Raw genomic sequence first — 60948 nt, 5'->3', positions numbered from 1 at the left:
TTGTTTAATTTGTTTTGTTTTATTGTTTTAATTTTTTCATTAATATTTCCAGTACTGTATGTTGCATGTTTTTTTATTTCTTCTTGGCTTAGTTGGCCAACTCATTTACATAAATGTTGATTAATGTGCACTGTCCCTGTTAAATAAATAAATCAAATAAACATCATTAATACAAAACTGTAAAGTAACTAAAGGTATTAGATATATGTATTGGAGTAAAAATACACCATTTGTCTCTGAATTGTAGTGGAGTAGAAGAATGAAAAGTAATTTAATTTAATATTTATTTCCATCACGGATTTTGGAGAACATAATTCCAGTCATTTCTGACTCGTCCAGAAACGGAGACATCCAGTCACGTTAGTCTTTGTGCGGCTTTTATTTTGAAAAGCCCAGTGTATTGTAAAGGGGAGGTCCATCAGTCTGCCTCACAGAGCTGCCCCTCTGCGGCTGCAGAGCGGCGGGATCTGCTGGGCTCCTGTCCTCACAAAGGTCGTCTTGATTCAGTCCTGAGGGGTGTGAGGAGATGATGTGTCGGCGGGGATGCCACCATCAGGGTGCCGCACAGCCTGGAGACTGTTCACCCCACAGGATCGGGATGTTCTGAGCTCCAACTATGAACCAGCTGCAACAGGATCCGAGGAATACAGGCAAGTTTTCAAAAGCTGCAGAGAACTCCTGAGGTCTGTTAGAGTCTGAGAGAAACGTTACTGTGAGTTCTGTCACTGAGGCAGACAGTGTGGAGGAATGCAGCAGACTGTCTGTAGCCCCCATACAGCAGCAGTCCATCCTTAAGGTACATATATAATTATAACGCATTCTTTCTGTCGATTGAACAAGCTCTGGGTTTTTCTCGCATTTATTTGATTGGAGATGATGTCAAACGGGGAGCTGCCTTATCAATAACAGCTTGTTTTGCATCGCAACTGTAAGGCATTGTCTCCATACATTGTGTCTTTCTATTCACATCATGAAGCACAACATGTGGCTCCCCAGGAGTGAACTGGCTCCAGATCAGCTTCCTCTGCTGGCTGCAAGCAGGATCTGAACAGAATGAGAATGAGCCAATGCAGTGGGTGCAAAAACACGGAGGGGAAACAAATACTCCACATAAGCAAAACCACTGCGATAAAATATATATATGTTATGGACTGGAGACACTCTTTTTCTCCAGTGTGTGTTCTCTCTGCTCCATCCATCCTGTGTGTGTCAGTCTGCGAGCAGCACACTGTGTTGTCCTGCTGCTTTCATCTGTGTTACTGCAGTCAGAATCCAGGAGGATAGGAGCATACAGATGGAATACTACTGTTGTATTAATATTTCAGTGTTTCATCATCTTCTGCACTTATGCTACTGGTGTCCAAAAAGATAGCATGATAGTGTGATATGAGGTTAAGCTCACATTAAAGTAATTAAGACATACAAACGTCTCAACTGCATGACTAATGTCTTATTCAAAACAGCTGTACTACCTGTGCTGTGTTTCAGATATAGACAACCAATATATAGCTGACCTATGTGATGACACACAGTCTGTGCGAAGGTTAACATATTCACATTTGTTTTTAAATTGTTAACACTCAGAGTATAGTTGTTCGGTTTGGCTGTATAAAATTATAACATTTTAATTTGATTTAATAATAAATATATTATGGTATTCTGTGTGGGTGCACAGGAAGAGAGAGAGAGATGTGTAAAAGTCATTGAGAGAGACATATGCTGCTGTGTTGAAAAAAATCCATATATACTAGAAAAAAACGTTATGTTTTTTAAATTGAAATATTTAAGGGAAAAATATCTTGACATTTCAGAAGCTGGAACTGTGAAATGTTTCTTATGCAAAAACATACTTTTACTTACTATACTTTGTTGTCTTCTGATTTATTTTAATCTACATCACAGTTATGTGGTTATGTGTTGTGTATGTACAAATCTGAATCTATGAGGAACAAGTTAATAAAGCTTCAAAGTAAATGAAGTGTAAGAAAACGTACAATATATTTTATTAGTGGAGTAGAAATATAAAGTTGCACAGAAAGAAGAACTAGTTACATTCCACCACTGTTTATGTAAATATAACAACAAGGTAAATAATATTCAAATTGACCAAATCAAGCATTTAAAATTGCTCTGGGTTTGGGATGGACAGACTGTTAGGATGGATAGGAACAATCAGTCGAGAGACACAGTTTGACAGTTTTGTAAACTAAATAATTCAGAAGCTGAATAAGATGATGACACTTCCTGAGTCTGAGATATGTTTTGAACCTTTAAAGCTGGGGAGTAATTCTCTCTTACTCACTGTTTATATGGAAGGTGTAGATACACTGAATGTTGTGTGGACCTGAAGTAGCATGAGTATTATTAATGTGTTGACATACATAAACAAAAGTGCACTAACAAGGCCATTTTGCTAACTTAAATCTTTTGTATATTTCCCAAATAAATCATTTTGGCTTGCTTAGTTAGTAGTCTCTCGTATTGTAGGTGACAAAAGCGAATTCCGTTTTTGCCTGGGTCTTAATATTTGCAGGGGGAGACGGAGCAGTGACTCAGCGTTGATATGTGATATTCAGCAGGGTGAGAACGTTTGACTCTGATTGCAACACTCAGGACCTCACAATGTTAGAAGCTGATTTTCCATTTCACCCTGCTTTGTTTATGACAATGTGGGAAGTGGAGAAGAATAGCACATGTGCAAGCGTTTCTTTAATTTAGTGTATACCTTGTTGAATTTACAAGCTCCACACGGACCAGGAAGGTTTGGAACAGTCTGAGGAATTTCACTCTAATTATTTTCACTGGTGATTAGCATTGGAGAAGGACTGTGCGTGATATACAACCGCTGACTAATGGGGCTGAATACTGCTGGTTTCCAGGCATCCCTGTGTGATGATGACAGTCACAAAGCGTAACAGAAGGAAAGTATTTGGTTGTATCTACAGCGGACTCTGAATCCAGATGTGTGCTTCATGTGAGAGGCTCTGGACTCTGGACTCCCCAGGTCTGACGTATGCTTCCTGAATAATTCAGCTGTACAGAGCTGGGGTCGCTGGTGAGATACAACACGTAGACCAGTGGCCTGTACTACGAAGCAGGATTTTCGGTTAGCGAGGTAACTTCAGGGTTAACTCTGGGTTTCCGGTCCTACGACGCTGGTTCACTTCTTACCGGGGTAGATCTCCATGGTAACTTATGCTGAACACCTAACCTGCTCCGGAGCAGGTTATGTTCCAGATAAGAGATCAACTCAGTGAAAGCATCGCCTGCTGACCAATCAGAGCTCAGTGTGCAGAGTTTAAAGCTATCAAGTAATATTACAGGATAAAGGAAATACAGTTTAAACTGCCGCATGCAGGGAAGACGCCGACGTGTCGCACTTATCATTCATATCATATCATCAATAGCATCATCGATCATATCATATCATAATATATCATATATTTCCTTATCTGAGTCAGCTTCTCGAGCCGTATCTGGCCGTGCAACACTTACATTGTCACATACTGTATGCAGAAGTATTATTTTAACCTGATTAATTACTGTTAGTTTTGGAATACCTCAATATCAAATGCATTGAAATCATAACAATAAGATGTTTTTTGCTTTAGTGTATTATGTAAGACATCAGAACAAGGTGACCTTAGAAAAGAAGAAAACCAAGATATTTAATATTAGGATATGTCATATTAAAAGGGCCACGTTAGTCTAATTTTCAGGTTCATATTTGTATTTAGTGTCTCTGCTGGTACATGTCTCCATTCTTATATGTCCGGCCGCTCAGTCAGTAGGGGCTTGGACTGGGAGCTAAGGTCGCCGGTTCAAGTCCCCAAACAGAACATATGGAGTGACGACTGGTACTTGGAGGGGTCCCAGTTCACCTCTTGGGCCCTGCCGTGGTGCCCTTGAGCAAGGCACCGGACAACTATTATTTATTATTTCAATTATTATATTATTATTTCAAAACGTATTGCAACATTTTAATCCTGCTAGTAATCCAGTTACCTAGAATCCAGTTACCTTATTTGTATCTGTTAAAAGTAATCTGTTACTCCCTAAGCCTGAATATAAAGCAGCTCCTACACTGGGAGTATGATTCCAGATCTACTGGAACATCTTGGCAGAGAAACATAAATCATTCTTTTTTAGAATAATCGTGAAATCACAAGAGCCGTTTGAAGACCTCAGGATCAGTGACTCATGTTAGGTTCAAAGAGATCTTCCCAGGACCGCAGCCGTCACAGGGTGTTAGCTTTAGTCAAAGAGTTTTTGGACTACTGCCTTGGCTTCAAATTAGCCAAACCTTTCTATTTTATTAATTTCTAAATGATCATGGTTGGATTTATATATAGGGCCTTTCTACTCTTGCAGCCTCTCAAAGTGCTTCTGGACTACATGCCAACTTTTACATATTCACACTAGGCTTGGGTGGTATGACGGTATTACGGTATACCAGGGTATTTCGAAATCCCGTCAGTAGGATTTTCAATACCGTGACGTCACAGACTGTGCGCCAAATCAAAGATGCGTTTCATTCTATTACACTGACACGGAGTTTTGACAGGGATGACATTGGTTGTAATGCACAGCACGCGCCAGCAGAGGGCAGGGGAGGGCAGTCCGTCTTTCCCGCTCTCAGAGCTCAGCACAGAGCTGAGCTGAGCAAGATGGCGGCAGCATTTGCCAGCCCCAAACTCGGACAACTACTAAAAAAGAAAAATGACTCTGGGGCTGTTTGGGACTATTTTGGGTTTACTCATCGCCAGTGAATTCATCCAGCACAACGAGAGACAGAGGCACTTCTTTGGGAATGTTTAAGACGGGATGAGTGAGTGTTGACATTTTTTAATCCTATGCAACTGGTTGATGGTTTTGTAGTCGAGGTCGGACGGTTTTAAAAAAGAAAGCATTTACGTACTAAACATTCACGCGAGTAATCCAATGAATCAAATGGAAATAAGGTTTTTAACACATGCACGGAATAATATTGCCAAACTAGTTGGTGAATAGAGCAAACTTTATTCAATAAGTCAAGTATTTACTCCCGGAAAATGTTTATGTATGATGATATATTTTTAATTTAGCTCACAATGGAAACAACGTCGGACATCGACAAACGCGTCCTGTATCCGATCTCAAAATGTGCCATTTGCACAATGTGTCATGTATGCAGCCCTTGTTTTGTACTTGCGCGCACGTCGCGGCACTTTGCGAGCGTCTATCGGCTCGGGCTGCATTTTACACCGAACATATAATATACCGTTCGAAACAAATATTTGCCGCCCAACGCCACCTCGCTCAAGTGGACCCAAGTCATACCGTCATATACCGTATACCACGGTATGATGTCAGCAAGGTATGACGGTATGAAAAAAATGATACCGCCCAAGCCTAATTCACACACACATGTATACACTGATGGCATTACTAGAATACAAACTGCTCATAGTTCATCTGTGTATCTGTGCTGCTGCAAATACAGGTTTCACACCAATATGAAGAGCAGCGGTTCGATCCCCGTTTAGTTCGATCCAAAGCTCAATAAGTCTTACACACTGATACCTGTTCAGGAGTTATTTGGGGTCCACTAACTTGCCCAAGGACACTTCTTCATGCACACAAACGGAGATAGGGATCGAACCGTCAATCTTCCCATAATAACTTTACTTTACAGTACTCTTACATATTTATATTTTGTGTAAATATTGTCTTCATTTGTTCTTTTTAGTCTTTAAAATTGTTTTCAAAATAACTTTTATATTCGTGCAATGTTTGGCTCCTTTCTTTAAACAAACATATTCTTCTTGCTGTGTCTTTGTTTGCCCAATTTACCAGAGGTGAAAAATAACTAAGAACATGTACACCGTACTTGATTACATATTTGAGGTACTTGTACTTTAGTATTTTCTTTTTATGCTACTTTATACTTCTACTCGACATTTTTTTGACAACATTGGTTTCTAGTGACTTTTGCTGGTTCATATTATTTAAACAAAAATGAAATCAACTAATTCATTATGATGTAATATTTTGAATGGAGAAACCTGGCAGTATAACTATTCATTCTCATAACTTACTGCTGCAAAATTAAAACTTTAGACACATGAATGCATCACTAAATATAAAACAGTATAATAATGTATATTATTTGGAAAATAGCCACTTTGTATAATGAGTACTTTTATATTTTGTTCTGTAACATTTTGAATACAGGACTTGGACTTACTTGCAATCGAGTATTCCTACAACGTATTATTATTTGTACTTAAGTATAACATCTGAGTACTTCTCCCCCTTCTGCCATTTACATCAAAGCAAATTCCTCGTATGTGTAAACATACTTGGAAATAAAACTGATTCTGATTCTGGTGTAGTCAGGTAATAATTCTACATATCACATTTATTTTATCCATTAGCCATTTAACAACTGATTGTGTATCCTTAGATGTCAGACCTGCATTAACCAATGACATGTCTTCTCTCCCTAGGCATCTGACCGGGGTACAGCAGAATCTCTGGACTGACCCGATCATGAAGTCCCAGAAGGCCCAAGGTGTCCTACCAACTTCTCCCTGCCCACGCAAGCGCCGCTTCACCCTACGCAGCAAAAAGAAGAAGGACGGGGTGATCCGAGGCAAGCTTCGCATCCGCTCCATTCCCGGAGCCTTCCTGGTGCTGGGGGTCAGTGTGGTGGTTGTTGGCACGGCCCTGGCTGTGGCGGGGTACTGGCCCTACCGGATATCCAGGGCGCCGCTCCTGGGAGCTGCTGAGGGGGAAAGTATCTCTGAGTCGCAGAGTTCCGGCTGGAGTATGGGAGCAAAGAGCTTCCTCTCCACAGCCAGCTTCATCCACAGTGAACGGATGAAGCTGCTGGGGCCCGTCATCATGGGAGTGGGCCTCTTCATCCTCATATGTGCCAACACTGTCCTGTACGAGAACCGGGACAGGGAGACGCAGATGTTGCTGGCTCAGATGCACAGCGTGATCTGCTCCGTGTCCGCGGTTGTCCCCTCGGCGGACCTCAAAGACATTGCTGTAGCCAACATGTCCAGACACTACGAGTGGCTGAGCAGTTTACCCGCCGCCCACCTCAACATCCTCTGTGTGCAGCAGATCACCAGCGCCGAGCCCCTGCTGCGCACAAGACCCCCCGCAGAGCAGGAGGACCAGGCAGAGGGCATCTACCAGCAGCAGGCCATGCTCCAGACAGAAGCCCTCCACCACCAGGAGTCAGAGTCTCCGTCTTCCCTCGACTCCTCCCCCTCTAACTCCTGTAACTCCAGTCAGACTGATTTGAACACGCAGTTCGGAGCTGATGACGGTGCCAGCTTCACTCGCCCGCTCGTCAACAACTTCTTGCAGTCGGCCAGCTCCATGTCCACCCTGGACGAGATGGAACACCACGCCGCACAGCCGAGGCGCTGCCACAGTATGAGCTACAGGACTAACCTGTACACAGCTCCACCTGTGCGTCTGGAGAGTGGAGAGGAGGGGGAGATAAATCAGCAGGTGGTCTCAGGTAGAGAGGCTTCCTCAGATGTTTGCGTGAACATCCCTTGGGCAGTTGTGGATGCCGCAGAGGAGCAAACTCGCCGGAGCTGGCCTCGGCTGGACCTGAGTGGCGGGAGGCGGTACCTGAAGCTGGAGAACAAGGAAGACTCGGTGTTCCGGCTGCTGGGGCAGCTGGAGCAGCAGTGTGTGCAGTGGGATAAGAGTTTTGGATCTGGGCCTTTCCAATGATCGGCAGCTTTTTATGGTGAACTCTGGATACAAACACCCTTGCAACCATCATGACATCTTCCTGTGGATTCTATATTTTGGTTGGGGCAGAGACACTGAGCCCTGGATCATATAGAGTACAGTATTTCTCACAGGATCTTCCAAAACTAGAGCACTTTCGCAATCTTTAGTGGAATAATGATATGCAGAGGTTACAGTCTGTGCTTGGCTTCCAATCTGATTCGTCAGATGTTTTATATAATTAAAGGAACAATGCAGGCTCTGCACTGTCACAGATGAGCAAAAAGGTTTGACACACCGTTTACTTCTGCAATATGGGGTTGGCAGCAATGCCAGAAACTTGTTTCTCAAAACAGAGCTGTGTTTGACAGTTTCTAGGACACAGTGTGCAGCAGAGATAGAAGGGTGATGGGTTTCACTGTGCTAACAACTCTGAACCAAACTACCTGGACCTGAGTCCATAAAGTGCTGACAGCTATTCACAAATGCAACTGGTATATTACAATGGAAATTGTTTTCCTCAGACGAGGTCCCATACTCCAAATGAAATGCATGACAGTGATGTACAGTATGTTACATCTTAATACTTATGCAGATGAATGTCATTGTGGGGTTTATGTGTATAAGAAGTGATAATAAAAGGATCATTCAGTTTATTATAGCTTGGGCCTTGTTTTCTTAGGCTTGGCCGCTGTTTCTGTGGTAACCTTGGGAACAACCTTCACGTGTATTGCAGTTATGTTTATTAATTTGCTATATTGCTTAATTAACTACGTTTTAGTTCTGTGGTACTCTTTGTATACAAAGAGTTTCCCCATGATCGATTCATCTTAAATGGTCAAAACTAAAACATATGTGAATAAAGAGAGATTAAATAAAATGTTTGTCTACTGCAAACTGTGAAAGAATTCTGAAGATGAGAGTAATGCCGTGCAGAGCCACAGCTTCAACCAAACAACACATCCAGCACTAGGCAAAACTATTTAAACATTTAATGGAGGGTTTATAACAAACTATATTGTTTACGTTTGCAGATTTATTTTTTTATTATGCATTTACTGCCCCTGTGGGCCCCCAAAAGGTGAAGCCGCTGAACAAACCTAATGAATGGCAATATAGCTGTGCACGGTTGTAAAAAGTTTCATACTTGACATTACTGACATTTGTTTATATTGTGTTATAATTCCCATTTAATGCGATGAGGATCTTTTTATTATGCATTCCCTGTTGCATTATAATGTGCCTGAAAACCCTGATTTTAATGTATTACAAATATGGGAATTATTATACACTATGACCCTTCAACAAAAAATGTCAATGAATGAAAAAAACAAGCTTTATAAACATGGACGTCATAAAAAGTGATACCAAAATCAAAACTAGTGAACAATACTGTACATCAGTCACCACTTATTGCTGTGTGCAAATGCATTACAGTTATAAACCATTACTATTCTACATAGAGGGACTGTGAGTGTGTTCAGCTATAGAGTAGTGCAGGCATGACGTATATTTAAAATAAGCTCTTTCACAAGCACACGTTTATGATACATGGACATTTTGTGTTGCAGGATTATCTCCACATATTAACATTATAATAGTTGAAACAAAAATGCTATCGCTAGAAGTCAAATACGTAGCTATAAATTAACTACATCATGAACAAATGACTTCACGCCAACGGCGCTAAGCTAAAGGCGGCTAATGTTCGGCGTAATGGCGTTTAGTAGCTTCATTTAAATGCTAATTAGCAATCGCAGAATTTATGACATGTAAAAGCTTTAGACATTCACCAGTGGGGTATTTACTGATGCATTTTATGTTGAGTAACAATATCTCTTCAGCTTTTATTAGACACAGAGTCACAGACCTTATGTGGGGAATCTAATCAAAAAAACATTGACTTCAAGATGAGCGAACCAGAAGTGCTTAAATGCTGACTCATTAAGGGGTTAGGACTCATTACTGTTTTTGGGATTTTGTTGTTATTATTACTAATAGGAAGGATGGCCATAACTATAAAAATATGACCCAAGTTGTACAAAGGTTTGTCCTTAATAATGAAGGGAAGCTCTTTGCTGTCTTTATTGTGGTTGCTGCAGTATTTTATTGTCATGAAAGCAGGGACCCCTCCTCTCTTCTGCTGATTTCCTGTTGACCGTCTCTTCTTAGAATGCAACAATGCAAACCCCCCCCCCAATACCAACAAATGGATACAACTGATTGTGGAGAAGAGGCATGCCCACAGCTCTAGTGAGACGAAGTGATCCAACCACTGTTACAGATGAGTGTATGTCATTGAGGGAAGGAGAATATCAATCCTGGTCTCATAGGCCCCCCTGCTTCCGTGTCCTCCCCCTTAGCAACACGTGCAGAGATGTGCAGAGGCGACCCCCCCATGTTTGAAACATCTTTATCTGGTTATCTGTTAGGGGTGTAACGGTTCACAGAATTCAGGGTTCGGTATGTACCTCGGTTTGGGAGTCACGGTTCGGTACAACAAGAAAAAGCAAAAAAAAGTACCAAATGCATAATTCCAGGTTTGTAGTTATTTATTTTTGAAAAGTAGTGCAAGTTTCAGTATACAAATAAGGAACTCTAACATTTTGAATAATTAACTGTATTACACAGTTAAAAAAAAAACACAAACAGCACACACACTCAGATGGCCATATTATTCATAGCCTAATGGCTGATGTCAAACTTATTGGCTTCTTAAAAACAGCGGGGATCAGCTAATGAACTGCTGTTGTCTTTTGCCGGGCTCCGGTGATTGGCAAATCTGGGTGATGCCTTCTGATATGATTTAGCATGTTAGGCGTGTGTTGCCATTTGCTAATGGTGCGGTAAGCATACCGCACCGCTATCTAACAACGCCAACACACCGTCCTCGTCCGATAGACCACTCGCACTCCATTGTTGTTGTTGTCCACAGGGAACCCGACATTTTCCCACACAGCTGAAGCAGGTGGTTATTCTAGCTCCTGTGTGTTATCTGCAATCACCATACTAACTTTTCTTCTTCTTGTATTTTGTTCATTTTGTTGTGTTTTCTTCTTGTTCTTCATTGGTTGTTTAAGGCGGCTGGCAAACAGCTTGTAGGCGCAATACCACCCCCTGGATTATATAGTGTCGTGGATACTGCCCTAAGTGACAGACTTTTTTCCCACTCATAAAAAAAGGCGTATTCGTTGTGTGACTGCATGAACCGAGGCGTGACGGTTCGGGACGAATACGGAGACCGTTACACCCCTATTATCTGTGTGTGCTGCCTGTTCTGTATGCCATGTGTGTTCTAAATGTATACCAAGCAAAATGAGCGGTTCAGCAGAACAATCAGTGGCTGTGTCTTGCCCTGTGTCCACCACAGAATAAACAACATTGCCATGCCTGCAAAAGCAGCTGCTGTCTGTCAATGTCTCATTTATTCAAACTGTCGAAGTACTGGCTCCTGGTTGTATGCAGCATGTAATCATGTCTCCAAACTAGCTGCTGATGAGCCCATTCCTCAGCCCAAAGCAGAAAACATGTGAGACCCAGAGTCACTTTATCACCAAATGAATTAAATCTATTTCCTCTCCTTGTCCTCTGTACCAGCTTGGTATGAGCAGGGGATGATTGATGGAGTGGTATGTGGAATTCCCCAGCTGCAATTATCCTCATCAGAGCCTCCTGAAAATGTTCCCTTCTTATTACATTTTATGGTTCCTTCCAGGCAGGTATGCAGTCCCTTCCGATCTCTTTTCATTTAACTGGTTATTTACAAGATGGCTTCTGGGTTTCTAACAGCTCATAAAGCTAGCTAGCAGGACCTCCTGCCCTCTGCAGCAGACGCACAGGAAGGTACACTATTCCAAACCGGCCCCTATACCCCCCCTCCACCCCACTTCAACTCCCTTTGCACGTATACATGGAGCCTCTGTCACATTAAGGCTGTTCCAAATCAACTAGTGGGGAGTGGGACTTATTGAATCCTCCATCAGGAAGTTCTCAAACCCCCCAACAGTAAGTTATGAAACCCCCCCAGAGGAAGTTATTAAACCCTCCAACAGTAAATCATCAAACACTCCAACGGGAAGTTATTAAACCCTCCAACATGAAGTTATCAAACACTCCAACAGGAAGTTATTAAACCCTCAAACAGGAAGTAATTAAACCCTATAACAGGAAATTATCAAACCCTCCAACAGAAAGTTAATAAATACTCAAGCACGAAGTTTCAAAACAGGAAGTTATAAAATATAACTTCCTGTTATGTTTTATAACTTGCGGCGGACCAACTCGCGCTTGCGCAGTGCAAATCGGGTAGCCGTGCAAATCGGGTAATAACAAACCCTCCAACAGGAAGTCATTAAACCCTCAAGCAGGAAGTTATTAAACTGTTCAACAGGAAGTCTGCATCGTTTCTGATTAACCAGCTATTCTACCTGAACATGTGCAACACGCTGTTTATAAATGGTTCCGTTCAAACATTTACTAGTGTGTTTAGTCTATAAAATAGTAGATGTGTGCATTTGATTGTAACGTTTTTTATATTTACAGGGACTGTTGCAAAAACCAAGCAGCTCGTAAACATTACATTTAAGAAGTTTAGAAAAAAAATGACACTTACTTCATTATAATTATTATCAATTATTTGTCATCCAAGAGATTACGATTATATTCTAGGTTCCTTCAGCTGAGAGTGGACTAAAGAAAGAGTTCACTCTGTCACGGAGTGGGGGGTGTAGGGGTCGGTTTGGAATGTGGCCTATTAAATGAAAGTGGAAATGTGAAGGCTATATTTTTTGTTTCAGTTATTTAATAAGTTAATTTCAGGACAACTTTGGGAATTTTTGTTTGTTTTTTTTAGATAGATTTTGAAAGTGGAGATGGAGAGAGAGAGAAAAACAGCGCTGTCTGCTTAGTTGCAATACTGTAGCTCAAGCCTTTATGCAACTTAGGCCTATACATTGTTTATGTTACTTATATGCAGTGTTGGGTGTAACGCGTTACAGTAATATATTACTTTTTGCTGTAAAAAAGTAATGTAACGCATTACTAATGAAATGTGGGTAATATATTACCCGTTACAATGCTCAGTAACGCAGTTACAACAAATGTTATCCCAACAATTAAATGGTGTTTTGTTTTTTAAGAATGTAGGCCTACTAAGATAGCGAGACATTCCGACACCAGAGACAAATTGTGCGGATAGATTAGTAAACCTGGTGTGTTTACTCTTCAGGCTTCGCGTCGGGATCTTCGGGGCAGTTGAATGTTATGCACCCTCTATTCAAAAAACAGAACGGAGCGAGAAATACAAACAATAAATTGTGTCAGGTGCGCGTGACCTGCTCCGCTGCGCGTGCATCATTTCCAAAGTGCTTCCACAGCAGTGACACACATCTGTGGATAATCATTGATACAAAAATGGTTAAAGCAACCATCACTAAACGCCAGCAACACTGCATCTACTGCAGACAGTAGCAACAAGTCAGATGGGGACATCACGTTACCCTCCGTTGTGGACACTAGCTTACCCCCTGACTTGCCGCCCTCGCCCCCGGAGCAGCAGTCTTCGCCGCCCCTCTGCGGCCCGCAGGTGCCAGGATACCACGGCAAAATCGAGCCTGCCCAGGTATATCTAAACAAGTACCCGTCTGTACAGTGGGGTTAGGTGGTCATTTTGCAGCTTGTGGTATAAAAATAGACAATGGCTAGAATATTCATGTGAAAATAGAGCCATATTCTGCCATGCCTGTAGAAATGTTGGGTCAAAAATAATGCATACAATAGCACAGATGCCTTCACCACGAATGGCTACAAAAAGATCTCATATCCCAAGCTTATCAACAAGCTAATGTTGCAGCTGAAATGTTCTCCAGGTCACAAAGTCAACCTCACATGATACCAGTTTTCAAGCACAGTAAATATTCTCTTCCAAGAGTATATGATGGGACCAAAGTGATGATTTAGTACATGGTTTTAATAATACTTTTGCTTTTCAATGTTTGCCATTTCAAACCATGAGCTGGTTCAAATAATATTTGCCTTGATTTACAATATGTCCTCATTTGTTTTATCAGTACAGTTTTGAAGCTTTTGTGCTTTTCTTTGCCATAGTCCACTTTGGACTATATGAAATATTTCAGGATTGCACTTTTAACTCACTTGAAATGTTCTCACTTGCTTGGTTTCAAACATAACAAATGCCATAATCTGTTCATTGGGGACCATAAAATCAATGCTATTTTTCATTGCTGTTGCCAGCCACGATTGCTCATGTAAACCTACTACTGCTGCACCCCCTGTAATCTCAGATGCACCCTGAGTCATTTTGTTCTGGAACCGGGCCTGTACATGGACATATACTAAACAAACTACAGAGCCCATTCCGTGTCCTGTTATTGTTTACTTCCTGTCTGCCTTCTTCTGGTGATTTATCTGACGTCCAGCGCTCCGTCTTTTAACCTATTTTTCTTTCTCTTTCTTGATCCTCCTTAGCAACCTTCATTATAGTCCTTGACAGTGGTCTGTACTCTATTAACAAAGTGTCACATGTTAAGAATTTACAATCAGAATTGAGTATTCAACTAAGCCGTGTAATACAAGTTGTTAGTAGCCTTAAGGGCCTACACCAGGGGTGCCCATTACGTCGATCGGCATTCTGGGTAGATCGCAAGGCATTGAAAAAAAAAAGAGAAAAAAAAAAGTGTTCTTACTATGGCATTTAAGTGTGTGTGTGTGTGTGTGTGTGTGTGTGTGTGTGTGTGTGTGTGTGTGTGTGTGTGTGTGTGTGTGTGTGTGTGTGTGTGTGTGTGTGTGTGTGTGTGTGTGTGTGTGTGTGTATGTGTGTGTGTGTGTGTGTGTGTGTGTGTTAGTTTCCCGGGGAAAACCCTCACGAGAAACACCGGCTGTTGTTATGCCTGCTGTGACGTTAAGTTACTCCGTTCTCCGTTTGTAATTATGCCGTTACAAGATTCAAAGTTGTATTTATCATCTGAATTTGCCAAAACAAGTTTAATATTCTGAAAGCCAAGACTTTGTTTATTTGAATCAAATGAAAACAAACTGTAACGGACCCTGCCGTTTTATCTATGATTACTATACGCCTTGCATTCATAATTTCAGCCGGAGGGAGGGGGAGCTGCGCTGAGGAACAGCAGAGTGGTGAGTGAGAGCTGTCATCTTCCCTTTGTAAGCTTCAAAAATGTATTTATCGTGTGATTTTGGAAATAAAAGTTTCATATTCTGAAAGCCAAGACTTTGTTTATTTAAAATCAAACAAAACACCCGAACCCCGAAAGACTAGTTTTTTTTTAACTCAAATCGAGCGGGTAATTGTATTATAATAATACAATTCTACTAAAGAAAGGATATACAAATGAGTGGGGAAGCTGGACCAAGTAAGAAACAAAAAAGGTACAACTTCCATCTAGAATGGGAGGAGGACTATTTTTTCACAATGTCATATTCAAAGTGCACTTGTTTGATCTGCAAATCTACAATCGCTATTTTGAAGAAGGGAAATTTGGAGCGGCATTTTTGGATAGTTCACAGAACGTACGACACTGACTTCCCTCCAAAAAGCGAGCTGAGAAATAGAAAGGTGAAGGAACTGAAATCACAGTTGTCCGGACAGCAGGCATTTTTCACAAAGGTGACTTCAAAATCAAAGGAAGCCACCGAAGCATCGTTCAGGGTGAGTCACGCCATCATTAGGCACAAGAAGTCCGTCCAAGATGGAGAGATGATAAAAGAAGCATTTTTTTTTAAGCAACTGACAACTTGTTTCGGGACTTTAAAAACAAACCGGAAATATTATCTTCAATCAAAGCTCTCCTGCTATCAAGAAGTACAGTTACGCGGCGCTGTGAAGTTATGGCCGAGGATTTGACACAGCAGCTTCAGAAGGACATCGCGGACTGCGATTGTTTCTCACTGCAATTTGACGAGTCTACAGACGTAAGTGATACAGCTCAGTTGTGCATTTTTATTCGGATGGTGTTTACAGATATGACTGCAAAAGAGGAGATGTTAACAATACTGCCCATTAAAGAACACACACAGGGAGAGGACATTTTTCAGTATTTCAAAAACTTCATCGAGAAGACCCAGCTCCCTCTGTGCAAATTGGTGTCAATCAACACAGACGGTTCGCCTGCAATGGGTGGCCGCTCGAATGGATTTATTGCCAAGTGCAGGGAGGACGATGCTTTCCCCGACTTCCTCAATTATCACTGCATAATACACCAACAAGCATTATGCGCAAAAATGCTTAATTTGAAAGAGATAATGGATGTGGCAATGAAAATCACCTGTTCTATTCAAGCCAGATCTCTTCAAAGACGACTGTTCCGTTCCTATCTGGAGAAGGCTGACTGCGACCATTCTGAGTTGTTGCTACACACTGATGTGAGATCACTGCAAATTATTTGGTTCTTACCAAGAAAAAAAACCTTACATTTAGAAGTGTTAGATATTTTTTCTTGTTTTAAGAATTAATTTCTTATTTTAAGTCTTCAACTTAACGGTATAATCTTATATCAAGCAAAACTTTACTTTTTTGTCTCAAACAGGCAGGGAATCCTAAAATGAGACAATTAACACTTAAAATAAGATGTATTACGTTTCTCCTCCAAAGTCTCATCAAAATAAATCTTGATTTAAGATTCAATAACAAACTAAACATGCTTGATTCAAGAGTCACACAAAAAATATCTGAAAACACACTTTATTCCGTGGACTTTAAGCATATGACAAATGTTTGTTCACAAAACTGCACAGGGAGCACGAAACAGACAAGTTGGGAACCTTATAGGCCAACATATATTACATTACATTACATTATTTGGCAGACGCTTCTTTACAAAGAGACTAATAACCGAGGACATAATCATGGCATACAACACTTGCAGATACAAAATGCACAGGGAACAGAACAAATATGCCAAGTAGGGAATTTTTTTCCCTTTTCTTTCTTTCTTTATTCATGTATTTATTTATTATAATGTTTTTTTCCCCCTCCATATTACCGTCTGTGGGCAATATCATTTTTTTTAATTATTATTTTATTTTTATTTTTTTTGCTTGTTTTTTGTATAAAATTCACAAAAACAAAAGAAACATACAATATTATTGTTCCTCCATATTACTGTCTGTGGGCAGTAACATCACAAAGACTATATTTTATTGGTACAAAGGTACTGTCTTTGAAACTAACTGAAAAATAGGAGAGGCAGTCTAGTAGTTCTTTAACTAATTCTGTGGCCTGGGCAGCATTGGGAACTGCCACTTCATATGCCAGCAACTCTGGACTCAGATTCAGTGTTTCATAACATTGGAACTCAAAAGCAATAAAAGAAGAATCTATCAAAAAGATGTCTTTTATCAGTCCAAACACTGGGAAATCATCATCTACATCAGGGATGGGCAACTTTGAGGATTGTGAGGGCCAAAAAAAAAATTCCTCACTACCAGAGGGCCACTTCGTGACCATTCACTTCCATCGGCAGGATACTATATCCACAACATTTAAATAGCCAACTTTAGCTACTAATTTAATGAAAATAACTAAATATATATAGGCAATAAATGTTTATTGTACCAAACACTAACACTGAGTTTAACAACGAATATTCATCTTCGTATTGTGTTTCTATGCTTCCCTCACATTCCATACATAAAACCAAGAACATATGCATTTTTCTGAACTTCACCCACAGCTGGATCAGTAAGCTATACATCTTAATGAGATACTTGTGGCCTCTCCTGCTGCTGCACAATAGACTGAATGTCAATATCAACATTTGTACATCCGATTTGCATGAGATGGAACAGTGTCTCATCTGTCAGTCTGTTTCTCTCCCTTGACTTGATGTTCTTCATCATAGAGAAGTTGCTCTCGCAGATGTAAGTGCTGCCAAACATGCTGGCCATTGAGAGCGCAAAATCCCTGAGGAGTGGAAAGCGGGACTCGGGTAGCAGTCTCCAAAAGGAAATTCCCCTCTCCTGGCGCTTTGCTAGAAAGGGGTCTGACTGTAGTTCGCACATTTCAAGCTGCAACTCAGGGGGCTGCTCGATGATTGCAGCCGAGAGGGGGTTAGTGAATAACTCGATGCGTGGCTGCATGGTGTGGAAATCTTGAAAGCGCTTCTTAAACTGCTGCTGCAGTGTTTCTATGTCGGCTCTGTACTTGGGTAATGTTTTCTCACATTCGGGGGCATCTTTGCGCATCTCTTCACATGACCGGAAGTGCGCCAGATTAGGACGGTCGGCTGAAAATCCGTCTTTAAACAGAGTCAGTTTAGTAACAAATGCGTTCATGTGCGCATATAGATCCAACACGGTTTGGCATCTTCCCTGTAACCGCATATTCAGGTGATTAAGATGCGAGGTAATGTCCGCAAGGAAAGCCATGTCGAGAAGAAAATCTGTATTCCTGAGTTTTGCGCAGTACGCACTTGTATCACATTGGATGGTGTCCTCCAAGAACACAGGGATTTCTGCGCGTAGCGCAAAAAACCTCTCCAAGCATTTTCCACGGCTCATCCACCTTATCTGTAAATCACCGTATGCGGCGTTCACTTCATCCAAAAAGGCTATAAACTTCCTGTGATTGAGAGACTGGTTCCCTCCTCGAATGAGATTAGTAGTCTTGGTAACTAAATCCATGACATGGCTAACGTTCGTTGATTTGGCACACAGAGCCTCCTGCAATATCAAAACGAAATTTGATTTAGCCTGATTTTTTTTTTACAAAGAATGCCCACATTCAAAACCATTAGAATAGATAACAATAATGTTACCCACCTGATGTATGATGCAGTGCACTATTGGACAGTCAACGCCACTCTGGCGGAGGAGGCCGGCAAATCCAGTGCGCTTTCCTTGCATTGCTGGCGCACCATCGGTAACAACAGCTGAGAGCTTGTGAAATCCTCCGTGCGCACGTACAACATTTTCAACAGCGGCGAAAATATCTTGTCCTTTGGTAGTGCCAAGCCCGCCTTAACCTGCCATCAGGCCCTGGGGCTGATAGTTTTTGTAGGCCCCCTATTTAAACAACAAATCAAAGTCATTTATAGCCTCGGCAGGCTCTGTGATCGCACTTCTCCACTCTGCTCTACACGCGCCTGGTCCTCTCCTCCATATGAGTGACGTATCGGGCCTCCCTCATGTATTTGTCCGGTTGCCGTTGGCTCCCCTCCACGTAGCAAGTCCTCGTCGTCCTCTCCATCTCCTCCAACAGATAATGTCCCTCCTGTCTGTTTTTCCTCTCCCGCTACTCCATCGCTATCAGAACCAGACGGCCTACTTGTCTCCGAGGCCCCGCGGCCGGCACCGCTACCGCTCGGTACAGAACTCATCTGTCCTTCCTCCTCATCCTGGCCTACAGGTTTAAAATAACCTGTAAGCGTCGGCATTTTTTGTAATAGCTGCTTGTCTCGAAACTCCTTTTCCCTCAACAATTTCCTTTTCCGAGCGCCACTCAAACTTTTTCTTCACTCAATCACTCGCAATTTGAATAAGTCACATGTGAAACATATTCTCATTCTGACGTGTGTGTGTGTTTGTGTATATTTGCGTTTGTGTGTATTGTGTTTGTTTCCCGGGGAAAACCCTCACGAGAAACATCGGCTGTTGTTATGCCTGCTGTGACGTCAAGTTACTCTGTTCTCCGCTTGTAATTACGTCGTTACAAGCTTCAAAGTTGTACTTATCATCTGAATTTGCCGAAACAAGTTTAATATTCTGAAAGCCAAGACTTTGTTTTTTTTAAATCAGATGAAAACAAACTGTAACGGACCTTGCTGTGTTATCTATCATTACTCTACGTCTTACAATAATAATTTCAGTGGAGGGAGGGGGGCGGCGCTGTGGAACAGCAGAGTGGCGAGGGAGAGCTGTCGTCTTCCCTTTACAAGATTCAAAAATGTATTTATCGTGTGATTTTGGAAATGAAAGTTTCCTATTATGAAAGCCAAGAATTTGTTTATTTAAAAAAAACAAAAAACACCCGAAATAAAAAAAAAAGATTTTTTTTTTTTTTTTTTTTTTTTTTTTAATTGGCTCATGATAGGCCCCCGATCTCCGTAGGCCCCTGGGCTTCAGCCCAGGTCAGCCCGTGCATTAAGGCGGCCCTGGGTAGTGCCATGCAAAGAAGCCAGTTTCAATAACTCCTTGTGCACTTCAAATGAACTGTTAATGTCCCGTGTGTAGATGAGAAGCTGGCTCACATCAGTCACATCAGTGCTCTCATCCAACGCTAAGGAAAAGTATGCACAGTCATGCATAACTTGTTTTACCTTTTGTTCGACATGATTTTGTATTTCAAATATTCTTCGTGTCACTGTCCGACGGGACAAAGAGACGGTTTCAAAGTTTTTAGCCATGTTGTCATCTCCGAATGCTTTAGCCATCTGGACTGCACAACTTTTCACCATTTCGCCGTCAGACAGGGGCTTCTTAGCTTTAGCAAGCTCAAGGGAAACGGCATAAGACGCCGTGAGAGACGATTGCTGTGTAGTCGTGGCTCTGGTAAAAAAGGTCTGCTGCATATTTTCCCTTTCAGGTCAGCAACGATGGCGACTCTGGCAGCTCCTGTGTGCTTTTCATATTTGTCTTTATGGGTGCTGTTGTAGTGGCGACTTAAGGCGAGACACGGCAGGCAAAAACATCGTTTTTCAAGCACTGGTCAATTTTGAGATTTTGTGCTATTTTGATTCTATAACATGTTTTCTTTCAGGCTTTTGGAAGGAAAACGTACAAAATACACATTTAAGTGTTTATTTGACTATAGTTTGTCTATTTGCGTCAGTAGATTTCTGCTAAATTCACCAAAAGTTAGCTTTCTAACGAAACATAAAGTACCGCGACCGCTGTGTGCACCATGTCAACAGAGATATCGTTGGAAAGCTGTGTCTCTCCTGCACAATCTCATCGGATCCAAATATGGTCATTTCCTTTGTATCAGCAACCAATCGGGAAAGCACAAAGGGGTCTTAAACCAAGAAACGAATTTAGTCAAGACACACCAAACACATAGGTTTGCCTTTGAATTCTGTAAACAGATAATCTATTTCCCATTTTGGCTGAAAGAGACGGTTTTCTAGGTTCAGTTTTCTTTTTTGGGCGCTCATGTTTCTTTTCCCGCTAACGGAGGAAAGCCGCGAGGTAAACAGAAGACAATATACACTTGGCTGCAGGCCTCATGAATTTGGGGGGAGCGCCCTCTAGCGGTGAATATTATTAATTACAAGTGGGGTCTGGTTCAAATGATTTGCTTGTTTACAACTGTGAAACCAATATATTTTTGTAAATTGACTCGCGGGCCGCCCAAAGTGAGGGCGGTGGCCACATGCGGCCCGCGGGCCGCCAGTTGCCCATCCCTGATCTACATCTACGATAATCATAGATTTCCCACTAATGTACTTATTGCCATTAAGGATGTACCACTTTACAGAGACAACAGATTGCATGACCTCTATGCCTAAAAAATCTCTGACTTTTCTCTTAACATAATCTACATTTTTAACAGCAGAGACAGGCCCTGATTCTCTTTCAGTAGCAAAAATTGGATGCTCAATGCCTATTTCATTGCAACATTCAAGGAACTGATTATGGTTTGCAAGTGATTTACAAACATTCTTGAAATTTAATTTGGAAGCCCATTGCTTAAAATAGCTATGCTTAGCTTCAAATCTCATACACATACTTCTTACTAAAGGACCAAGAGATATGATCTGGCTTGGTAGATGTAGCATGTAATGCTGCTTGGGAATTACATTGGCTTCAGGAAATAGTTATTTGAACTGGTGCAGATGCTGCTCAATCATGTGCCTGAGCTGTAATACAGTTTGTAATGAAATAACAGGAGCAAGGACAATTTGAACAATTTGAATTAATTTGAGAATAAATGTGACATACTCATTATCCATATCATTAAAAAGAAAAGGTATTATTTTTAGAAGTATTAACATTTGTCCACACGACTGTTTTAATTTATTGTCATTGGCAGCTAAGGTGTTGACACTAATAGGGCATGGCTTATCTCGCATATCCAGAGGCGAGTAAGGAAAATGTATGATAGCTGAGTTAATCTCATCTAATTCTATCTGTCCTGACAGAATAAGTTGTTTCAATACAAGTTTTATTTCCATTGGTGCAACACCTTCAAAAAGTACATGCATTACATCCTGTGGAGTTTGTTTTATCAGGTCAAATGCTGGAAAATCAATTAGTCTGCTTCTTCTGTTAATCCCGTAAGTGGTTTTGAGGGATGCTTTCAATGTTTCTGTGCTTGCTTTGTCTATTTCAATACATTGCCTGATGTGTTTTTCCAAACTTCTTGCAGTAAACACATTTTCATCATACATGCTTTGCATGTCATTAAAGGAACATTCACAGTGTCTACATTTGCTATGAGCAAACCCTACACCTTGTTTAAACCCAGCAAGGTCATGTTGTGCAAGTGTGTCTCCACACACGGCTATCACAGCACCAAATAACTCAATTTCACCACTTGGGGTTTCAATCCTAACGCCATTGTAAAGAAGTGTCAGATCTTCCAGGATTCTTTTTAGTATAACATCAACACCCCATTGAGAAACATCCTTTGCCTTGGCAATAGCAAGCAGCCTTATTGCAGCCAACTTGGACCTGAATTTAGGATCAATATTACCTAAACTATAATAAAACATCAATAATTTATTCGCAGAGGCATGGGGGCCTAATGGGTTACATATTTCAATTTCATCGCTGTACAATAGTATTTGCAAAGCATTTGGCCTTTGAGAATATAATGGATGGGATGTAAAAAGAGCTCCATCAGTAAAATCATACAGGAATCCCTCTCTACTTCTTTGTGGAACAGTGCTCACCATGGAGAAGATTCTAGAATTCCTCAGTAACTGCTTAAGACTCTGAATGAGTGGTATGTAGTAAAAACTTTTATTCTTCAAGGCCATGACCCTTGAATGACCACGCTTTACCCAGCAAATCTTCTGGGATACTACAACTTCCTCTGGGTTGACTGGATTGAATAGTTCCCGGATGGTTTTATTCTGTCCGTATGCTGTGGTTGAGAAAGGATCCATGAATGTATCGAATGTAGCCAAAGCCTCATTCTGGAGCTGAGCAGTTGTCTCTGGACGGTCTTCAAACACCCTTTGGACTCTGTCCCTTAGTGTGTGAAGGAGAACAGCTTGGTACTGTTGCACCCCTGAGATGACACTCCTGACAGTTCTCTGTGAAAATATCAAAATACACATAAAAAATTACCCTCAAATAATTATTGATTACAGGCCCACAGTTAACATTAAAATATAGAAAGGAACTACAATAGAATTTATATTTTTAAAAAACATTAACAAATTATTCACAATTATATCATTAGTCCTAAAGCATCTGTCCATCGAGCCAAATTTACCTGTGACAAGTGGCCCTGTTCCCGAATGCTGATGGCAAATGCCGCTGCAGATCTTGCCAAATCAGGTCCTGCTCTGGATGTCCCAGCAACAGCATCCTCCTTCAGAAAGCAATGCATACATTTAACACAATGAGGTTTGTGTGTAAAACTTACTAAAGCTGTGATATTACTAAGCAAGTAAATACCCGGCTCTATACAAGTTAACATTAACTTCACAAGATACTACTTTGTTTACAACTTAATACTTAACGAATGACTAAAGCGCATGAATAATGCAGTCTACGAGATTGTTTCCACACATCTTACAGTAGTTGAAAACATCTTGTACCATTTCTCCTTATGGAGAAAAGCAAGCCATAATTCAGGACGGATGAGGAGGAACGATCACAGCTAGCCAACTCTCTGAGATGATTGGCACTCAGAGATTAAAATAAATGGAGTTGTGTAAATTTACAGACGGGCCGATAACGTCAGGTTCAGGTAGAGAGGCAACAGGTGGGACGGCAACAGGAGGAACGACCACAGTGGTGTCCGCTGCAAGAGTGGTACAGTTGGCAAAAACTGACACACCAAATGTTTCCTGCCCCGAAGAGTGAGACGAATCCGTTGTACTCCAACTTGGTGGACGTCCAGTCGTGTAATACTCAAGGTGCGTCCGTTTAATGTGTCGAAAAAAAGAGTCGAAAACTCTAAAGTCCTTTTCACATCCATCAATGCCACAGTAAACCCAAAAATCCGGGCTGCGACTATGGCTTGCATTAATATGGCTTAATAGGATTTTAAGACTAAGAGCAACAAAGACGAAACATATCAAACACCTCCAAACCGCCATGATGCCGACGAACGTGACAACGTCAGTGCAAGTGATTTCAAGGTTGAGTCAGTTGAGTTGAGCGTGAGAGACACGACACGTATCCTGCCAAGAAGAAGAGGAGGGAAACGAAGAAGAAGACACGACACGTTTTTTGGGAAGGAGTAGCGGCTCAATCAAGGTAAGGAAGCGTAACTGTTTTTTTATTTTCTTGCTAAAATCGTGTTTTTATAGAGGGGTTTGCTATGACTGTTCCTGTTTCTCAATTCCACTGGACCGGTCGCTTGCTTAGCAAGCTAACTGGTGTTTGCTCGTGCATGCGTGTCCCAACGTCCAGCTTTGCAAAAAGGGTTATTTGCTGGATGAAACCCCACTCAAAAACGTTCGCGCTATTGACCAGAAGTGGGTACGTAGTTCAAGATGGTGTATAGTTTTTTTTATTATTAGATGCATGTGATTTTCATGGCTGTGGTGTATTTTGGTTATAGCTAGCACTCAAGACGCATGTTTTTTTTCCCGAGCTGACTACAGCTAGCACTGCTAGTCTTGTCGTTTGGCGGCCATTTTAGCATTAGTAACGCCCGCGGGCATCTATTTCCGATTAGAACAACCAACTTCATGTTCCGAGCATACACAAACGGTATAATTTGTGCGCAAACGTGTGTATGTGACAGCTAAAATCCACAGCAGCCATGGCAGAGAGAGGGGACACACCGAATGGATTGTTAGATCGAAGTCTTGAAACCAATTTGACTTGCAAATGGTGATTATGGAATTTTCCATCACGACTCGAGCTCTCTGTGTAGTACGGCTACAGCAGAGAGTGTGTTGGCGCCTGTGTTAAGTGTGCATGAATATGCACTTTTTTTCCCCCTGCTAACGAGTTCTGGCTATGTGTTTTTGTTATAGCCTGCCGCCTGGTAAAGAGAATGGATGATTTTGACGAAGCCACTCGTTCGATATTGGACGGTAAGTCACTAATAATGATTTATATTTTATGTAACCAAGTAAGTAATTTTACAATTCAGATCACCAACACTGAAGATGGTGCATACAGGTAGCTGAATATTTTAAGTCCAGAGTTAAATATTGAATTTATTTGGAAGGGGCATCTCTGTTTGTGGCTGATATACACTTAAAGGTGCACTGTGTAGGATGGTGGCTAGAGTAGGTATTGCAGCTATGCTGCTCATTGAAACTGTGCTGCCTATTGCCATATTTGATCTTTTCATGAAATTTTACTAAATAATAGACTAATATTTACTAGTATGACAAGAACAACAGGTTTTGCAGCTAAAAATGTCTAATTCTGGAAATTCAAAATGGTGGACATGGAGAAGATCCCCCTTTTCATGTATGAAAATTGCAATTTGCCCAGTCAAAATGAATTCTTAGAATTTGATGGTGGTAAGTATTTGTGAAAAAGTAACATTTGTGAATGGGCAGCATGAATTCTGGAAAGAAACTGATAAAAATAGATAAAAATATTACACAGTGCACCTTTAAGAGGCTTCATAGCACAAGCAACTAGATAGGCCTACAGCGTTTATAAACGTGTTGGAGCTCTGAGGGACAGACAAATGACCTTTTGTTTATCTTGCTTGGTTCTGTAACTTGGCTTTGCTTTACCCAAAAATATATTTATTTGTCATCTACAGCTGCAAGTGTTGATGAACAGACCTTGAAAGGCCTTAGCCGGGAGGACCTGCGGGACCTTTTTCCTGGCCCTGAAAATTTCCTTAGAAGGAAAAAATGTTGGGAATTCATCAATGAAAATGTAAGCTACATCAGATCTATCTATCTATCTATAATCCAATATTATTAACATTAAATTATGTTAAACATTAACCATATTTGTAATTGTCCCAATGCATTTTGTTTACATCCTGCATAATCCTAATAGTCTGAAAATACCATGGACCAAGATGCAAGCCCTTGCCGGGGAAACAGGATTATGCCCTCAACTTCTTCTGTGCCACCATGCCCACCTCAAACCTCCACCCCCATATCTGCTGAGAAAACAATGAAAATGCCAGACCCTCCAGAGTATGTGGTGTACAGCGACTCGGAGTTAGATTTGGTGCGTAGTCAGTATTTTGCATTGCTTCGGAATGGAAAGGAAAAGGGCTTCAAGATGTCAAAGGAGCTGTGTTGCAGACTTGTAAGGAACACAATCACAAGCATGGTTGCAATACTGCGTGCTAGTCCCATGGGGAAACAAGCAAGCTACCCCTCCAAACTGGAAATTAAAGTCATGTCGCAGAAGATAATTGAATATTACCCCATGCTTCGTGATGCTAACGCAAATATGCCATATGTAAGTAATGTTTTCTTTATCTTGTTTTCTTTTTAAAAAAAAATCTTTATTTGCCTTCTATGTCTTTGGTAATGTCTAAATTACCTTCTACTACAAGCTCTAACCCACCACCATCAGACTGCTGAAGTGTGTGTGTGTACGTCGTTTGAATACTGCACTAGCTCTCTACCTAGACTGTGCATTTAGGACTCTGGCTTGACTGTGTACTACTCTCTGATCTGTGCCACACCACTCTGTCATATGATGACTCATTCTTGCACCTTGCACTAAATTAACAGTGGACAATCTTTCAGGTCACTGGAATCCATGCTGTCTACCACAAATCATTTTATCAGGGCATTTCACACTTTGTTGGATTACTGTTAACTTTGTGGATTGCTGTTTCTTTTCTTGCAATGTGCAGTATATTGCGAGATTTTTTGTGTGCAAGGCAAATAAAGTTGCTCTTCTCTACTAAACCAAAACTACGAACAGGTAAAAAAAACTAGACAGATGACTTTCCTAAAATTCTTTCACCACAGCTGACCGTCTACACCAAAATGTTCAAGCGACTCCAGAATATGAGATCCCCAAGAAAGAGGCAGGGCTCTGTTCCTCAGAGGGGAGCAGCCAAGACTCTCTTCAGTGCAGACAACCAAGACATGGAGACAGATTTGACAGACACCAGCAGCTCAGCTGATACCAGAATTCTCGAGAGCAGTGATGACCTCAGTGAGAACAACTCCAGTGCAGGTGTGCAAACCTAACAATGACCTGTCATGTCATGAAACTATAATGTTTTTGTATTTTTGTTGTATTTGTTCTGTGTATTTGTTGAACTAAAGTTCATGACTAAACATGCACTGTACTTAATCTATGCCTGATTTTGGTTGTCATCATTTTAATAATTGTAGTGTGTGTGTGTGTGTGTGTGTGTGTGTGTGTGTGTGTGTGTGTGATATATATATATATAAACCATTTTTTTTTCATTATTTCTCAAGAAGCTTCCCCACCACCAGCTCCCCCTGTGCCACGGAAGGCTAAGGCTAAGAGTGGCACCAAAGCATCCCCGCTGTCATCCAAGTCTTCCTCACCTGCACCCATGACTGTGATTGCTTCACCAACCATGCCTGCAAAAGACGGTAAGCCCTCCTCTGCGCACTTCTCAGCCTGTCATCCTTGATCATAAGTTTTGCAAAAAAATAACTACTTGTATTTTAACCCTGTGTCATTTCCCCTGTGGCGTTGTGAAAATGTTTACATTAAAATGTCTTTGTCTTCGTTTATTATCGTTTAAAGTGGGCCCTGACAGTCTGAAGATGCAGGCCAGACACTACAAAACCTTGAGCAACATGTACAACAAGCCTAATGCAAAACCCAATCAACATGATGTGGCGCAAATTTTGGACCTTGAGGTTGAGGCCAGACGGGCTTTCATTGATTCAGATGTTACAAGGGAAGAAGACCGACCTGCAAAAATCTTTGATGCATATCCATGCTTTAAAGATGTTCGAAATGTATGTTTGTTTTTTTTCTTACCTGAACCTCAATTACTGTGTTTTTTGTGAACGTTCTGAATACATTATTAACTAAGTGTTTTACAATGTTTCAGGCAATGGATGAGCTACGGCGCATAGTAGATGGCACTAACAGCAGATACATCGAGGAAGTAAAAGGAAGATGGACAGAATTCTGCACTAGGCTGCAGTTCTACATTGTGTGGAAGAAAGTCCTGAAACTCCCTTTCCCTTTGGATGTACGCAGTGGTAAGTTACTGTTCCATATTTATATGTACATGCAGGGCTCTAAATGAACCCTTTACCAGACTACCAGAACCAGACTAGTGCCTAGTACGTTTTCTTTTTCTATCAACCAAACTGAAATTTCACCAGCATTTAGCCGGTTTGCTCGTGTTAATTTAGAGCCCTGTGTACATGTATTAATATTTTTACAGCATTCTGACCATTCTGCTAATCTTTCTATTCTTTAGTGGATTTCACACTGGCCCTCTTCAATGCACTGCCAACCTTATTCCCCTCACCTGTTTTACCACCAAAGAAGCTTGCTTGCACTGAGGCACTTATTCATATCCTGAAGGTAAGTAAATATTTTCCAAGATTTATGCAAATTCATTCATTCACAAAACAACAAAATTCTACAACTTTGCATCAGCTTGTCAGGTATTAATCTATACTACATTCTTACAGTTTATTACATGGCTCAACGTCATTCTGTAGAATGTGCCGTTCACTTGATTGGGGCTCCCCAACGTTCGCAAGTCTGTTATTTCTGAATAACAGATGTGGTGTTCTATAACAGTTCTATGACCGCTGTCAATGGCAACTGACAGAATGTCTGTTACCCAGCGACGTCAGCTGATTTTGACACTTGGAAAACTGCTGAGCTGCGCAAAAATTGCAGTCTCTAGGCCATAATCGTAATAATTATGATGAAATACAGAAAGACATGTATGAACTTAAAAGTTGTAGGAATCATACTTACTGCATTCCTCCCTCCCCTATTGTAAAGTAATAATGTTTTTCTTAGAATCTGCAAGTTTTTATACAGGAATTTCATTTGGGGATTCAAGCCAATGGTTGCATGATGCTTAACATTTTTCTTTCTTCTCTCTCTGCACATTGTTCTCTTTTCTGTTCCAGTCAAACGAAGACCCTGGTCTCTACCTGCAGAAGCGTCCTCTCTGCTCCCCAGTTCTGCTCTTTGATGGCTCAACCACCATCGTGGCTGTGGGTAACGTACCTGTGACCACCCTCAAGCAGGAAGATTTTTCAGATGGGATGTTGGTGTTGATGGCGTACTATTATACATTGCACTTAACATACCCCAAATGTGTCGCAACCCTGCTCTCTGTTATTCAAACGGAGGTCATTGGCGACACCCTCCATGATAAAGATGCCACTAGTGCATATAAAAAAGCAATGGTGGAATGGAAATCCTTCTTTGACAAGTAGTGCAATGTCAACAGTTGTCCGTTGAAAAAGCCTGTATTTCATGTTCGAAAATGCTGCTTCATAAGGGCTGAGAATTTTTGTTTTTATGGTATTTAAATGTTTGTGCTGTGAAGAAAGATTTCAAGACTGCATAGCAACTCTGACCCATTGAGTTTCAATAATAAATGTTGAACATGTTTACAAGTCATTCTGGTTGTTTTTTATGTAATATGTATATTGAAGACCGGCTTGGGTTTTAAGGTAGACAGCCTTGTTTCAAGATAATCATGGATCTTGGTTTAAGACGGAGTTAAGTCATTTTGAAATATTTTACTCTACATTTAATATTTACCCCAACTAATATTGATCTGAATTTGCTAAAAGAAAAAATGTAATTGCTTGTATTCAGTATGTTTCCCTCATTTTGAGGTTGTAAAAAGTTGCTTTTCAAGATATTTAATCTTAAAATCAGTATTTTACGCTTGTATTCAGTATATTACACGTATTAAGAGGTTCTAAAATTTTACTTTTTTAGCAATTTCATCTTAAAACCAGCATTTATATTGTATTTTTAGTATATTTCACTTCATTTAGGGCTAGAAAAGGTTAAATATCAAGTCATTTCATTTTATAATGAGCATATTTGTCTTATTTTAAGCCTTCCAAATACCTTTGTAGGAATACTTGTTTCTAGATTTAACAATCTTAATTTAAGAAATCTTGCCAAGTCAAATTATCTTGCTGCATGGACAGATTTTTTCACTTGTTTTGAGTACCTTTTCCCTTAGTTTTAGTGTTATTATCTTGTTTGAAGACCCCTATTTTTTGCAGTGATGGCTTAGTTTTGAGAGCTCTGTCCGGAGATAAAAGAGTTTCTCCTTGTCTCTAAACATGCAGAATACAACCAACTAAACAACGATCAGTGGCTGCTAGACTTGGCATTTTTAACCGATCTGACCAACATGTTGAATGACCTTAATTTAGAGCTGCAAGGAAAAGACAAAACCATGGTCAATATGATAAGCTCAGTTAATGCATTCAGATGAAAATTGCAACATTTGTCCTTAAAGCTTCAGTGCCATGATTTGGAGAACTTCCAAAACCTTGCGTCAGAGCTGGAGACGCAAAGGAAGGCTTGTGCGCAACTGGACATTGCGCGTTACACAGAGCAGATTGGGACAATTGTGTCAGAGTTCAACAGGCGCTTTCAAGACTTTGCTTTGCTTTGCTTGAGCCAGTCGCTACATTTATATGCTACCCATTTCGGGAAGATGTTGAGGTTGATTCACTCGCACCAAAAATTGCCATTTCTGTTTCAAAATTGCTGTTTCACCTGAACTCGTCTGGAGTGGATGATGAGATATTGACACTACAAGTTGACATTCAGCTGAAGGCCAGGGCTCATGGACAGCAGTTCTGGAACTTACTCACAGAGGGAAAGTACCCAAACATGAGAACATGTTCTACCTTCTTGACTGCATTATTCGGCTCCACTTATTTGTGTGAGTCAGCCTTTTCCCAAATGAAGATGATTAAGTCCAAAAACCGCTCCACCATGACTGACGATCATTTGGAAGTCTGCTTGAGGATGGCTACCAGCAGCTACTGCCCGGACTATGCAACCCTGGCAGATTCCTGCTGGTGCAGGTCATCAGAGTAAGGTTATGACCAAAAACGTATTATCTTTTGCTTGGGGTTTTTTGTTGTTGTGTTTTACTTGTTGTTTGCTCCTTTTACTCCTCACTACTATGTCTTTCCGTCTCTGCTGGGCTGGTGTGTGACAGGGGGGCGTGGCTGGTTTACTCCTGGCTGCAGATGAGGCACACCTGTCCTCATTCACATGATCAACCTGCTCTTTAAGAGCCCTCACTCACCTCACTTCTCTGCTAGATAATTACATGCTGTTCCGCGGTCCAGAGTGCCTTTCTGCAGGATGGAGTCTGTTGTTGTTTCACTTCGCAGTTTGTTTTTGGAGTTCTTTTTGAGTTTTTGTCAGGAACGTTTTCCCGCAGCTTCGTTTTTGGACTTACTACGGCCAGCCAGCTCCCTGTCGTCCGTACCTGCCTTGGACTACGTTTGTTTATTAAACACGTTGAAACTTTATTTTTGTCAGTCTCTGCTTTGGGGTCCAAGTAGTATCCAAACGTCACAAAATGTACTGAGTTGTATTTTGCCATACGGGTTCATGCATTTATGCAAGGTACACCACGATAAGTTATAGTCAGTATAAATAAATATATGTTTAGTATTTTTAATGTAGGTAGATCGCGGTGACTTGGTCATTTTAAGAGTAGCTCCCAAGCTGAAAAACAGTGGGCACCCCTGGCCTACACAGTTGTTATGCTATACCACATTGACCTTCACTGGATGTATAAGGAGCTGCACTAAACTACATTTTAACTACTAAAAAGTAGTGTAACTCATTACATTTCAGAGACAGTAATATTGTAATGTTACTTATTACTTTCAAAAGACAGTAATAAGTAATATGTAATATATTACATTTTGTGTGCTAAATAAATATAAAAAAGATTATAATTCGTTTTCTCTTCGGGCTATGCCAGTTAGAAGGACACAGATTAACTTTAGCTAAGGTTAGACTGTTAATTTCCCCTGCATTACTCCTCAGATATGAGTATTCAAAAATATTTTAAGAGAATACGGCGTGAGGATGACGAGGAGAGACGAGGAGAGGAGGAGAGACCACAGGTAACTTAGCCAATGTTAGCATTTTGCTTGCAATGGCAATAATAAATGCATAAGTCTCAATAATGATATATGTCGGTTCATTTGACCTGAAATTATACAATTGCATTCAACAGTGAGTTGCAATGCAGAGACCAAACTAGATTCAAGCTTGTTTTCAATTCTAGCCGGTGGTCAGTGAAGATGCTGGCACAACTAGTCAGAGTACTGAGGGAGAGGCAGCAGGTCCCAGTGTGGTAGAAGCAGCAGCAGGTCCCAGTGTAGAAGCAGGTGCAGGTCCCAGTGCGATAGAAGCAGCAGCAGGTCCCAGTGTGGTACAAGCAGGTGCAGGTGAACAAGCAGCACAGTTCCAAGCATCACATTCACATACACAGACATAGTATAATAGCAAGGAGAACTCTACCATTTAAATGCAGTAATAACAATGCATTATTTTCAGATTCCAAGCATCACCACTCAGGATGGAACCCTGATTGGCTCAAAATGCCACAGTTCAAGAATTAGCTCTACCTCACCCAGCATGGTATGAATGGCATTTGCAAGTTCATATTTGTAATAAAACTTATTTTTTGTAAGAATTAACACGTTTTTCTTTTTAAAAAGGAATGTTTTGCCAAATCTGCAGGCAACACAAGCCTCCAATAAAGAAAGGCCCCTTAAAACGGGCTTTCATAGAAGTTGGGATTCTTGTTTTCCGCAAGGATTATATTGAGCGCCACATCTCCTCAGAGCCTCATCAATATAGTGTAAAGCATCAGGTCTCACTTGCATCAGGTATATCATTTTTTTATGTAAAGCTAATTTCTGCAACCTATCAACCATATTTGGCTCATATAATGAATTATGTCTTTGCCCTTGGTCTAGGCTACTCAGTGATGCAGGCTTTTGAGCCCACAGTTATTATGTAGCATGAGGCCGTCGTAGGTGGATTCAAATGCCTTTACTGGCTAGTAAAGAACGAGATTGCTCACCACACCAACTACCCTAAGCTCTTAAGTTTAGCTCAGCTTTTGGGTTGTGATTACTTTGAAAAGCTGAAGGTAAACCTAGTACAAAATGATGCTTGTGAAACTAAGAACTTTAACCAGCTAAATGTTAAATTATCTCTTTTTCTCAGGTGGATCAAAGAAACAATTATCAATCACACAGAATAGTGAATGAAATGCTGGAGATCCTTGCAGAGATAGTAGAGTTGCCTATTTTGGAAGAGATAAGATCATCTCAAGCAATCAGCCTAGAGGTTGATGAAACCACAGATGTATCTGTAAACCGCCAGCTGGATTTACATGTTAGGTGGGGTATTTTTTAAAGGAATGATGTGCATTTAAATAAAGATGTAGGCCTAGTTAAACTTAATATTTATTAATATGTTTGAAAACCTATACATTTTTATTTTAGACACCTGGATAAAGAGGGTTATGTTTTCAACCACTTCCTTGACCTGGTAACTCTGGAAGATGGGAAAGCTGACAGCGTTGTTGCTGCCATCCAGAGTGTACTACAGAAGAAGGATCTCCCGGTAGACAGGCTCTACGGACTCGGGACAGACGGTGCAGCAGTGATGACGGGTATGGAGTTTATTGTTAAATCTAATGGATTGTGTGAAATGTGTATTGTCATCTGTTATTAAAGGAAACAAAATGACGCCCTCAACACTGCATTTAATTCTTAAACTTAGGCCGTCTGAATGGAGTGGCAAAGCAGCTCACAGATAGTTTTCCAAAGCTGGTTTCTGTAGCGTGTGCTGCTCACAGACTAGCACTGGCATGCAAAGATGCCTCAAATGCTGTCAGGCATATGGCAAACTTCAGGAACCACCTGCAGGAACTGCAACTATTCTTCCGAAATAGTGCAAATAGGTCAGCCACACTGAGTGCTGCCGCTACCACTCTTGGTCTGAACGACTTGAAAGTCAAGGTGTGTTTTCACCTATTTTTATAATACCATTGTGGTGTCATATTATTTACATACATTTTACTTACCAGTGTTTCTACTTGTTGTTAGGAGGTGAAAGATACAAGGTGGCTATCGCAGCACCTAGCCGTTCAAAACCTCCAGAGGAACCTTACAGCTGTGCTGGCTGCTCTGGCGGAAGAAGCGAGCACAAGGAAGTGCCCAGTGGCCAAAGGTCTATACACCTTCTGTGCCACATACCGCTTTGTGGCTGCCCTCTACCTTCAGACAGATGTGCTGCCCCACATTGCAATGCTGTCCAAGGTGTTTCAGAGAACTGATGTGAACTTTCTCCACATAAAGGAGCAGGTAGATTACAAAGAAATGCATTTGATGCTCCTAGTTATTTGCATTATCCATCCTATTATATTGTTGTCTTTTTCCACATTTAGGTGCCAGTCACACTTGTTACTCTGAGGAGAATTCTGGAGGCATGCGAGACCCCACTCCCCGGAACGTTCCTTGCTCGCCTACACCAAGACTTGGACAACCCAGACTTGGGGCGTTTAGCATTGCCGGAGAGGAGGAGACGATCAGGAGGGGACACGGAATTCTGGAGCGCCCCCGGGAAGATATGTGGGCCCGATTAGTCAGAGATGTAAATACATCCCTTCTTACTTTTACATTCCAATATTTATTTTCCTTGAACTGAAAAATGTATAATATCATTCCAGGTCCTCAAACCTTACATCTGCAGCCTGGAGAGCAACATTGAGAGCAGGTTCCAGCATATTGAAGTGCTGGGGGCCTTCAGTGTCCTGGGTCCAAAGGCAGTTACCTCCAATGATGTAACCAACATTTCAATGTTGCAGACCCTTGCCAACAAATTCATCCCAGGGCAGGATGCCACAGTTATCCAAGAGTGGACCTCCTACAAGCAGCATATTCTTGAAGGAACATTTAAGGTTGGTAAATACCTAAATTAATATGAACTTGACGGTTAGAATTGCTTGTTTTGACATCTGTAAATGTTTCAAGTATACTCATTTGCCCTGCCTTGGCTCATCTCTGAAGGACAAGACACAAGCTGAGATCATGCAGCTCCTGGCCAGTGAGAAGGACGAATGGGCAGAAATATACCCAAACCTCAGCCTTCTCTCTTCAGTGGGGTTGGTCATCCCTGTCTCCAGTGTAAACTGCGAGAGGGATTTTTCTACGATGAACAGGGTAAGTGTCATTCCCTGTTGCATGTCATTCTGTATAGTTCATTTAAAACAAACTGTCTGTTTTACAGGTGAAAACTGACATGAGAAACCGACTGAAAGGGGAGCACCTGGCTGCATGTATGCGGATAGCAGTCAGTGGACCAGCACCAGAGGCATTCCCATACACACAGGCGTTGGAGCTGTTCTTCAACAAACCCAGACAGATTAAGTGCTCTGACAAACAGTGCCATCTTTGTACAAAATGAATATTGCCATACAGTAATGTAAAGTTAATGAATAAACATGTTGTTAAAACTTGTTGTTTGTCACATGTGTTGCACGTCACAAAGCCCGCCCCGCGGTCCGCTCGCACCGCGCTCCGCTCGCAGCCCCCCCCCTGGCACCTTCCCCCCCAAGTATATTTCAGATCTGTGGGAAACACTGAACAGACAAACGAATAGCATGCAGGGTTAAATAGAACAAAAGAAAATGAACTCACCCTGCCTGTGACAAAGCAACGCCACGTGTGGTAGGATACCAATGTTTATCAATTTAGGCTTGTTTTAACTTAAATTTAGGCAGTCTTTCTCAGGAGTCCAACTTACCAGACAGACACACACTCCTATTGTTCACTATGTAATCTATTGAAGATTTTAAATAAACAGGTACTTCTTTACCTTTCTGTATGGGCCAGAGTGTATGTCTGCCAGCATTGTTCAAGCTCCTTTGAAAACTGCAACTGCTCTCCCGGTGAAACGAGATCACGTCGGCCGGGTCACCAATTGTTAAATATGTTCTTTATTCTCGCGTCCAGGAGAGAAGCTTTAAAATGAGACTAAATGGAGTCTCTGAGAAGATTCAAATGGGATACTTTAATTAAAAAAGGCGCTGTAGTGTTACAGACAGAATATTGTTCAGGCAGAAAACAGCTGTGATCCGGCTCTCGTGAGCAAGAGAAGAGAGTGAATCCCTCGTCCGGTGCTGTTATATATATCCTCTGCTGGCGCCTCCCCGCCAGCCGGCTCGCCTCGTCTCTAATGTCCGTTGTTGCATTTAAACAGAGGATTGGTACTTCTCACAATCAATATATGCTTAACATGCCTTTTCTCCTCATATTCTCTTTCATCACTTTTCATGTAACACATTCTAAACGCTGTAATCAATACTCTAAAAAATACAGAAAATACTTCACGGCTGGTTTGGTTTCCGGTAATTCCGGACGTTGTCACATGCTACTCTCGTCTGTAAACAATAATGTATTCAAATAAACTGTACCTTCATTTAATATTCAGCATGGTAGTATCTCGACATCTATAGTTGTAGTGTTAAATCAGTAGGTTTCGGTTTGCACCACTCCATGTCATTTCGCTACTCAATTCACCTCTTTAGGAAATCGTATATTAGCCACATGCTAAATGCTAACCGGAGATGAAGGATTTTCAGAATAAAAGCTTAACAACTGGTTGTGCACAAGAATTTCTGTTTTTTCAGTATAAAAGAGCATTTAACTTGCCAGTATGTTTAAACTACATTATACCATCAAAACATTGATTTTAATTTCTAACAGTAGATTGACACACATTTGTAAGAAAAGTTTACAATGAAGCACAAAACCCCTCTCTGTATTAAGCGAGCTGCCACATAAAGTGCAGCTTAACATGCTAACCTTTGGTGAGCTACAGTAAAGCTAACTTCATGCTCAACACAAAACCTTTAACGTGCTTTACATTGACGATTTTAAACACAACTTAACTCTCTCTACTTGTAAGATAACGTTTAGTTAACTTACCCTTAAATAACTACATCACGTTTTTCAGTGGAAACACAAACTGCAGAAAACGTTAGCTGCTAACTGTTGTTAGCTAAGACAGCTAGCTCTTAAGGGAAGTAACATAGCCTCATGGCAAACGTAAGGTTAAGTTAACGTAACGTTGTAAGAAAGCAAAACGAACCTTCATGAAAGCTTTTATTCATATGGCACATTTCACAATACAAATGCAACCTCTATCATATACAAAGTCCACTAACAGGTGCTAAAAGCATTTCGTAAGCTCTTTAAGTTCACCAGCCCAGCTCAACTTGTCCTCCAACTCATACGACCAAATGGGCCGATTGTTCAGGCCCTTATTACGACCAAATATGTTGTTTGTTCAAGCACTTAATACGTCCTATAATTACGTTTTAAAGTTTTCGCCCTCTAGTGCTCCCGTTAAATGCCAACGTTACAGATGGTCGTTTATTCACAAATAACCCTCTCTGTAAAATCCTAAATTGTATGATAGTTTGGCCATTAAAACGCTTTTTGATTAGATTTCTAACGAGAAGTGTATATTGTAATTTTAGAATCCACGTCCAGTCGAAATGTATGATCTATAGTTTGATAGATATTACGAAGATGATTTGAGGTATGCGGCAGCCTCCATGTAAAGTTACGGGTTGAAAACAGTATTTCCGGTCTCAAAGTATTCATAATAAAACCAATGATCAAATGATTTAACAGTGATATCTGCAGTACTCATCAACTAAAAAACATCAGTTTATCCTTGTTGATTATACAACATTTATTGGTTTAAATTGTGTACAATGCTTTTGTGTTTTTCCCATAAGCTTTTCTCTTTCGATTCTGAGAGACATCTTTCTTTTTTCAGAGGTTTTGATCGATTGTTTTAGCCGCAATGCATTTCGGGATATGGTGTTTATATGATATGAAATCGGAAAATAATACTTTATTCCGAGTGTTCTTGCTTTTCTCTTTGGAAGTCATCACATAACTGCATTGTAATACACGGTTCGGCTGCATTAAATATTACATATCTGCCGTAGATATTTATTTATGGAGCCCTGATCAGAAGACCTTTTGACAAACTGTAAGAAATGCCGCCAAAACTGAATACGTGACGTGGATCATAAATATATTAGCAATTAAACAACATCTTCCATTTCTTTTCACACAATATGTCTCCTTGCAGTATCAACACTAATTCGGCTGACTTTTATATTTGATCCAATTGGTAGATAGGTTATATTTACACCATAACGATGCACAGCTGATAGAAAGGGATTTTTTTGTAGTTTTTAATGATTTTAATTTACCTTTCCAACTCCTCATGCAGTTGACTGTTACAGGTCTATACAGGTTCATGGTACAATGCATAAGCTTCAAATCGAGAGACTGAAACTGTATTTTCCTTTACCGTTCTGTTTTAATTTCACAATAAAGTTAATAGTCATATTATGCTTGATATTATTATGTTTTATAACTACACCACTGGTTTTTTAACCCGCACAGCCTAGTGGTTAAAGGACGTTATTGCATTTTGTTGTTGAATAAGTTTTATTTGATGAAAACATTTAAATATTAAGAGTAGCCTAAATACAAAAAATTGGGGGAAAGTGGAAGGCATGATAGATACAGTATATAGAATATAAAATATCAAGAAGATACTGTAGTGATCTCTACAATAAAACAGTTTAGTGCAGGACGTCCAAAGATATTAACAGGAGGATGTGCAAAACAGACAAACTAATAAGGCTTTATTTAAACATTAAAGAATGCTTTAAGTTAAGGTCTTCTTTTGAATAAGAAAAAAACGTTGGGGTTATCCACAGATAAATATGAAGTCTGAAAAAAGTACTTAACGTCCAATATATTGCATAGTTTCACAAATCACCTTCCCTGAATTTGACTCAGGTCACACTACAGTCTGATTTAAGGGTTGTTTATATTTCACATCATTAATCAGAATCTGCAAAGTAACTCAAATAAATGTAGTGGAGTAAAAATACCAGGTTAACCTCTGAATTATAGTGGAGTAGAACAAAGTAGTATGCTGCTGTAACAAAAACATTTCCCAACGTGGGATGAATAAAGTATATCTTATCTTATCTTAAGATGATCGATGGCTACTGCCATATTTGCAATATTTGCCTCTGAACCTTGACAAGTGCATTTTTCAGGCTTATCAATGAGCAACAGGCGGGGTCACAGACATAAGACCAGCTGTTAAATAAAGCTCTTCTGACCTTAGGTGTCATGTGGGTATATTAATTCACCCATTTATTAATTGTATGTTTTACATTTGAGAACACCACTGTGTTTCGTATCCCCTAAACCTCCAGGGTGTACACATAGACTGTATATATAAATGGACGTAGGGTCCATGACGTCACCCATAGGATTCTGCAGAGTTGCCGAGAAGCCCTTAGTAGGCGGAGTCGGCCACTAACTAGACCCTCCAAAAAAACGCGATTCTGCGATCGCAGAATTTCCCGCATAATCAGCAAAATGCCGCAGATTTTTAAAAGTCCGCATATTTATCAAAAGGCCGCATAATCCCCGCATTTTTCCACACAAAGTTGAGAAAAAAAATAAAAAAGTTAACTCGTCTTGACGAGTAGTGATGATGACGCAACGTCATCAGCCCGCGCATCACAGAAGGCAAACACCGTCGTGTGAAGGTGTGGAATTCACACACCAAGATGAACAAATCGAATCCATCACATTTACCCACGAACATTTCAGCTAAAGACCGGGCAAAGCAGTACCCCAATGTCTTGCACGAAAGTGGGGGGAAACTGTTCTGTACCCCGTGCAACTGTGTGTTGGAGCATAAAAGGAAATCGACTGTGAATACCCACTTCGATTCGCTCAAACATTCAAAAATGGTTTCTGCTGCGGAAAAGAAAGCCAAGCAACTCACGCTCACAGAGGCTTCAACCTCCAAAACCCTTTCGAGGGTTGCAAGAAACGAGGTGAGTAGCCTACAATATTAAAGCTGGTCAGATAACGAACGAGTAAATGAAAACAGAATGAGGAGGAGGTAGGTGTGTGTGTGTGTGTGTGTGTGTGTGTGTGTGTGTGTGTGTGTGTGTGTGTGTTTGTGTGTGTGTGTGTGTGTGTGTTTGTGTCTTTCTGTGATGTAGCTTGCTTCTAGTATGCTTGTTTATCATAGCAACTCTTTAAAAGTGCTCCCTTTCATTCAGTAGTAGCCTAGTAACAGGGTGCGGGAGAATAATCACCTTTTTTCCGCTTCCCGCATATTTCACAAGTGTTCGCATATTTCGCAACTTTCCGCATATTTCGCAACTTTCCGCATATTTCGCCACTTTCCGCATATTACGCAACTTCCCGCAATTTTCCCGCATAAAATTACATAAAAATCACGCATTTTTATCGCATAATCAAGGATTTTAGCCCGCATAATCAATGATTTTAGCCCGCATAATTAAGGATTTTGGCCTGCGTTTTTCTGGAGGGTCTAACTAACGGCTCAACAGTGACTTCAGAGTTCAACTCCCGCCTTCTCCAGCCTGCTCCAAATAAGGGCAAAGAGGCGGAGCCGAGGCGGGACCTGCTGCCACCGAGCTGAAAGTTCCAGAGCAAGCTGAAGCTACCAAGCTAAGCTAACATGCTCCCCATCTGCACACTGCCGTGGCATTTTACGTTTCTAAGGTAAGCGGACATGAAACTATTCAGCAAAACTATAAATAATAATCTAAGTTATTGAGTTTTTAGCATAATACTTCAGAATCTTAAAATCCCTTAACGTTTGTATGCAATTGTGCTAAATTCAACACTGGAATCAAGCAAATATTAATATGTTTGCATGACATTAGTTATTTATATTTTGATATAACTTAATTATACGTGTAATACATTTAAGTCAAGCTAAGGTACATGTGATGGTAGCTCGTTAGTGCTCTTACCTGTGAGGCCTCCTCCAAACAGCATAATAACCAGACTATCATTAAAACTAAGTACCAGTTCTAGAGCCTTGACTTTAGACAAACAATTCAAAAGACAACATGTATTTCAAGACCAATCTTTATTTGAATGTGCCTCTTAACCTGATATATTAGTTATACAGTAATAGTATTGACAATCTAAAAAAACTGAGCAACTCAACAGTCAACTTTATGTTTCTTATTGTCTAAAGCATTTTGTTATTTTCATTTTCCCCCTCTCATTCAGTTTGGACGGATTGAGACAGCGTGGTGTCCAGAAAGCTGCAGAGACTTCAGGGAGAGACATCCGTGTGATGGACGTCCTGTCTGTTTGTTTGGCCCGGAGAGGACTGAGGGTCTTTCCTCTGCAAGGAGGACCTGGTTTGATGGAGGAGACCATGCTGGGCAAAGCTGATACCAACTGCACAGGCCTAGTCTGTCACTTTATTTGACTAAATGTGTTTACTTTAATAGTTTTACTCCTTCTGTCCATATGTGCTTTTTATTTAAAACATGTTTGATTAAGTTTTGGTTCACATTTCAATAAATTGTATTTGTATTTGCACTCCTTTCGTCCATTATTCTGACTGAAAATGTTAGATTACACATTCACATCTGACTGAAGATTGACCCCATTTATTTGTGACGTTGCAAACTCTGCGGTACAAGGCACAAGTGATGTGAAGCTCATAAAGCGAGGCAAATAGAAATAATCAGCGGATGGAGTGTCGATGTGGAAATAGGTGCATTCGATCAGCTGACTGTTTTTACAATAAAAGTAGTTTCTTAGTGTACTGGTCTTAAAATCTCATAACATCAGCTTTTAATGTTCCTCTTGGATGTTCTTCTTGACCCTCGGAGAAGGAGAAAATGTTGTGTCTTTCAGGCATGTCCTTTCCTAACAAAAATTACAGGAAACAGTGTGTTTAGGGGCTGTAGATATAATTATTTTGTAATTGTAATGTTTTTTTTTTATTTCAACAGTGAGCTACAAAGACAATCAGATTATGAATGAAAAGTATGAAGTTCATCAACATTGAAATATATGTTATTATCAAAATAATATTTAACTGTTATCAAAACGTAGTGCAACTGTAGAAGCTTGCTCTGTTGTCTCACTGAAAGAATAACTTTTACCATGTTTTTTACAGACAATATTGAGAGATAAATAGTAGCAGTTCTCACTATGTGTTAAATATCTTTGTCTTTAATACATTAAATTAGAAAGCTGACAAAATCATATTGCTTGTACTAAATGTAACTTTTTGCACAGAAAAAACCCTCAACTTCACTGGTGTGTAGGTGATCTAGTATTGTTTAATGGAATGTATATCAGTGTATTAAAGTCAATACTTCATTTATTTAAACCAATATCTTTCTTGATTTTTTGTACAGTATGAAAAAAATAGTATTTGTACCTGTGCTGAAGTTCACTGCTGTGAGGAGTCCAGTTCTGTCTCTCACTCTCTGGTCCAGCCTGTCTGCATCACCTGGACACCTTAAACAAACAGAAATGTATGTAAAGTACCATGTGTACAAACAATTCAACTGATTCTCTTCTGTTGAACATGTTGGATTGTGTATTGTCCGAGTCAGGGTCCTTTTTATTTTATTATAACTTTGGAAGTTGTGTTACCAATGCTTGCTGCTTATTTGATACCCATTTGGTAATGCAATTAATAAAAACAACAAGGTTTGGGTTCGTTCTTCAGATGACTGTGATGTTAACGTGTAAGCTCAATAATGAACTCCAGCTCAACCAACCATATTGTAATATCTAAGTAATCATCTTAAAATAGTTGTCTACATACTTGAGCATAGCCAATTTAAATTAACCTTAGTGATGCATACAGTTCCTACCTAAATAATAATCATCTCACTAAGTTACAAGGATGACCTTATTTTATCAACCTCAAACAGAAACCGTTTGTTGTACAGTATTATCCCACTTAACACTTGTCTATTTCGTTTTAACGTTTATATATCGTCTATGATTTTAACTTGGAGGCTACTATTAGCATCGTTAGCACCGATGTAGCTACCACTAGCTTACACGCTAACCCAAGCCGTAACATTAATTACGTAGCTGATTAAAATCATTAACACATAAATAAGTACTCGAATTTCACTTACCGCAAAACCACATTCATGCACCGTCTGTTTCAACCGCAGAGCGAGTCACAATAGTCCGATATATAAGCATGAAGAGCACACAAACACGGCCGGGGGCAAGCCGGTTCCCTGGATGAGCTGAACAGGCAGAGTGCCTGCCTGTAGCTTCACGGAGCAGCTAGCAGAGAGACAAGAAGCTAGCAGCAGCAGTCACTTCACAGATCCGTCACTCAATGTGACCACGCCCTAATTTATGCAAAAACTTTAAGACCTAATATAAATAAAAGGGTCGTGTTAGAAAACACATCACTCACAGATCCATAATCATGAAGGTGGAATCTAACTATATTCATAATAATATTTATTGCATCCATGGGTAGAAACATGTTTTTTTCTGCTGTAAAATTGGGCATTTTAACATGGGGGTCTATGGAAATTGCTCCTTTCTGCAGTCAGTCCCTATCGGCCAATATATGAACTGCAGTGTGTGCCACTTCCGTATTGGCGTCCCGGCTCTTCCACAGAGTTTGCCGCTTGGGTGTACACAGTTTAATACTGGCAACTTCTAATTGTGGGAAATACGAAAACGTCTTATAAAGCGACGTGCCAAAGAACATGTTGCGAAACACACAACAGCCAGCATGTGTAGTTCTGCTGGGGGGGGGGGGGGGCTGGACCCGTTCAATTCCAGTTTTGGAAAGTCTGCCGAGGTTCCATTCCATTTCATAGAGCTGTTTGACGCTCAGCGTAACCTTGTCGCAATGCCGCTCCAACATCCAATCACAGGGCTTCATGACTAATCACGGGGTTTGTAAAGCAAGGCGGATGTTGTAGTCCCAAATGATAGCTGGGGATTCTGGGTAGTGTAGTGTCTTCGAAAACTGTAGTGTCTTAACTCCGAAAAAACTATTTGTTTCTCTGAATCGAAGGTTAAAAACACAAAAGCATTGTACACAATTTAAACCAATCAATATTGTGTAATTAACAAGGATAAACTGATGTTTTTTAGTGGATGAGTAATGCAGATATCACTGTAATCATTTGACAGTGAGGGGAATATATCCGGTTTTATTATGAAAACTTCGAGACCGGGAAAACTGTTTTCACCCACGCTAACTTTACATGGAAGCTGCATACACATTATCCTGGCGAGACCTCAAATCATCTTCGTAATATCTATCGGACTATAGATCCTACACATCAACTGGACGTGGATTCTAAGAGTACAATATACAGATGTAGCACTTCATTTCAGACGCTTAACCGTGCGGGTCCGTGATCTGCACGGGGTGGGCCCCTGCTGAAAAGGAAAACCCCCCGCAGGACTTGATATGCCCCCTTGATAAATAAATGTAATTTTAATGAAACCAGCTGCAATGGATCATGGATCCACCAGGGGGAGCCGTGAAAAGCTGCCACACTGGAACTCATGTGAAATAAACAGCTGATAGATCTACAGGTATCTGATATAGCGGATATTTGTTAAGATCCATATGTCACGGATAGGATCATATTCTGTGCTAAATAAGAGACATGTTATCTCAAGCTAAAGCTCAAACAAACGATTTTCAATCATCATCCTCACGATCATTTAATGTATCATATGTTCGCGTGTTGAAACGAATGCACTAAATTCCTATGAGGCCAAAAAGAGACTAGTGTCTGCAACCTTTCTGTCTGTGCTGGATTATGGAGATGTGGTTTATATGAATGCATCTTCTCAGTGCTTTCACTCGCTGGACACCGTCTACCACGGTGCACTGAGATTCATCACAAACCTCAGATCCTTGACGCACCACTGCAATCTATACACTCGTGTTGGATGGTCTTCCCTGACCACGCGTAGACTGAAACATTGGCACATCCTTATATATAAGTCTATTCTTGGTGCTCTTGCCCCTTATCTAAGTATGTACATAAATAAAAAATGCACTGGATCCTATCGGCTTCGCTCAGAGAACTTTTTCCTTTTAACTGTACCAAAGGTCCGTACTGAACTTGGGAAAAGGGCGTTCAGTTACATTGCCCCTCAAGCTTGGAACCTGCTTCAAACTGAGCTGAAACTCAGAGAGCTGGTCTCATTAGAAACACTCAAAGCAACTTTAACTGACCTCGAAGCAGGCCGCTGTGTCTGTAAATGCTTTGGCTAAACTTGGTGTATGACTGTGTTGTGATTGTGTGTTTTTTTTTAATTGTTTGTAACTGTAAAACTGTCTGAAACTGTGCTGTTACCATTCTTGGGCCAGGACTCTCTTGAAAAATAGATTTTTAATCTCAATGAGACCTATCCTGGTTAAATAAAGGTTAAATAAAATAAAATAAATACAACTAAATGTAATCCACGTGAGTTTACAACAACAAAAAGAATCGCTTTGTTTTTATATCACATCCGACCGGAGGAAAATGCAATACGGCTCTCACTACCGATCATCCTAAACCCACGGGCAAACAATAATATGTACAGTGTTAATAGTTTACTGTATTATTAGTGTCTAATATTACTGGGGATTTCAGAATGGTACTGGATTTTGATTGATTGTATCGGCTTCATATCGCAACATATTCCCAAACTATGAAATTCAAAAGTGTCCCACATTAGGGCAATTCACACTACATTTAATCATTCAAACAAAATCATATTTTGTTTCTTTTTAACAAAATAAATGTGGTTTAATCCACATAATTTACTGTGTCAATTGTTTACTGTAGTATTGTGCACATTACTTTTCGCTGCTTGTTGCACCCTTGGTTAGAAGCTAAACTGCATTTCGTTGTCTCAGTACCTGTAATATGTGCAATAACAATAAAGTTGAATCTAATCTTGAGCAGGAACAAATGTATTTACTTAGTACATATCTGACATTAACGATTAAACACATTTGTGCATTCTTTAAACCGAGTCAAGCCGACTCCGGAGGTGGCGGCACATTAAATTGTGCACCTGATTGTTTAACGTGAAGGTGCCTGATGACATTTAATCATTCAAACAAAATCATATTTCGTTTATTTTTAACGAAATAAATGTGGTTTACAGTCATTCACATAATTTACTGTGTTAATTGTTTACTGTAGGCTAGTATTGTTTAACTTGAAGGTGCCTGATGTGAACATTTCCAGCCCAACCATTTACACCTTCCTTTTTTCCCATCCAAAGTTTGAATTGGAGAAAGGTAATGGTTATCGATGGTGCTTTTATAGCCTATTGTATAATAACTGTGTGATTTATATTGCTTTTCAAATGCATATGGCCACCCATTTACACTGCTCTTCCCGTCAAGAATATGAATAGAACTTAGTTAGATCACTTTACATTTCTGCGAATGAATTTTTAATCACACACGTCTCCCCATGTCTCCCCGTTCCGAAAATAATAAATAAAATAAAAAGATGAAACAATTTTCAAGTTCAGCTTTCACCGTTTTATTTAAAATAACTGACATAACAGACACCATACTGTAGGCCTATCTGCTGCGGAAACCAGGACGAGTTATTTCGGGATCTGTTTTTTGGGGGCTCCTCAGCCTCTCATTTACCCAGCTCCTGATCTTATGCCACTGGTCAATGTTCAGATTTGGGAACCAATTGGAGACATAGGGCTCAATCTTTTTCAACCTCTTGACGGGAAAAAAGGAAGGTGTAAATTGTTGAATGATGAATAAACAGTGAGGAGGGGTACAGCATGAATACACTAGATATACAGATGTAGCACTCCAGATAGGACTCACATGGGTGTGTCTCAGTCAAAAGCCCAGCGGATCCCAGTGGATGGGGGTGTTGCCAAATTGCTAGAGGGCGTTGCCAAATTTCCCCATTTGTTCAATTACAGGATTTAACCATGAGATGGCGCTTCATTCACAAATACACAAAGACAACTGGGTGTTGTAGAACTTAGTCTGTTTTAAATGTTTGCAGCTCTGCAGTTCTGTTTGTTGAATACTGTAGCATTTAATCACTTATTTGTTATGGTTTTCACAGGCTACTATAATGAAAAAACATCAATATTTTAGATCAAATAAAGTATATAGTTTGCTTTATGCAGTATTTTTTTTGTAATATTGTTGGGGTGTTTTTACACAGTACAGTAGATTGAAGTAAATCAACTTATACATTAAGATAAGATAAGATGGACATTTATTAATCCCCGTGGGGAAATTCAGTACTTCAAACAGGCGGGGCTTAGCAAAGAGTAGCTTGGCATCCTGAGTGACAGGCCTCCCTCTGTCATGTTGCCTTCATGGATGTTAGGTAGCGCGAGAAATATAACTCAATCCTCTCTGAAGAACCAGCACCTTACCGTGGTAGAGAGGTTTGTGTGCCCTGATGAACCTGGGGGCTGTGATGTCTGGAACCTTGTGTTCCTGGTAGGGTCTCCCATGGCAAATTGGTCTCAGGCAAGGGGCCAGACTAAGATTGGTTCACAAGACCTCATGAAAGACAACACACGAAGTGAGGATACCCGGCCCGGAGGAAGCCCGGGGTCCCCTTCTGGAGACAGGCCCAGAAGGAGGACTCGTCGGATAGCGTCTGGTGGCCGGGCTTGCCACGGAGCCCGGCCGGGCACAGCCCAAAAAGGCGACGTGGGCAACACCTCCGCTTCTCCGTCCCGCGTGCCCACCACCTACGGGAAACAGCGATGGGATCAGGTGCACTGCCAGAAGGGTGGCAGTGAAGGCAGAGGGTCTCCACGGACCAGACCCGGGCGACAGAAGCTGGCTTTGGGGACGTGGAACGTCACCTCTCTGGGGGGGAAGGAGTCGGAGCTTGTGCGGGAGGTGGAGCGTTACCAGTTGGATCTGGTTGGGCTCACCTCTACGCACAGCGCCGGCTCTGGAACCTTACTTCTGGATAGGGGTTGGACTCTATTCTTCTCCGGAGTTGCTCAAGGTGTGAGGCGCCGGGCGGGTGTGGGGATACTCACAAGTCCCCGGTTGGGTGCTTCGTTGTTGGAGTCTACCCCAGTGGACGAGAGGGTCGCCTCCCTATGCCTGCGGGTTATGGGGGGGAAAATTCTGACTGTTGTGTGTGCTTATGTACCCAACAGCAGTTCAGAGTATACGGCCTTCTTGGAGACCCTGGAAAGAGTCCTGTATGGGGCTCCTGAAGGGGACTCTGTAATCTTGCTGGGAGACTTCAACGCACATGTGGGCAATGATGGAGACACTTGGAGGTGAGTGATTGGGAGGAACGGCCCCCCTGATCTGAACCGGAGTGGTGGTTTGTTACTGGACTTCTGTGCTAGTCATGGATTGGCCATAACAAACACCATGTTCGAACACAAGGATGCTCAAAAGTGTACGTGTATACGTAATTTCACATTCTAGCACAGTTTATTGCTCTTATACCTTGATTGTTGCCAATTACGATGCTCAACAGCTTGCTTAAAGGAACTTTGATGCTGGTATCAGTTTACCACCAATAACGGGAGTATCGTGTATAGAAAGTATTGAGTTATATTTCTCGCGCTACCTAATATCCTTGAAGGCAACATGACAGAGGGAGGCCTGCCACTCAGGATGCCAAACTACTCTTTGCTAAGCCCCGCCCCACCACGCAACATCAGGGCCAAAAGTCTGAAAGCGAAAAAAAAAAAAAGATCTGAAAGCGAAAAAAAAGATCTGAAAGTGGAAAACGATCTGAAGGTGAAAAGCAATGTGAAACCTGAAAAAACAAGATTTGAAACTGAAAAAATAATTGTTTTGAATCTGAAAACGAAAAATCTGCAACTGAAAAAAATAAGGATTCAAATATCAAAATATGTATAAAAGTCAAATCTGAAAATAAATATTTTATTCAAAAACAATTGCTGAACTGAATCAAAAATAATATTCAACCTGAAAAATGATTTCAAATACTTATTTTTATTTTTGAATACATCATAGTATTTTTCAAACTTTCAAATAAATTGCATTTTTTTGAATGATCAAAACTTATGACCCTGAAATAGCTCCATAGTTAAGTCTTGTTCATTGTTTTTCACTTTTATTAAATGTTTGATATTTCCGGCACAGACCTTTTCATACCAGCAATGCGCGATAGAAAAAACTGAAAGTGCGACAGTTTAAAATATGCAAACACAAACCTACAGACTGGGGGTTGGGAGATCACAGGAGGGGGGAAAGCTGTGGAATGTGATCACCATCCCCCTTGGGAGACTAACTCCACACATTCCGATGGCCAATTAGTTTTAAACAAAGCGTTTGCAGCATTCAGCATAGGCAACATGGGGGGTGGGGGGTTCTCAAAAGAGAAAATGCAGATATAATTCACTCTCTCAACTCGCTGGTATCTCGAGCTGAGTGCTCATTGGTGGTTTGTGCCCCGTGAGTAGTAATATTCATCCCGCTTTCGTCTCATTAGTATGCATAAAATAGTGACAGGTCACACCTCCCCCCATTATGCAAATGAGCTAAGTCCCGCCTCCCCTTTGATCGAGGTGTGAGATCTCAAGTAGGTGTGATATCCCAAGTAGGTGTGAGATCCGTCGATAGGAGGGGGTTGATGTGTATTCACAGGTGTGAAAAGCCCCCACTGTTGCGCCTTATGGTGTATCATAAAAAATGTTTCAATCACATTAGTATGCATAAAAAGTGACAAGTGGGCCCGCCCCAAGTCTATTAAAACAAAATACCGCTTCCATCACATTAGTATGCATAAAAGTGACAGAAGGGCCCGCCCCAATTATGTGATGTCAGAAGACCGAGGGGGTGGAGTGAGATAAAAAAAAAAGAACCCCGTGCAGATAAAAAGCCAGTCATTTCCAATCATCAAGTCATCTTTCCAAAAAGAAAAAATGGCCAAGAGACGCCTCGATATGGGTTTAATCAGCGAGACGCCTGTGACAACTTACCGCCATCCGTCCGGAGCGCCAATCAAGAAACGGATGCAGTATCTGTGCCGGGTTCAAACACCTCCGGTTGAAGATCTTGAAGAGAAATGGCTTCTGGAAAATGAACATGTTTGGGGATACGTATTCAACTATATGGTGAATTAACTGCATTTCTACAATCTGAAGAATGGAGAAACGTATGGACCCCACAGTGTTAAAGCGACGTTGACCTCAACAGATTGGGCTGTGTTAACTCTGGTGTCTTCCTGAGATCTCCACGCAACCATTGTATCGGAAGAAGTAGTGCATCAAGAAAATACTGTGAAACCAGCGGTGTACAAGATATTTGCAACAAAAAGCAAAGAAACGCAAACAAAAAGCGAGATCAGAGAAGAGTTTTCACCGTTACCCCTCAATGTGGAGGAAGAAGAAGGAAATATCCCCCCACCGCCAGAAGTGAAAAGAGTCCTGACAAGCATCGTCTGGGAAACTAAAAGCGGACCATCTGGGCGATGGTATTACCGCGCAAGCCGTTTGCTGACGCAGGGGGGAGGGGTTCTCTCTAAAACACAGTGTCCTGCCATCTCTCTCTGTTTCTGCTGATGTGTAAAATATACAAAATAACGTTTTATATACTTACTCTCTTGTTAAAAGGTGATGAAGTTTGTAGCGTAAGCCAGCCATCAGTGTTCTAGTTTTAAGGATCGAAGGATCCAATGTATTTTTAAATGTAGCAGAAATAGAATTAGTCTCCCAGTGCAAGTATCTTGAACAGGGAGTGTCATATTGGAACTCGCACTTGACTTTTTAAGAAACATATCCAGAAAGTATCCAATACCATTAAATTCAACTTGCAACATTTTAAACAAATTGGACCTTTTTCTTAACTGTCAATGCTGCAAAGTCATACCTCCACTGTATGATTCTATCCCACATTGAATACTGTTTTACAAACTGGGCGTTTGCTTGTGCCACACACCTGAAACCCATAGAACAGTTGTACAAGAGAGCTATCCAGGTGTTTGATAGAAAGCCACAGTCATACCACCACTGTACCATCCTCGAAAATCACAATTTCTTGAGTTTTTGACATTTTTATGTCTTTTAAAAGTATGTGTTTTTAAAAAAAAAATATTTACATGGGCTGGCCCCCCTCCCATTGGGGGAATTCATTCACAGAAAACACACTGGACGCAGCACTAGGTCAGAAACCAGAGGAGACTGTGAAGTCCACCACAGACGGACCACCTTTGGACAAAATGTCCTCTCCATTAAAGGCAGCTCATTGTGGAATAGCCCCCCAACTGAGATACGGGATTGTCCCACTCTCAATAGTTTTAAAGGTCAATTTAAAGAATGGTTGAGCAACAAACAGACGTGTAATCACCGCTAAATAAATGCACTTTAACACAGGGGTATCTCCTCTTGCACTTTATGTAGCGCTTTTATCTTATCTTGCACTTTATATATCATAGCTGCTACATTGTACTGCCATGTGGTAAATGCTTGTATGCTGCTCATGCTCTTTCTGCATATCATGTATTTTATTTTTGCTGTATATATATATATAAATGTCATGTTCTTGCTGTATGTGACGGGACTACAGATGGAAATTAGCTCAAAGCTAAAATCCGGCTCATTTACACTTGTAAGCATTATTTTTGTTTTAAAGTGTTCATTAATGTGCACTACGGTAGCCCTGAAGAAAATTAAACATTAAAATATGTTATTGATGTCCCCATACCCAGTTTGTTTTGGGAATAATTGCGATGTTTTCTATGTTTTGGTAGCTCTTAACAAAAACAGAATTTTTGTAAAAGACTGCGACTCTAAAAGGCAAGTTTGTGATTTTAACACTGTTTTCGATGAAACAATACATTATACAATATTACGACTTTTTGCCATATTTTTAACACAATATACTTAAACCTTTTTTTTTTTGTGGTTGTAGGGCTTCAAGATATTTAGCATGTCATGCATAAACACAGTATCATCTCTTCCTTGAAACTGACGTGCTTTACAAAACAAGTAATTTTTCTGCTTCTTCATCCTCTGAATTTTCCTCCCCCGTCCCTCTTCCTTCAGTCAGCACAACAAGAATCAAGGTGGATCTGTGAAATGAAACACCTCTTCCCAAAGCGTGACTTCCCTATTGAGAGCATGCGTCTAGGGCAGTAGGGTCTAAACCAATTGGCCAGATATACTAACATGCAGAACGTACGGTATGTTTGAAGACTAACCATTTATCCAGTTCAAGCTGTCTTTAAGATGTGACATTGCGCTCTGACTATTCCCCGTAAAATGGTGACCAACTATTACTTATTCTTAAATTTGACCTCTTGCTGCTTGGTTGAAAATGATAGATGAAAAATAACTTTAAAAAAAAAAGACTCAAACAGTGAGGGACATTATACTGGTGAAAAAACTCTCAATTCTACAGATGACTCCCCCCATTCAACGCAAAGTTCTCCACTCAGCAAAGCATATAAAACTAAGGACCCCACTAAGACGACAGTTTGAAAACTAGCCATGGATCTGAGAAAAACCAAGTCTGATGTAACCTACCCTTATTATCACCAGGATAACGGATATGGGCTTAATGAATGGATGTTACAAAGTAGGGGAGAGGATGTTCCCGAAGAAGAGCTCTCCTCTATATCATGTAAGGTCTTTAGGACAAAAGAGGACTATGATAACATGACATATGAAGAATATCTTTCTTTAAAAGATGGTATTATAGATAACCTCTATAGAAACAATATATCTCATACCACTCGCCAAGATCGCAAACGACATTTAGCAGATAAGAAAAGCAAAGGTAAAGAAAACCGAAGAAAAAGAAAAAGCAAAATGAAAAGGAGAAGAAAAATGAAAAGCAAACGCAGAATGCGAATGAAAAGAAAAGGGACCATAGGACGGAAAACGAAAAAGACAAAAAGAAGGAAGGTGAAAAGAAAAAGGAACAAAGTGAAGAAATGTCAACTAACTATAGAGGATGGTGTTGTAGACCCATTAACGGATCATAATAATCTTATAGATCAGCTACCGCTAACCGACCGTTGCGAATGTGTTGAACAAATACCAAAAGCAATGGCAGAGCTTTGCTTCAATATAATGAGAGAAAAAGCACGATACTACGGAATTGCCCAAATTGGCGACAGTGCCAGAGCATGTATTAAAAGACTGTTGGAGGATCTCTATTCTAGTGTCGGTTGCCATTACATCGAAGGATATGCCAAAACGTGTGACGACAAAGACAAAGCTTTTGAAAACAATTATATGGTACCTGTCCTTACAGCTAAACAAATCCTATGCCAGGTATTCAACAGACCACAAGAAGCACAATAAGCTCCAGAAAGGATTACATTCAGATAATAATGGTGAAACCGAAGAACAAGCAAAGCAGATTATAATCGTTGCGGGTGAAAGGATAGAGAATTTGCAAGGGATGTTAATGCGTTTATCTGATATAAAAAATGCATTCATTTACTTCCAAGAGACCCCTAAACATCTACTTGGGCATTGTGAATTGAACGATAAACCGATCACTGTAAATGAAAGGCGGAGAGAAGCAGCAGTGCAAATCGCTAATTCTATTACCTTGTATGCACTACGACATTAACTTGGTAAAATGTAATATGTTTTTATGAAAATGGGGTGAATGTTGTGTTTTCAATTAAACAACCAAAACAAATGAAAATGTGTTTTATTTTTGCTTTCATGTATAGTAGTAGTATTGTAAACGAAACATTTAAAGGGGTCCTGGAATCTTCATTTTCCGAAACATTCTGTAACATTACCGAATAAATGAAACAAACATCAAAAGTGTATCATGTGCTCTCATTGTATGCTCTGTTTGTAGATGTAATGCATCTTGGTGGCAAAAACAGCATACACATGAATATTTTGACTGAAGTGAAAAAACTCCATCATGATATTTCCAGTAATCTGGGGAATTCTAAGCTGGAGACGGTCCTGGGGATGTTACAATCAGTATAACTATTGAATTTGTGTGTGAAAAAATAAAAATGTAAATAGGAGATACAAAAAAAAAAGTCTTTACATTTTAAAAACTGTTGTCTTCATTATAGCAAGGGGAAATAAGTCTGTTACATGTGTATTACAGTCCTTCACATGCACTGTTGTCTTCATTATAGCAAGGGGAGGGTAACAGGGAAGATGTATAATACAAGTGTATTGAAACGTGCGTATTATACCCCCACAGAAACACAGAAACACAGAAACACGGAAACACAGAAACACAAAAACACAGAAAACACAGAAACACAGAAACACAGAAACACAGAAAACACAGAAACACAGAAACACAAAAACACAGAAACACAGAAAACACAGAAACACAGAAACACAAAAACACGAAAAACCCAAAAACACTGAAACACCGACAGAAAAACACTGAAACAACGACACACCGAAACACAGAACCACAGAGAAACACAGAAACACAGAAACACAAAAACACAGAAACACAGAAAACACAGAAACACAGAAACACAGAACCACAGAAACACAGAAACACAGAAAACACAGAAACAAAAAAAAAAAAAAACAGAAACACAAAAACACAGAAACACAGAAACACAAAAACACAAAAACACTGAAACACCAACACACAAACACCGAAAACACTGAAAACACTGAAAACACAAAACACAGGCTTGTGTGCTAGTATGGTTTTTGAATAAACACATCAGTATTTTAAAAAGTCAAATAGTATCAGCCTCCCATAGACTTTTTAAAATACTGATGTGTTTATTCAAAAACCATACTAGCACACAAGCCTGTTTTTTGTGTTTTCAGTGTTTTCAGTGTTTTCGGTGTTTGTGTGTCAGTGTTTCAGTGTTTTTGTGTTTTTGTGTTTCTGTGTTTTCTGTGTTTTTGTGTTTTTGTTTTTTCTGTTTCTGTGTTTTCTGTGTTTCTGTGTTTCTGTGGTTCTGTGTTTCTGTGTTTCTGTGTTTTCTGTGTTTTTGTGTTTTTGTTTTTTCTGTTTCTGTGTTTTCTGTGTTTCTGTGTTTCTGTGTTTCTGTGGTTCTGTTTTTCTGTGTTTCTGTGTTTTCTGTGTTTCTGTGTGTCGGTGTTTCAGTGTTTTTGTGTTTCTGTGTTTTCTGTGTTTCTGTGTTTCTGTGTTTTTGTGTTTCAGTGTTTCTGTGTTTCTGTGTTTCTGTGGTTCTGTGTTTCGGTGTGTCGGTGTTTCAGTGTTTTTGTGTCGGTGTTTCAGTGTTTTTGTGTTTTTCGTGTTTTTGTGTTTCTGTGTTTCTGTGTTTTCTGTGTTTCTGTGTTTCTGTGTTTTTGTGTTTCTATGTTTCTGTGTTTTCTGTGTTTCTGTGTTTCTGTGTTTTCTGTGTTTCTGTGTTTTTGTGTTTCTGTGTTTCTGTGTTTCTGTGTTGTGTCAGTGTTTCAGTGTTTTTTCTGTTTTTTTCAGTGTTTCTGTGTTGTTTCAGTGTTTTTTCTGTGTTTTTGTGTTTCTGTGTTTCCGTGTTTCTGTGTTTCTGTGTTTCTGTGGGGGTATAATACTTACGTTTCAATACACTTGTATCATACATCTTCCCTGTTACCCTCCCCTTGTTATAATGAAGACAACAGTGTATGTGAAGGACTGTAATACACATGTAACAGACTTCTTTCCCCTTGCTATAATGAAGACAACAGTTTTTAAAATGTAAAAACTTTTTTTTTTGTATCTCCTATTTACATTTTTATTTTTTCACACACAAATTCAATAGTTATACTGATTGTAACATCCCCAGGACCGTCTCCAGCTTAGAACTCCCCAGATTACTGGAAATATCATGATGGAGTTTTTTCACTTCAGTCAAAATATTCATGTGTATGCTGTTTTTGCCACCAAGATGCATTACATCTACAAACAGAGCATACAATGAGAGCACATGATACACTTTTGGTGTTTGTTTAATTTATTCGGTAATGTTACAGAATGTTTCGGAAAATGAAGATTCCAGGACCCCTTTAAATGTTTCGTTTACAATACTATTACTATACATGAAAGCAAAAATAAAACACATTTTCATTTGTTTTGGTTGTTTAATTGAAAACACAACATTCACCCCATTTTCATAAAAACATATTACATTTTACCAAGTTAATGTCGTAGTGCATACAAGGTAATAGACTTAGCGATTTGCACTGCCGCTTCTCTCCGCCTTTCATTTACAGTGATCGGTTTATCGTTCAATTCACATTGCCCAAGTAGATGTTTAGGGGTCTCTTGGAAGTAAATGAATGCATTTTTTATATCAGATAAATGCATTAACATCCCTTGCAAATTATCTATCCTTTCACCCGCAACGATTATAATCTGCTTTGCTTGTTCTTCGGTTTCACCATTATTAGCTCTGAATGTAATCCTTTCTGGGGCTTCTTGTGCTTCTTGTGGTCTGTTGAATACCTGGCATAGGATTTGTTTAGCTGTAAGGACAGGTAACATACAATTGTTTTCAAAAGCTTTGTCTATGTCGTCACACGTTTTGGCATATCCTTCGATGTAATGGCAACCGACACTAGAATAGAGATCCTCCAACAGTCTTTTAATACATGCTCTGGCACTGTCGCCAATTTGGGCAATTCCGTAGTATCGTGCTTGTTCTCTCATTATATTGAAGCAAAGCTCTGCCATTGCTTTTGGTATTTGTTCAACACATTCGCAACAGTCGGATAGCGGTAGCTGATCTATAAGATTATTATGATCCGGTAATGGGTCTACAACACCATCCTCTATAGTTAGTTGACATTTCTTCACTTTGTTCCTTTTTCTTTTCACCTTCCTTCTTTATGTCTTTTTCGTTTTCCGTCCTATGGTCCCTTTTCTTTTCATTCGCATTCTGCGTTTGCTTTTCATTTTTCTTCTCCTTTTCATTTTGCTTTTTCTTTTTCTTCGGTTTTCTTTACTTTTGCTTTTCTTATCTGCTAAATGTCGTTTGCGATCTTGGCGAGTGGTATGAGATATATTGTTTCTATAGAGGTTATCTATAATACCATCTTTTAAAGAAAGATATTCTTCATATGTCATGTTATCATAGTCCTCTTTTGTCCTAAAGACCTTACATGGATATGATATAGAGGAGAGCTCTTCTTCGGGAACATCCTCTCCCCTACTTTGTAACATCCATTCATTAAGCCCATATCCGTTATCCTGGTGATAATAAGGGTAGGTTACATCAGACTTGGTTTTTCTCAGATCCATGGCTAGTTTTCAAACTGTCGTCTTAATGGGGTCCTTAGTTTTATATGCTTTGCTGAGTGGAGGGAGGGACTTATTGCGTTGAATGGGGGGAGTCATCTGTAGAATTGAGAGTTTTTTCACCAGTATAATGTCCCTCACTGTTTGAGTCTTTTTTTTTTAAAGTTATTTTTCATCTATCATTTTCAACCAAGCAGCAAGAGGTCAAATTTAAGAATAAGTAATAGTTGGTCACCATTTTACGTGGAATAGTCAGAGCGCAATGTCACATCTTAAAGACAGCTTGAACTGGATAAATGGTTAGTCTTCAAACATACCGTACGTTCTGCATGTTAGTATATCTGGCCAATTGGTTTAGACCCTACTGCCCTAGACGCATGCTCTCAATAGGGAAGTCACGCTTTGGGAAGAGGTGTTTCATTTCACAGATCCACCTTGATTCTTGTTGTGCTGACTGAAGGAAGAGGGACGGGGGAGGAAAATTCAGAGGATGAAGAAACAGAAAAATAACTTGTTTTGTAAAGCACGTCAGTTTCAAGGAAGAGATGACACCGTGTTTATGCATGACATGCTAAATATCTTGAAGCCCTACAACCACAAAAAAAAAGAAGGTATAAGTATATTGTGTTAAAAATATGGCAAAAAGTCGTAATATTGTATAATGTATTGTTTCATCGAAAACAGTGTTAAAATCACAAACTTGCCTTTTAGAGTCGCAGTCTTTTACAAAAATTCTGTTTTTGTTAAGAGCTACCAAAACATAGAAAACATCGCAATTATTCCCAAAACAAACTGGGAATGGGGACATCGATAACATATTTTAATGTTTAATTTTCTTCAGGGCTACCGTAGTGCACATTGATGAACACTTTAAAACGAAAATAATGCTTACAAGTGTAAATGAGCCGGATTTTAGCTTTGAGCTAATTTCCATCTGTAGTCCCGTCACATACAGCATATAAGAACATGACATTTATATATATATATAAAGCAAAAATAAAATACATGATATGCAGAAAGAGCATGAGCAGCATATTCAAGGATGGTACAGTGGTGGTATGACTGTGGCTTTCTGTCAAACACCTGGATAGCTCTCTTGAACAGCTGTTATATGGGTTTCAGGTGTGTGGCACAAGCAAACGACCAGTTTGTAAAACAGTATTCAATGTGGGATAGAATCATACAGTGGAGGTATGACTTTGCAGCATTGACAGTTAAGAAAAAGGTCTAATTTGTTTAAAATGTTGCAAGTTGAATTTCATGGTATTGGATACTTTCTGGATATGTTTCTTAAAAAGTCAAGTGCGACTCCAATATGACACTCTCTGTTCAAGATACTTGCACTGGGAGACTAGTTCTATTTCTGCTCCATTTAAAAATACATTGGATCCTTCGATCCTTAAAACTAGAACACTGATGGCTGGCTTACGCTACAAACTTCATCACCTTTTAACAAGAGAGTAAGTATATAAAACGTTATTTTGTATATTTTACACATCAGCAGAAACAGAGAGAGATGGCAGGACACTGTGTTTTAGAGAGAACCCCTCCCCCTGCGTCAGCAAACGGCTTGCGCGGTAATACCATCGCCCAGATGGTCCGCTTTTAGTTTCCCAGACGGTGCTTGTCAGGACTCTTTTCACTTCTGGCGGCGGAGGGATATTTCCTTCTTCTTCCTCCACATTGAGGGGCAACGGTGAAAACTCTTCTCTGATCTCGCTTTTTGTTTGCGTTTCTTTGCTTTTTGTTGCAAATATCTTGTACACCGCTGGTTTCACAGTATTTTCTTGATGCACTACTTCTTCCGATACAATGGTTGCGTGGAGATCTCAGGAAGACACCAGAGTTAACACAGCCCAATCTGTTGAGGTCAACGTCGCTTTAACACTGTGGGGTCCATACGTTTCTCCATTCTTCAGATTGTAGAAATGCAGTTCATTCGCCATATAGTTGAATACGTATTCCCACACATGTTCATTTTCCAGAAGCCATTTCTCTTCAAGATCTTCGACCGGAGGTGTTTGAACCCGGCACAGATACTGCACCCGTTTCTTGATTGGCGCTCCAGACGGCTGGCGGTAAGTTGTCACAGGCGTCTCGCCGATTAAACCCATATCGAGGCGTCTCTTGGCCATTTTTCTTTTTGGAAAGATGACTTGATGATTGGAAATGACTGGCTTTTTATCTGCACGGGGTTCTTTTTTTTTTATCTCACTCCACCCCCTCGGTCTTCTGACATCACATAATTGGGGCGGGCCCTTCTGTCACTTTTATGCATACTAATGTGATGGAAGCGGCATTTTGTTTTAATAGACTTGGGGGCGGGCCCACCTGTCACTTGTTATGCATACTAATGTGATTGAAACATTTTTTATGATACACCATAAGGCGCAACAGTGGGGGATTTTCACACCTGTGAATACACATCAACCCCCTCCTATCGACGGATCTCACACCTACGTGGGATATCACACCTACTTGAGATCTCACACCTCGATCAAAGGGGAGGCGGGACTTAGCTCATTTGCATAATGGGGGGAGGTGTGACCTGTTGCTTTTTTATGCATACTAATGAGACGAAAGCGGGATGAATATTACTACTCCCGTGCTGCTGATGAAACTCTCCAATTGGCTCGGCAAAAGTTTGTTGTTGTTTTGTGTCAGTTTTACGTCGCGACTTCCATTCACATTTTTCATCATTGTTCCACAATGTTTATCATGAAATTAATTTTCATATATTTTATACTTTACTTGCACTGATAACCGTTTTCATACTTTATATATCTTAGCATATTCATACACACTGTTCATACTGATCACAGGCTGCTGTGTATATCTAGTGTATTCATACCCCTCACTGTTTATTCATCATTCAATTAATTCTATATTTTATTCTGTAAATTGTGTACATTACTTTTCACTTTACTGCTTGTTGCAACGTTAGAAGCTAAACTGCATTTCATTGTCTCAGTACCTGTAATCTGTGCAATAACAATAAAGCAGGCATCTTTATTATAGCCTCAACAATCAAGTTCTAAGTAGTGCAATATGAAATAAAAACAACTACACTCTTTTGGCAGTGTTGTGGTGCCGAGAGATGGGAGTCGGAGGCGGGGTATCAAAGATACAAGCTAGAGTTTTATTTAGCATCTGAAAACCATTGTAAACAACTTCATGCCCGGGAAGCGAAGAACGGCGGAAACAGGAAGTCCGGTTCACTAAAATGTCCGTGCAGAACAATACCCCAACCCATAGATCCGTGGGTGAATAATGTCAATCACCACAGTGCACACATTAATAACAACTACACTATTTTGGCAGTGTAACAATTAAACAAGAACTACACTCTTTTGGCAGTAACAATTAGATAAATAATAAACTGTCAGACTGACACTGAAGACAAACAAACTATTTTCAGCAATCAATCTGTTTAGTTGACTCTGGGTGACATGTGGCGATTTAAAAAAACATTTTTTGGCTGTTTAGATGGTGTTGCTCCATCTGGGTCACTGCCGGTGGTTGAGACGGTGGGGTCTTTGGCGACTAGTTTTATAGCCCCATGTACATTAGTTAGGTGCTTCAGGAGATTGGCATTGCTGTTATTCGATGTGGACAATGCTTTCTGTCCTGCACACAGTTTACATTTGACCGTAATATGTTGTGCGTCCTTTATCCCCACAAATTGAAAATAGTGGTTATATCTTCAAGTTGTAAATGCGCTGCTGCTCTCGCTGATACTTGCATCTGCCATAGTGTGTGTGCTGGTGATGGGCGTTGCGGTGTATGTGTGTGTGTCTTAGCAAGTGTTTGTGTGTCTGTGTATTTTCCCCATAAGGCAAGACCCGCCCAACTCTGTCTCTGATTGGCTTACCCTGAAATGTTACCCCGCGTTAACCAATCATCACTCCTCTCTGGTCACTTTCACTTTTCCATGGTACTGTGAGAGGACATCGCTGTATTCAATTGTAAATTATATCCGCGGGGAGATTCGGTTCAGTTGGATCACATAATGTAACGCAGTGTAACCCATTTAAATCACAGTAACTATAACGG

At 40.3% G+C, this 60948-nt stretch overlaps 4 protein-coding genes and 2 long non-coding RNA genes across 9 annotated transcripts; 4 read left to right on the top strand and 2 right to left on the bottom strand.

The window, feature by feature from the left end:
• The first annotated feature begins 437 nt into the window (after positions 1-437).
• Positions 438-8396, top strand: tmem200b (transmembrane protein 200B). Of its 3 annotated transcripts, none has more exons than XM_079655379.1 (2): positions 438-650; positions 6489-8396. In XM_079655379.1, exons 1-2 carry the CDS (start codon positions 544-546, stop codon positions 7738-7740), a joined length of 1359 nt encoding a protein of 452 aa, XP_079511505.1. In that variant the 5' UTR covers positions 438-543; the 3' UTR covers positions 7741-8396. The 3 variants fall into 3 exon arrangements, with proteins under 3 accessions (XP_079511505.1, XP_079511506.1, XP_079511507.1); XM_079655380.1 differs by lacking the exon at positions 438-650 and adding an exon at positions 661-796; XM_079655381.1 differs by lacking the exon at positions 438-650 and adding an exon at positions 4580-4828.
• Positions 8397-17197: 8801 nt separating this feature from the next.
• On the bottom strand, positions 17198-18628 carry LOC307022879 (general transcription factor II-I repeat domain-containing protein 2A-like). Its single transcript, XM_079655784.1, has 2 exons — positions 18535-18628; positions 17198-18435 (listed from the first exon to the last, which is right to left on the bottom strand). The coding sequence occupies exons 1-2, from the start codon at positions 18616-18618 to the stop codon at positions 17470-17472; spliced, it is 1050 nt and encodes a 349-aa protein (XP_079511910.1). The 5' UTR covers positions 18619-18628; the 3' UTR covers positions 17198-17469.
• Positions 18629-23915: 5287 nt separating this feature from the next.
• LOC307022363 (uncharacterized protein) lies at positions 23916-30027 on the top strand. Of its 2 annotated transcripts, XM_079655146.1 has the most exons (10): positions 23916-24726; positions 24873-24932; positions 25622-25740; positions 25867-26280; positions 26802-27012; positions 27261-27401; positions 27559-27776; positions 27872-28025; positions 28250-28356; positions 28920-30027. In XM_079655146.1, the coding sequence occupies exons 2-10, from the start codon at positions 24893-24895 to the stop codon at positions 29229-29231; spliced, it is 1716 nt and encodes a 571-aa protein (XP_079511272.1). In that variant the 5' UTR covers positions 23916-24726; positions 24873-24892; the 3' UTR covers positions 29232-30027. The 2 variants fall into 2 exon arrangements, with proteins under 2 accessions (XP_079511272.1, XP_079511273.1); XM_079655147.1 differs by having other exon boundaries at positions 23916-24932; positions 27264-27401.
• A 3051-nt stretch (positions 30028-33078) lies between these two features.
• Positions 33079-34459, top strand: LOC307022762 (zinc finger protein 862-like; the record flags this gene model as incomplete). Its single annotated transcript, XM_079655655.1, has 5 exons — positions 33079-33209; positions 33315-33484; positions 33595-33833; positions 33921-34178; positions 34262-34459. The coding sequence occupies 5 exons, from the start codon at positions 33079-33081 to the stop codon at positions 34457-34459; spliced, it is 996 nt and encodes a 331-aa protein (XP_079511781.1).
• Positions 34460-34755: 296 nt separating this feature from the next.
• LOC307021552 lies at positions 34756-35236 on the top strand. Its single transcript, XR_013803180.1, has 3 exons — positions 34756-34774; positions 34884-35036; positions 35104-35236. It is a non-coding gene; the product is annotated as an uncharacterized lncRNA (long non-coding RNA).
• Positions 35237-40848: 5612 nt separating this feature from the next.
• LOC307023200 lies at positions 40849-43015 on the bottom strand. Its single transcript, XR_013803630.1, has 3 exons — positions 42872-43015; positions 42157-42236; positions 40849-41636 (listed from the first exon to the last, which is right to left on the bottom strand). It is a non-coding gene; the product is annotated as an uncharacterized lncRNA (long non-coding RNA).
• Positions 43016-60948: the final 17933 nt, after the last annotated feature.

The sequence above is a fragment of the Notothenia rossii genome, assembly GCF_949606895.1.
Source record: "Notothenia rossii genome assembly, chromosome: 10".
Taxonomy (NCBI): Eukaryota; Metazoa; Chordata; class Actinopteri; order Perciformes; family Nototheniidae; genus Notothenia; species Notothenia rossii.
This window is presented reverse-complemented; position numbering and strand designations above follow the sequence as displayed.

What these genes read in the sequence shown, in the direction of transcription:
- tmem200b (XM_079655379.1), top strand. Translation starts at nt 544, where the DNA reads ATGCCACCATCAGGGTGCCGCACAGCCTGGAGACTGTTCACCCCACAG. An exon ending in ACAGGATCCGAGGAATACAG is followed by an intron (nt 651 to 6,488) that starts GCAAGTTTTCAA and finishes TTCTCTCCCTAG; the next exon opens with GCATCTGACCGGGGTACAGC.
- LOC307022879 (XM_079655784.1), bottom strand. Translation starts at nt 18,618, where the DNA reads ATGCAAGGAAAGCGCACTGGATTTGCCGGCCTCCTCCGCCAGAGTGGC. An exon ending in TGCACTGCATCATACATCAG is followed by an intron (nt 18,436 to 18,534) that starts GTGGGTAACATT and finishes TTGATATTGCAG; the next exon opens with GAGGCTCTGTGTGCCAAATC.
- LOC307022363 (XM_079655146.1), top strand. Translation starts at nt 24,893, where the DNA reads ATGGATGATTTTGACGAAGCCACTCGTTCGATATTGGACG. An exon ending in GGGAATTCATCAATGAAAAT is followed by an intron (nt 25,741 to 25,866) that starts GTAAGCTACATC and finishes TAATCCTAATAG; the next exon opens with TCTGAAAATACCATGGACCA. An exon ending in CTAACGCAAATATGCCATAT is followed by an intron (nt 26,281 to 26,801) that starts GTAAGTAATGTT and finishes CTTTCACCACAG; the next exon opens with CTGACCGTCTACACCAAAAT.